We start from the raw sequence: 60,948 nt of genomic DNA on the forward strand, positions 1-60,948 counted from the left end.
AAATTTCACCATGGTTTGTAGTGGAGACTGGACGTAGGATTCATTGCACAAAGAATCCGAACCAGGATATATGCTGGTCTTCATCTTCTCTTCCCTACTCTTTACTGTTCTGCGTATGAGACTATTTCAAATAATCTCCTACAAATCGTGCTACAACAAAAACAGAGTTTGAAGCTTTAAGTTTTAAGTTAACTTGATTCAATTCCCTTCTCAAGTTCAACTAGATCCATCAGAAACGAACTTAACTATTTATATTTCAATTCTTTTTATTTTTTAATTTAATTTTTTTAATAATTTAAATATAAAATTAAATTATTTAATCTGATTTAGCACCAAGAAAACACATCACTCACAGTGATGTTGCCAGGATGGACTAAAGCCCCACGTGTGCACTTTAACTAACGAAACCACACGTTGATGGCCGGAAGGATGAATGTATTTGTCGGAGTAAATAAATAGTGTGTACGCTTGACCAATTAAATGATTCAAGTGTAATTATGTCCAGCGTGTAAACTTTAATTTTAGGTGTATTTTTGTCCCTTCTTCTTATTTTATTGAGTTAATTACCAATCCAGTATCGAAAGATTCATGTGCTAACAAATAAGACATAAAAAATATTATCGACAAAATAATTTCTAGATGATATGAAAATGCGATAAAAATAACCAATATATTATATATTTTTTATCAATGACAGACTTTTTTAGTTTGCAAATAATTTATCTATTTATTCGAATTTTTGTGATAATATTTGAATAAATATTTAGAAGATGCACACAAAAATGCAAAACAAAATTTAATTTTTAGATTTTTTATCTTTTAAAATAATATAATCATTTACAATTAAATATTTTTTTAAAAAATTTACTTTACGTCAAATTACTAAAATTTAAGAATGAATTTTTTTTACTTTTTTAATAATATCTGTACTCACTTAGCTGACGGGGGTTCCATCCTTTTCAACCAAATGCTCTCTTTGAAAAATAAATAAAAAATATAAAATTCTCAACAAAATTTCAGTTTTCTGATGGTTGGCGTCAATTGAATTTTGAGTCAGGTTGGATTAGTAAATTTTTTTTTATAGTTTTGGTAAGTAAAATTATTTTATTTTTAATTTGATTAATAAAAAAGGTTATAAAAGTTTTTATAATAAAGAGTAAAATTGAATAAAAAACTAATGTTTATAACTAAATTTAAAAAAAATTATATCTAAATAATATGTTTATTTTTAAATATTTTTTATTATAAAAGTATAATTTTTATTTTTCATTAAAAAATACTTTTCGTCATAATAATATTCTTATGTGATTATGTTTTTAGTTTTAAACAAATAAAAATACTTTTAAAACATATAAAACAATACCTTTTAAAATTAACTTGTATTTTTAAAATTAAGTTAATAAAATTTTATATATTAATAAATACTTACATTTAATTTTATTGTTTATTCTATTTATATTTATTATTTTATTAGATTTAATTAACTTATATTTTAAAAATATATTTAAAAATTATAATAATAAAATTTTTAAATATTTTTAATACATTAAAAATATAAAAAATTAATTTTTGTAAAATATTTTTTATGATATGATTAACCTATGTTTTTAGGATATAAATTAATAAAATCGTACTTTATTTGGGAGAGAGCTCAAAATTAAGATGAATTATCCCTAAACAATGGCCAATCAAAATGCAACAGCTATATTTTTCTATTTACCATGAAAAAAAATCTACTTTAAAAGATTTTTGTTATCCCTATCTACTAAGGCAGCTCCGCCATTGTTTAAAAAAGTCTTGCTTTAACAGTGAGAGGATAATTTTTCAGAAAATGACGTCCTTGAGAGCGAGTACTGAAAGAGGTGAGGAACCATCGTCAGCGGAAGAAATAGATAACCTGCGAAGAAGTAAAAGGAAACTGTGCAGTGAAGACGGACAAGAAAATGTGTTCCAAGCACAGAGAGTCATGGAAGCCCCATCCCCAAACGAGAAAAAAAAAAGATTCCAGAAGAACCCCAAGCGAAGTGGTCATATGTTAGCATGGTGAAAGGCCCAGACTTTATCTACGAATCTGATTTAGAAGATGAAGAAGAGAACATGGAGGAAGAGGAGGACTCGGAGGTAGAATCTAAGTTCGAGTATTCTGACAGAGAAGAGGAGGTCCCGGGAAGCGAAGAGTGGAAGGCGAGGCGCGAACTACCAAAGCGAAAAATTGTATGGGACGAAGAGGGGTGCCCTAACCTGATTCTCAACAGAGTAGAGCAACATAGACTGAACAAAATGTGGGAGCATACCCTTATTATAAAGCTTCTAGGAAGGAGAATAGGGTATGGTGTTTTGAAGAAAAGATTGGAGAGCATGTGGATTAAGGAGGGGATGCTGACACTCATTGATGTTGGTAATGAGTTTTTCCTGGTCCGGTTCACAGAGCTGGAAGACTACAACTGGGCACTGAAAGGAGGGCCATGGCTAATATTCGATCACTACCTAGCAGTCCAAAGATGGAGGCCGGATTTCAACCCAAGCGTGGAACAACTTACCAAAATAGCTGCATGGGTTAGGATCCCGGATCTTCCGATTGAATACTATGATAAATATGTGATGAGAACCATTGGTAATGTGATTGGTAAAACGCTAAAAATAGACTATAATACAGCTGAACAAGCGAGAGGCAAGTTTGCTCGGATATGCGTAGAGCTTGATCTTGCAAAACCGCTAAGACCAAAGTTCAAAATTAAAGGGAGACCTGTCCACGTTGAATACGAAGGGCTTCACACCATTTGTTTTCATTGTGGACGTATTGGGCACAACAAGGAGCAGTGCCAGTATGCCATTAAGAGGCAAAATGAGCTGCAGAATTCATCGGAGAAGGCTGAACAGAGCAAAGGAGAAACAATGGCGAAAGAACAAAGTTCACAGGGACCGTACGGGGAGTGGATGACGGTCCAGAAACCCAGGAGGGGCAAAAGAGTAATTCCACAAACGGAGGGGAAAAACCACGCAGCTCAACATAATGTTGGTTCTAGATTCAATGCCCTTGCCGAAGGTGAGTCTCACGCGCAAGTAGAAGAGGAGGATGCGGCGAATCGAACGGTCACAGAAGAGGGAAGTGGTATACAAGAGGAAGGGAGCAAGAGAATATTTTTGTCAGGTAGTCAAATGAGTAAAGAAAAAGGCAAGATGGTAGTGGTCTGCAGTGACACCCCAAATTCACAAGAAACGGTTAGCAGAGTGCCTGAAACACCCCCACATTTGTGCATGGGTACGAGGAGGAACGTGTCACCTGCCAGGCAGCGTAGTGCGCAACCAACCAGCCGAGAGAATCTTCCAATCATAAGCAAGGGCCCTACGGCACAAGAGGACAAAATAAATAATGAACTGTGTACTAAAGGTTGCAAAAATGACTTAATGTTGGGAGAAGGATGGGAGGAGCCCAAACCCCCGGATATCGCCATGCAACCAATGGGCCAGGAACAAGCCAGCCCAAATGATACGGGACAAGCTATGGATGAACAAAAGGGTGATACAAGGCTAGATGATGGTATGTGGGTTGACTCTCCCACAGGGGGAGATGCTATGCAAGCATAAGGCCTGATCTTTTTTTTCCTACTCTTTTGATGATTGTGTTCTCATGGAATGTGAGAGGTGCTGTTGGAAAGGCTTTCAGCAGAGCCTGTAAAGAATATATTAGGGTCCATAAACCTGACATTGTGGCTCTTCAAGAGACAAGATGTAGTGGTGATAATGCAAAAAAAGTAATAAAAAACTTGGGCTTCAATAACTTTATTTTGGTGGAGGCTAGGGGGTATAGTGGAGGGATTTGGATTCTTTGGAGAAATGATAATTTCAACATCAAACCTATTCAACTTCATAGTCAATACATTCACGCAATTGTGGAGGAGAATAACAAGGCCCACTGGCTTCTTTCTATCATCTATGGTAGCCCTAGAGAGATGGAGAGAAGGGAAGCGTGGAAAGAAATCAGAGAGTTTGCAAGAAGCAACACTAAACCTTGGTTGATGGTAGGTGACTTCAATGCCATTGCCAACATTAATGAAAAGAAAGGAGGTGCCCCTGCTGATAGAAGAAAATGCTTGGAATTTGCAAACTGGATCTCAGACTGCAATCTCATAGACATGGAAGCTAAGGGTTCAAAGTTCACGTGGAGGGGAGCTGTCAGGGACAATAGAGATCGTGTTTTTGAAAGGCTCGATAGGGGTCCATGCAATAGTGATTGGCGAATCCAATTCCCAGAAGCTTATGTGATGTGCCTAACCCGCACCCACTCAGACCATCATCCACTATTGATAAAATGCAATGGAGACATTACTGTAAATAGAAATCGGCCTTACAGATTTGAGACGTTTTGGATGCAGCATCAAGATTTCAGCAAGATGCTTCAAGATAGTTGGGAGGGGTGCAACGGAAATTATTTTCAAAAGGTGCAGGACTTGAAGGAGAAGATAGAGATATGGAAGAAACAGGTTTTTGGGAACATATTTCATAGAAAAAAGAGGTTGTTGGCCCGTATAGATGGTATCCAGTGATGCGTGTCTTATGGAAGAAATAAACGGTTGGAAGAGCTGGAGATGGAGCTGCAAAAACAGCTAAGCGATACCCTGGATCAAGAGGAAAGGTTGTGGTTACAGAAATCGAGAGCCACCTGGATTAAAGATGGAGACCGCAACACCAAATACTACCATGTGAAAACTATCATCAGAAGAAACAGAAATAAGATACTCTGCCTCAGAAATGATGAAGGGAATTGGATAGAGGATCAAGAGGAAATTGGAAAACTGGCCAGGGACTATTTCTACCGTTTGTTTCAAGAGGAAAATCATGACAGAGCAAGCACTCCTTGTACTAAAACCTTTCCTTCGATCGGCGTTGATATCGTCGAAGCTTCTCTTAAAGTCCTTGGTGAGGAAGATATTAAGAGAGTGTTTTTCAACATTGGCACCTTTAAGGCTCCAGGAGAAGATGGTCTTCCAGGAGCCTTCTATCAGAAAAATTGGAGCTGCATTCACAAAGATGTTGAGCAGGTGATTAATACCTTATGGAGGAACCCATAACTTATTAAACCTCTGAATAAGACTATGTTAGTGCTCATCCCTAAAATAGAGAAACCTGAATTTCTAGGCCAGTTCAGGCCAATTTCCTTATGCAACGTTATCTACAAAGGGATGTCCAAAATTGTGGTGGAAAAGCTGAAACCTTTCTTGAAAGATCGCATATCTCCATATCAGTCCAGCTTTGTTCCAGGGAGAAATATTCATGACAACATTGTCATTGTGCAAGAAATGGTTCATACCATGAGAAGAATGAGAGGTAAAGTTGGTTATATGTCCATCAAAATTGATCTAACTAAGGCTTATGATAGGTTGAGCTGGAAATTTATTCATGAGTCCATCAAACAGTTTGATATCCCTCCTCCCCTTTGTGATATTATCATGAGGTGTGTCACCTCTGCCACATTTTCAACTCTATGGAATGGTACTAAGTCAGAGGAATTCACTCCCACTAGAGGAATCAGACAAGGTGATCCCCTATCACCATATATATTTGTTATCTGCATGGATAAATTGTCTCACATGATAGAAGAAGCTGTAGACAAAGGAAATTGGTCCCCAATGTGAGCTGGCAGAAATGGACCGCAAGTGTCTCATTTAATGTTTGCAGATGATCTCATTTTATTCTCTGAGGCATCTCCCAATTACATGAGAAAAATGCAAAGAATTTTGAATGATTTTTGTGAAGAGTCTGGTCATCTAATAAACCAGGCAAAAACCAACATATATTTCTCAAAGAATGTGACTGAAGAGGTGAGGGATAATATCATTAACATCAGTGGATATTCTGAAACGGCAGAAATTGGAAGATATCTTGGAGCCTTTATCCATAATACAGGGAGGAGGAAGAGTCAGTTTAACTACATCATTGAGCGAGTCAAAACAAAATTGCAGGGGTGGAAAGCCAATTGCCTATCTATGGCTGGTCGTATTACTCTAGCTCACTCTGTTATTGGGTCAATGGCACTATATCCTATGCAACATACAATTATTCCAAAAAGTACTTGCCTAGTAGTGGAGAAAGCTCAACGAGCGTTTATATGGGGGCATGATTGTTCAACGCGAAAAGTGCATCTTGTTAGCTGGGAGAAAATTACTAAACCAAAAGAGAAAGGAGGTATGGGGATTAGAAGATTAGAACAAGTAAACGAAGCTTTTTTGTTGAAGAGAGGCTGGCAAATTGTGACCAAACTCGATTCTCTTTGGGTTCAAATTATAATTGGAAAATATGGGAGAGGGCACAATCCTATGCAAAATGTTGTGGCTACCAGTGGTGATTCTATATTGTGGAAAAATCTTGTAGCCAAATGGCACATCATCAAGGACAACACAGGTTACCTGCTTGGTAATGGTGAGGCAACGAAATTTTGGAGAGACGCTTGGTTGGAACCCAATAACTTACTAGCCAATTTAGCATCCCCAATCCTGTCTCTTGAAGAAGAAAACCGTTCAGTAAGCGACTATGTAGATGCAGAAGGAAATTGGAAAATTAGAGAGCTAAATATCCTCCTACCTGACAGTGTCATTAATAAAATTCGAAGTACTCCCCCTCCTTCAAAAGAAGATAGCAAGGATATTCTTTTTTGGCGACCCAATCCTGAAGGTGAGTTTACTATCAAACATACCTATCAATTTCTTTCCCATTGCGACCATGACTCAGATCGAATATGGAAATTGATTTGGAACTGGAAAGGGGTACAAAGAGCGAAGGTGTTCCTTTGGCAGTTGGCTCATAATGCTGTTCTAACAGCTTCCAGAACTGCAATATGGGGTAGAGGAAACAATCCCAATTGCATGAGTTGTGACAATGATATTGAGACTCCCTTTCATGTTATTCGAGACTGTCCCATGTCATCGCCAGTGTGGAATTGCCTGGTGAAATCGCAGAATATTGGTATGTTTTATAATCTTGATTTGAAAGAGTGGATTATTGCTAACATGACTATGGATATGGGGTTTGATGATGATATAGAATGGAAGGACGTTTTTGTCACGGCTGTTTGGCTTATTTGGAAATTTAGGAATGAATATATACATTCCAATATAAACACCCCTTTAAGAATCAAAGAGATGAAAATAAGGAGTTTAGCGAGAGAAATCAGAGATGCCAGAAGAAGAATAGAGAACAATCAGCATGAAAAACCTCTGACAGTTTCTTGGAAACCACCTCAAGAGGGTTGGATCAAGCTAAATACAGATGGGGCCTCGAGAGGTAATCCTGGGCAAGCTAGCTGTGCTGGAATTTTTAGAAATGCAGATAGTGATTGGGTTTATAGGTATGCCAGACGTCTGACCTATGCAAAGGCAATAGAAGCGAAGGTTGCAGCAATACGAGAGGGACTGGAGATAGCATAGAAGAAAGGATTTAGAAGGATTGAGCTAGAAACAGACTCCCAAGTAGCTGTGAATTTGATGGAGAACCCTCCAAATCGCCACCCAACACTAACTCGCCCGATTAGAAGAATCAAAGAGCTTCTCAACAGAGATTGGCAAGTGCGCATACGACACATATATAGAGAGGCTAATCAATTAGCTGATGGCATTGCAAATTTGCTACTAAATCAAATCAGAGAGCATGCTACTTGGGATCATCCTCCCAAAGAGACCACTCTCATTTTATTTGCTGATAGAAGTGGGGTTTCTTTTCCCCATTAATTTATTTTGTTTTTTGTTTTGTTACTGGCCTTAGGGCCTCCAATGTACAAAAAAAAAAAAAAATGCAACAGCTATATTTATTTATTTAATAATTAATATACTTGTTCAAAGGCAATAGTAGTATTCTGATTTTTGAGTCAGAATCCAAGTGTGTGATTCACTATGACAAGTTGGAGTAGAAGTGGCTAATAGCGACAAACTTCCGATCCATTCCAACAACCACCCCTAAACCCTTCTATAATAAGCTTTACTTTCTTCCAATTCAGACAACCTTACCAAATTTTTCATCCTTCTCCCCAAAAAACAAAGATCCAAAAACAACAAGAAAAAAAAAAAGAAAAAAAAGAAAAGATGGCAGCTCCAACTTCTCACAAGCTTTTTTCTGCCCTTAACTGCCGCTCCAATCCCGACTTCTCCGCACCTCCGCCTTCCTTCAACCGCCGCCTCAACTCTGCCGCATTTTACGGTCCCTCCGCCCTCATCCTCCGCTTCCCTCCAAACTTCCATCGCCAGCTCAGCACCAAGGCTCGCCGCAACTGCAGCAACATCGGCCTCGCTCAGATCGTCGCCGCATCTTGGTCAAATGCACCAGCTGCCGACTCCTCCGGCGGCAGCGTTCCAGCGGCATCCGCCGTTGACGCTGCCGCCACCTCGGCGGCGATCTCAGCTGAGATCGCCGCCGACGATAACGTTTCCGCCGGTGCTGGCGGAAACGGAGCTGTGCCTGTACAGTTCAGTGGTTCGGTTGATAGTTCTAGTTATTCTTTTTTGAAATCCGATGGAAGCATGGCGATTCATGCCGGTACGTGAACATTTTTCTCTTTCACTTTTTTGTATAATTATTCAGTTTTCATTTTGTAATATTAATCGTTTGTGATTATTATATATGATTTTCAATCAAGCTTGCTTCTATAATGATGTTTGATAATATTTTGTAACTTGTTTACATAATCTATAAGATGCTTTGATGTTGTTCTTAATGTAATTACTTGGTGATGCATTGGGCTTTATGCAGCTGAAAGATTAGGTAGGGGTATTGTAACTGATGCAATTACCACCCCTGTGGTGAACACTTCTGCTTACTTCTTTAAGAAAACCGCTGATCTCATTGATTTCAAGGTACTATACTTCCAATTGTTCAAAGCTTCATTCTACTTCATGAAGTTTTCATGTTGAAAGAATGTAATAGAAAATTTTCAATTATTAGGGTTGATAAATTTGTCATCTGTTTTTGTTGCAGGAGAAACGCCAATTTAGTTTTGAATATGGGCGATATGGAAATCCGACAACAATAGTTTTAGAGGAGAAGTTAAGGTTTGTGTGTTTGATTCGATCATGATCTTGCAGTGCTTTTACATGTTAATGTGTTATTATTGGCATTTAATGAGGTATATTATCTTTATAAATCAGTGCACTGGAGGGGGCCGAATCAACTTTGATAATGGCGTCTGGGATGTGTGCAAGCACAGTTTTGTTGATGGCACTAGTTCCAGCTGGGGGACATCTTGTGACCACCACAGATTGTTACAGGAAGACTAGAATATTCATTGAGGCTGTGCTTCCAAAGATGGGAATCAAGGTACATGATCACACTTATTTGGAGATCTGGATGTATTTTGTTTTGCTATTTTATGTCGCTGTGATTGTTAAGGTTGCTTAAGTTGTTTGCACTGGGAGTACGTGCCTTTTTTGCTTTCATAATTATTCTCAGATTTGTAAATATCTTATTTATTGTTCTAATAAATTTTCAATTTGATGAGCAGGCATCTGTTATAGATCCAGCAGATGTTACAGCCTTGGAATCTGCATTGGAGGAGAACAATGTTAGTGTTGGAGAGAATAGTTGGTCTCCTTCTGTGGATTTTCTATCTTAGATTTGGAATTATTTGATATTCTAGACTTCACATTGTATTGTGCATTTGTGCAGGTGTCTCTATTTTTTACTGAGTCTCCTACCAATCCTTTCCTCAGATGCGTTGATATTAAGCTGGTTTCTGAGATTTGTCACAGAAAAGGGGCTTTGGTCTGCATTGATGGTACATTTGCAACGCCTTTGAACCAGAAGGCCCTTGCCCTTGGTGCTGATCTTGTTTTGCACTCTGCAACAAAGTACATTGGGGGTCATAATGATGTTAGTTATTTTGCTCTTTCAAACCTAATTTGGTGGTAGACAGCGATGCAGACATTGTACATTTTATCTATTCATTATTAAGTATCAAGGAAACTTTTCCCCTTTGTTTCAGGTCCTTGGTGGTTACATTAGTGGTCCAGATAAGTTGGTTTCACAAGTTCGTACTTTGCATCATGTTTTGGGTGGTACTCTTAATCCGGTTAGTTATCTCTTCAGTGCAGAGCCCTAGTTTGTGGTGTATGCTTGCAGTGAAGAATATGTAATTGATAACTTTCCTGACATAGTGCAAATGTGTTCACAGAATGCTGCATACCTATTCATTAGAGGCTTGAAAACCCTGCATCTTCGTGTACAGCAGCAGAATTCAACAGCATTGAGGATGGCCAAAATTTTAGAGGAACATCCCAAGGTATGGTTCTGTTGATATTACAATGTTTGGCTTGATCCTAGCCGAGAAATTTTGCTTGCTGGAAACCCTTGTATTAAAGATGCATGAGTTATGCTACAACCAAATCCACCATACAATGGCATAAAAACACATTGTCATAAATATTTGGCATCCTTTCTTCTCCCAAAACCAACGAATCTGTCGTGTTCATTTAATTAATTGTTCTTTTTATAACTGTTTTCCTCATACGCTGGAAGCAAATATGTATGTGTTCTTCCACCGGCTCTTCTCTGTGTTATTTCACTTTTCATTTCTTGTAGAAAAGAAAGTTCAGATAAGTTGTTTATTGCGTGTATTGTGTGTAATTATCATCATATACAATTATACATATAATTATTTGTGACACTTTAGTGTTTCACAAATTCGGAATGATGCTACTATAATCATATATAATATAACTGATTCTAGAATGAAATGCTAAGTTCTGCATTTGATGTTAACTGGCGTTAATGAAACAATACATTGGCAGGTGAAGCACGTGTACTATCCAGGCTTGCCAAGTCATCCTGAACATCAGCTTGCCATGAGGCAGATGACTGGTTTTGGTGGTGTTGTCAGTTTTGAGGTGATGATTGCTATCAAATCTGTGGTTGAAACCAGCCATAACATTCTCTATAATTGTGTGGTGTTAATAACCTTATTGACAAACTCTGATAATTCCATCGCTAATCATGCAGATTGATGGAGATCTAATAACCACCATAAAATTTGTTGATGCACTGAAAATCCCATATATTGCACCCTCATTTGGAGGCTGTGAGAGCATTGTGGATCAACCTGCTATCATGTCTTACTGGTACTCATTTGAATTTGTTCTTTAAGTTGTCATATTAATGATCAACACTTACCCCTTGTGTATTTTGAATGGTTAATATATTATGTGTATGATGCACTGTATATCGTAGATTATACTAGCATCGTCCTTCTTTGTAATTGTTCCTTTTGCTTGAAGCTTCTTGGTGTCAAATTAATGAAATATTATTTTAAGATAAGGTTTGGTTATTGATGTATATTAAGGGTTTCATGTGTTATGGAACAGGGATCTTCCTCAGTCAGAAAGGGCCAAGTATGGTATTAATGACAACTTGGTTCGCTTCAGCTTTGGAGTTGAAGATTTTGAGGATTTGAAGGCTGATGTTCTGCAAGCTTTGGAAGCCATATAATATACTAAAAGGCAATTAGGCAGTATGCAGTATGCACTATGTGCACTTACCTTAGTGTTCGTTGTTCGTCTTCTTTGTTCTGTTTTCATTATCATGTATAAGCGAATCAATTGAATTTTGATCACCTAATGTTTTGTTGTGCTATTTTGGAAGAATGATGTCTCATTTGAATGTCTTGAACTATCAAAATTTTCAATTTATTTTTTATCCTACCTCCATCACAATATTTTTTACTAAATTTTAGCTAAAATTTTTGTAAATATTATTTACATAGTTAAACATTACTATAACAATTTTAATTGTTAGTTCATATAAACCTAATGTGTAAAACTCAACTTGGTTTTTTAAAGAATTTAATTTGATTTCTTAATAGATGGAATTTTATAAATTTAGATTTTTTTTTTCTTGCACTGGTATTTTTATTTTGACAGGTTAAGGATAAAATCTAAATTCTATTTAAAGGTATTTTTATCTTACTAGGTCAAGGGCCAATTTAAATTCTTTTTTTTTTGGTGACTCAATTTAAATTCTATTTAAAGGTTTTTTGTTACATATACAAAACAAAATTTAGATATTTAACATTTGTTTAAGTGGAAGAGTAAATGATCACATAACCTACTCAAATAGGTTATTCTATAGATTTAGATGGTTCAATTTAATTCATTAACAAGACTAAGTTAAGCTTATATCTTATTACGTCGAGTTAAATCTCAATTTGACCTCTGAAATTTGGCTCGAGACTCAAAATGACCCCTACAATTTCATTAGCCTCAATTAGAACCCCTAATTTTGTAATTGTGGCTCCGGCTTGCCCCTGCTGTCATCTCTGTCACCGGAAAGCTTATGTGGCACATTGTCATGACACAATGAACTACACGTGGCCTATTAAGTGTTGAGTGGGATTGCTAACAATTACATGACCTGGAGATAGAATTGTATGCCTCAATTTGGCCCCTACGATTGAAATAAATCCCTAAACAATGGCTCAAAACCCCTAAACTGATAATTCATCATTGTCTTCATAGGGATGATTGGGAGCAGCAGTCAAGGTTCAGGGAGCTCAAATAGGTCACGTTCACATGGAACTTGGGCGAGGACCACCAATCGCATCAGAGCAGGGAAGCTTCCTCAATGGTGTGGATGCGGGATGCGCCCTGTTCTTCGTTGGTCTAGTACAAACGCTAATCCTGAGCGACCTTTTTTTGGTTGCCCAAACTACAATGTGAGTTGCTGAATCCTGGGAGCTTATTGGAACCTCGTTATTAACTGTATTTTATGTAAAAAAAATTTCTTGGTTTCATTGCAGACCGCAGGAAAGAAATGGTGCGGGCTTTTCGTATGGGCAGATGAAGAGGATGAAACCATTGTTGGGAGAGTTGATTCTGCGAGAGATGTTGACCATTGAAAAATGAATTTAAGATGGACAATTAGGGATTTGGAAGTTGATGTTAGGGTTTTAAAAATATGGAACTGTGTTTTAAGTTTGCTTGTGTTTTTTATTGTGGTTTTGTGTATTGATTATGGCTTAGTTGTAAGAAAATAAACCATGTGAAATTGTTCCTGATTGTAGAATTGAAATTGACTTGAATGCAATAGATATGTTAAACATCAGTTTTTGCCAGTGTTATTTTCAAGTTGGCTAATATGATAATGTTGAATGTTATCAATTTTTGCAATGTAGTGATATGAAGTTGCCATAAAAAACAGCATCTAATTGAACATAAATTATTATAATAACTGATATGCAAGTTTCAATTTCAACTTGGCTAACATGGTGATATTGAATATTATCACAGTCTTCAACGTGTACATATCAAGTTGCAATTAAAACATCTAATTTAAGATAAATGGTTATAGTAACATGGTGATACTAGCACTGATAGTTATAACAATCATCAACATTGAGAAGTATGTAGTATCATCATTATACAAAATATTAAAACCATTCAAAATACAACCAACTATTGAAATCCAAACTTGAACATTCTATATCAGTTTTACTATTTTTGACTTGTACATAAACTAATCCCAAAATACAATCATCAAGATGAACCCAAGTTTAACATAGTTAAATACAACAAAACAGAAAGCTTCTCATCACTTCTTCCTTGGAGGTATGAAGCCTGGCGTAGGGACAAATCTCATGACCCCTGCCAATGTTGCTGCTGTCCCAGAACTTGCTCCCTGCATTGGATCCATATTTGCAGCAGTTGAGTGTTGAGATCTTCTCTTTGGGTGCAACTTGTTTGGCCTTGTAGGTTGAATTGGAACAAGTGGAGCAACCTGCAAGATAACGAGTCAGTTCTACTAAAGAAATGTGTAAGGAATAATTATTGTTTATTGCTTTAAAGTGAGTTGGAAAGTCATACCACTTCATTAATCAATGGTTGTGAATAATTGGGTTGTGTGATTTCAACCTCTGAAGCTGCAGTATCATTATTAGCATTGTTATCAGCATCATTTCCAATATCATTAGTAACATGTCCATCATTGCTAGCAGTATTCCCATTATGCCCATCAGCACCAACATCAACAGCATCACCAGTATTTGCAACAGCAGCAGCTTCACCAGTATTTGCAACAATAGCAGCTTCAGCAGCTGCAGTAGCTTCAGCAATGGCTTCATCGTCAGCCTTTCTATGACTGCAACTTCTTTTAGTATGGCCTTTTGTCCCACAATAGGTACAAGTGAATTGCTTGTACTTTCTATTCAACTTAGTTGCATTTTTTTGTTTTTTACTTCCTGAAGGTTCCTCATCAGCATCTTTTCTTCTTTTCTTTGTCAAAGTTCCTGGCTTTCTCTTTACTTTAGGAGCCAGAGGCTTCAGGTATACAGATTTTTCCCATAATGCTTCTCCTGGAATTGGATTCAATAAGTGCAAGTATGTAGCCTTTATAAGAATCCATAGTCAACCATTTGTAACAAAAGTCTTCAGGATCTTTGTTTACCCGTGATAGTGCAGCACATGCGTGAACACATGGCATACCTACAATTTATATGACTCCTTATTACACAATAAGCTCAAAAACATAAATAAACTCATATATTAATCAATGAAAAAAATCTCATATGAAAAAAAATGTACTCCTAATGTACTTTTTATGTATTCCTAATATAAATTATTACCAACGTAAACAAATCGATATATATTAATCACATTTATGGAAGTAACAGTCGGCTCAACAACTAAAACAAATCTATATATATTAATCAAATTTATACAATGACATAAACAAATACATATATTAGCAACAACTTGTCTAAGTAGTTAAAGTTAGTGAAAGATGCACCTGTCATTTGACAAAATCTACAGGTACATATGCTCTTTTCCAAATCAACAGCCATGTCGGCCACCCATGAATTTCAAATCTTTCATAGTGTTCATCTCCACTCTAAATAGGAAGCCACTTTTCGGATTCTTTTCTAATCTTTTGTAGTCTGCTATGCTGAACTGGGGTAATTTATCTATGTAATTGGCTAATTTCACTTTGTTTTTTGCAATTGATCTCATTGTAAATATCCTAACCTCCTCCAAAAGTGTTATAATTGGTTTTGTCCGATACTCCTTAATCCTAGAGTTAAAAACCTCACATGCATTATTTGTGATGTTATCTATTTTTGGGTCATGCCTAAAGAATGCCTTGGTCCATGATTCCTTAGGCCATTTGTCCAAGTAAGCCCAAGCTTCTTCACTTCGATTCCGAATCCTTTCCAGTTTCTGTTGAAAGCCATGCCTTGTAGTTTCTCTAGCACACTCCCATAAAAGACCCCTAAGTTCCGACTCCTTTCATTTTTTATTAAAGTTTCGCCATAAGTGCCAGACACAGAACCTGTGGTGGGCCATCGGCATAACCTCCCGTACTGCTGGTATAAGCCCCTGCAGCGCTCAATTTTTTAATATCGTGCTTCAAACAGACCCCTCAAAATATATTAATGTACTCAATAAGACCCCTCAAATATTTTAATAAACTCAATTAAACCTTTCAGCAAGTTTGGAAAATTACATAAAATGAAATTGTTTTACCTTCTGCATGTCTGACATTATGCACCATCCATGATTTGGTTCACCAACATCATCGACCAGTAGCTCTAAAAACCACCTCCAGTTCTCTTTGTTCTCTATCTCCACTATGGCCCAAGCAATGATGTAGACATGGTTGTTAGCATCCTGGCCAACTGCAGAGAGGATTTGTCCTCCAAACTGTGTCTTCAAGAATGCTCCATCTAGGCCGATTAATGGTCGACACCCAGCCTTGAATCCCATCTTGCATCCGTCAAGGCAAACATATATTTTTTCAAAAATAGGATCTGAATCCAGTTGAGGACTAACACCGATCTTAATGGTGGATCCAGGATTACTCTTAAGAAGGGTCTCCGCATAGTCCCTCAACCTTAAATACTGTGCAGCCGCATCACCATATACAACATTCCGTGCATCTGTAAGGGCTCTAGTCAAGGATGATTTGTTCAAATCCAAGTCACATCTTCTCTTGAAATATGTTGCTGCCTCTTCATGCTTTAGGTTTGGATACTTCCTAAGCTTCTTGACTGATTTTTCTGCAAGCCATTTTCTATTTGCAGCTCTGTTTTTGCTCTTTCTGGGACATATATGATCATTATAAAATGTCTTCATCTGCCAACATGTCTCCTCACGATCTTTGCTTGCATAAGCCACCCACTTACATCCTTGTTTTTTTCACTTACAGATTGCTCTTGCTCTATAGCTCTCATTCCTTCTCCATTTGATCTGCCTCCCCTCTTGTATAGTGAATTCTCTAACCGCTTCAATGAAGTCTTGTTTAGTGTTGAACTTCATTCCTACTTGAAGGTTGCACTCTCCGAATCTAGCTCCCTCATTGAATTGTGGGAACACATCATCACTATCATTTGCTGTGTCCTCATCTTCGCTGTTTGGGGGAGTTTTCATCTCTTCAGAATGCCAGGAGTCATTTTCATCCGAATCAGCAAAATATGGATCATAGGCATCATATTCTCCACCTTGGGCAGCAGCTTTATTGCCTAACACATCTACCAAGTCAACCTCCTCATTAGAGTTCACCGTTAGGATATCTTCTTCCAATAGCATTTTTCGTTTTTCCTTGCTCCAAGCAGATCCAGGTGCATGTTTCAACTTATGATTCTTCTTCGTCACTTCAAATCCTCCACTGTTAGTCTCAGTTTCAGTTGAGCTATCAATAGGCCCTGCCTTATAAAGAGAGTCTTCAGCACTCTCGTATGAATCACTGCTACTACTGCTGTCATCCTCATTACTATATTCATTTTGTTGAACTTTAGGTGTTGATCTACTAGCTGATCTGGTCACAGGGGGAGTGGATTTCACAGTGGTTGCTTTGGCAGTTTTTGGCTTGTTATTATTTGGTGTGACTTGTTTAGTTGCGGGCTTAGATGACTGAAACTTTGGTTGGGTTTGCTTAACAGTGGTGGGTTTACATAAGTTGGGCTTGGAGATAGTGGGCTTCATAGTGGTGGGCTTAGATTGGTTGGGCTTGGATGTAGAGGGAGCAGCAGTGGTGTACTTAGATGAGTTAGGCTTAGATGTAGTGGCCTTGGCAGTGGTGAGCTTGGATGAGTTGGGCTTCGATGTAGTTGGTTTAACTTCATTCGTGGTTGTTGACTTTGTTGGGACATTAGCTGATGCATTGGGTGGGGGTTTGGTAACTGAAGTAGTCTCAACATTTGATTTTGTGGCTGTATTAGAACTGGGGATTGTGGGTGTTGAATCAATAGTAGATTGTTTGGTGGTGGTATGGGGGGTGCTTGTATTTGGGTTTGGGGGTGGGAATGGACATGGGGTTGGGAGAAATCTCACAACACTCCTCTTCATCATCAAATTCTGGTTGGGATACTCCATGTTCAAAGTAAACATGTACAATTCCTTGGTTATTCTTCGCATGAAAACACATCTCCAACAACTCAGAATCATGTGAAAGAGCTCTTAACCCAGTCTTCAGAGGTCTTCCAGGAGCCAGCCACCAACATTCCACAATGTTATCATATCCTAACACTTTGTAGTAGTCCCTGATTGAAAACACATCCATTGTGTCCTTATCTAATCCAACCAACTCATCAGTGTTGTCGCTAACATATGCTACATTACCATCCTCCTTGGTAACAAACCTACCTCCATGGTGAAATACTTTGGTTATATGATCATCCATCTGCAAAGAAATCTCAAACAAATTCAAACAAATTCGGACTAATTTTTATGCATACGACATTCATAGGAAACCGTCCTAAAAGTACCACTATCAAATCTTTCCATTACAACATTAATTCTAGACTCACAAACAACCAATATGTCACTCATCAACAAAACTAACTTTGTAGCAAACTAAAAAAATAAACAGCATCAAACCCTAAGTCCTACATTGCATGTGCACATTAACCACAACAGTTTATTAACAAAATATAGAAAAAATCAGCAAACAAAGTTAAAGAAGTAGAAGATAGCGCATTGGTAGCAATGAGTTTTGTAACTAACCTCTGTATGAACTTGTACTTCTGGTTTCTTCACTCTTGCCTAAACCCCCAAGTTTGCATAAATTTTCAGAATTGCTAGAAGGAACTCCTTTGGATTTCACAGCAACGCATCGTCGTACTGAGAAGTGGGAGAATTTTAACCACCAAAACAAGTGAAACGACGTAGTTTAATAGGCTTTGGGCGCGAAGTCATACGCCGTCGTTTTGGTATAGTCCACCGTGTCATGACACTGTGCCACATCAGCTTTCCGGTGACGGAGATGACAGCAGGGGCAAGCCGGAGCCACAATTGCAAAATTGGGGGTTCTAATTGAGGCTAATGAAATTGTAGGGGTCATTTTGAGTCTCAAGCCAAATTTCAGGGGTCAAATTGAGATTTAACTCTATTACGTCATTTAATTATTAGGTTATCATAACTTATAATTTTTGCTTTAAATCAAATAAAAGTGTCAAATTTACTTATCAATTGAACAAAATTAATTTTGCATTTAGAGAAAGACAAAAGACCCTCTTCATAGTGGTGCTGTGTTGGAGCACTTGGAAAGCGAAAAAAGCCCGCAGTTTAGTGCGTGAACTCATGAGCCATACCTGATAGATGCTGCTAATTTTTTTTACTCTTACTTTACTCTTCTTTAAGCTCTTAGTCTTCGAGTCACATTTGGTGATAAATGAAAATACCCAATTCTTTTGTACTTATTTATAAAAACACCTTTATTTTATATTAATAAAATAACATTTATCTTTGAAAAAAAAATAATTTTGCATTTAGATATTATTTTTTATGAGTATAAAATTAAAGATTATGTTGTGTGTACACTAAAATACATGTTAGAATTTAAATATATATTAAAAATAAATTAAACTACACATATATTTATAAATAAATACATTAATAACTGATTTTAATGGCTGATTTTGGTATATGAATAATATTTTTGTAAAATTAATTTCGTGATCTAAATTTTCTTAAGTAAAAACATTGTACATATTTTTTTGGTGACTTAAACACATTGTACATATAATCAAATGTCAAAGCCTTCTCCGAGAAAAAAAAAAAGTAATAGTTCGGTAATAACTTTTCTTCTTGACGGTTAGCTTCAAAAAACTGGTTTCTAAAATCTTTTTCGCTTGGCTCCCGCCGTTTCGATTCCCGCCGTTCAACTCTTCATCACCACTCTCTCGAACCTCGAAAATTCGCGAGGAAGATTCAATCCATTTTTTCCCCAACAAAATGTGGAATTCTATTCATCTTCATCTTCATCATCTTCTTCTCCTTATAGTGGTTGTTGCACCTTCCTTGTTACTTTGCAGCTTGGTGGAATCGGTGCAGTTGGAGCTGAAATCGGGGCACACGAAGTGCATATCGGAGGAAATCAGCGACAATGCCATGAGTGTCGGCAATTACATCATTGTTAACCCAAACGAAGGGTATCCCATACCCAATTCTCACAAGATCACTGTCAGGGTATTGCTCTTCCTTCACTCAATTGCAAAACCCTAGCTTTTACTTTTCTTTTTTTCATGTATATCTTCAATTTCAGATTCTGTACCTGCGGTTCTTTGAACTTACGTCAAGATTTTATTTAATTTTTTTGCTGAGAAGCATTTTAATTATGATCTATGTTTTTAACATAGTTAAGATTATTTAATTACATCCTGAATAGTAGTAATCACTAATCTGGAAGGTTATAACTTATAAGAGAAAAAACAAAGTGATTATTTTGGGACATGATCTTTTTCTTTTCTTTCTTTCTTTAGATTTCTTTTCAGATTAGTAGTAGTAGATGTTTTGAATTGTTGATAAAATGAGTTGTTTATACAGCATTATTGTTATAATAATATTTTGTTTTATTTGCAATGTTGGGGCAGGTGAGTTCACCTCGAGGGATCAGTTATCACTATGCTGAAACAGTGGATTCTGGTACTTTTTGGTTTAATTCCAAAGAGGCTGGTGACTACACCGCTTGTTTTTGGGCAATTGATCACAGTCCAGCGGTAACTTTGATAATTGATTTTGACTGGAAAAGTGGGGTCGCTATCAAAGACTGGTCCAAGGTTGCTAAAAAAGGACATGTTGAAGTAAGTGTACCTAATTTGTTTTTAATTATGTTTTTAATTTTATGGAATTGATTCTAGGAAGCAGAATAGATCCCTTAGGAATTGATGTAGTTAGAGTTGATTTTAATGTATAGTGATTTCTGTTTGATAGCATGCAAACTATCTTTCCATCTCTCAGAATTGATTCTATCACAGCCTGGAATTTAAACCAGACAAGATGGAGAGAATCCAGAATCAATTCTGAGGTGATGAAATTGATTTTGGGGACTGGAGCAGGGAAATCAAACATACTTAATGTTCCTTGAGTTAGCATTTCACGTATATGTGTGATTGGTATTGTATTGGTTGGAGAGGGATCATTCGGAATTCTTTCAAGTCAGCATGATTAGTTCTCTCTTATGTTATGGCTGATTAAAATGCAGTGAAATATCTGGCATTTCTATACCAGATGCTTAATAATCAGTGTAGCCTTGTATGGTTGCATGTTTTCTAATGTGTTGTCGGTTCTCGTCTTCTTAGGCAATGGAACTTGAGTTGAAGAAGTTATTTGATACTCTCTCAAACATCCACTATGAGATGCTTTATCTTCGTAAAAGGTATTAATGTTCATGACTTCATCCTATAAGCATATTGATCTTGGCATTTTTTGGTTTTCTATAAAATGTTTCCATGTTTAATAAACTTTGTATGAAAAAGGTGTTTTGGCTTTAAATATTCCTTTATGGAAATTATATGAAATATATTGTTATGCATATTAGTCCAAACATTGTGCATACACACTCTGAAAGACCATTTTAACTGCACTGTAATGCTATCAACTATACTTACAATAGTGATCCATGTTGTTCCCTACATCTGCTATAGTATTAGTTATGTTTTTGTTCTACCAAGAAAGCACTTAGGGATGCAATCAAATAAGCAACTTGACATGAAAGTTTTAAGCAAGGCGAGGAAGGAAGTTGTTTTACATAGTCGATAATAAGGTTCTATTTTAAGCCTTTATATTTTTCTTGGGTACATAAACAGCATGAGATCTGAGCATAACATCTCGTTCACATTATCCAAACACTTCATTGTTTTACCACTTCTAGTGGCTTTTCTAATTTTATTCATCATAATGAAAGTGTTTTCCCAAAATGTCTTTTGTAGGGAAGAACAGATGCAAGAACTTAACAAAATGACGAACAAGAAGATGTTTACGTTCAGCTTACTTTCATTATTGGTTTGCTTGTCTGTGGCTGGTTTGCAACTATGGCATTTGAAGTTATATTTTGTGAGAAAGAAGGTCCTCTGAGTACAGAGTTCCTTAACACCAAAATTCTTTCATTCTTTTGCTAGCTTGGGTTGCGTTTGGCTAGTGCGCACCCTGAGATGAGGTATAGACACAAAGACATAGATGCTAGGTACATAGATACAAATACACTATTTCTACACTTGCTTGGGTAATGAAGAACAGGACACAATACACAAATTAATCTTCTACTAAAATGTCAATTTTGTCTTTACATCATAACCACTATCCTACCACCGTTGAAACTCCGTTCAGGATATTGTTGAAAAAATATTGCTGAAAGTGGTTTGTGTATGTCCCAAAATTTGTGTACCACCTCTTAAGAGGGGCACAAATTATGTGTTTGTGTACCTTTGTCATAAAAAGAAAATATTGGACACTACAATGTACAATGAAATAGAGTTTAGTTTTTTCTATTTTTATATATTTTTCTTTTTGTTGATGTTTTCAATGTGAGATGAAAATTTTGCTAAAAGGAGTAAATTTTTTGCTATGTAATATATTATATATGCACGGACAAGAATTTCTAATTAGATTTACTTACGTAACCCTATTAGCTAATAGAATTAATCTCTACATACATGTCATTTAACTTAACAATTCTAACCAAATCATTTACACTCACGCGTGCACATTCTTTTTTGCGCTCCTGTTGCACATTCTTCTTCTTCGTCACCTTTGATACCTCGTCTTCTTTTTCTTCTCCTTCTCATTTTTTTTCGTTATTTTTCTCTTTCGTTATCGTCTTACCAACACTACCTCCTCCTCCGCTTTCTCCTTCTTTTCTCATTGAAATTTCTTTTACTCATTCCTTTTCCTCCTCCTCCATCATCTTCATCATCATGAACATCATCGTTATAGTCAGCGTCGTCTTTTTCTTATACGTATCGTCATTATCATTATCGTTGTTATTGTTATCGTTATCATAGAATTTTTGCCATATTAATAACGTCTGATCCAAACTTTGATTTGAATGTATTTTTGTCGGTCATTTTTGTGTGTTGTTTTTAAATTGAGTTTGTGTGTCGCAAAATTTTAGTGCATTTTTGAGTTAATTGAGGTTTATAGCAAAATTTCGGTGTAAAAAACTAAAACATTTATGTGTTATTGTTAAGAAATTTCAGTGTATTTGTATTCTGATAAGTTTTACATAATTTGAAACTCTTTTTCTTTCTCCTCCTCCTCCTCCTCATCTTTTGCTGTTGTTTCTTCTTTTTCATCATCATCATCATCATCTTTTTTTTTTCTTATTCATCTTTTTCTTTTTGTTTTACATTTTTAAGTTTCTTCTTGTTCTATTCTCTGAACAACAATAAAAAAATCAAACAAAGAAGAAGAAGAAACACATAATGGTGCAAAATTACTTGGAAGATGATGAATCTACATTCATTCAACTAAAAGAAAAAATAAAAAAAAAGAAAGAAAAAAATATACTAAAGAAAATATTTTTGTGCATTTGTAACAAAATTTTAGTGTAAAAACTAAGAAATTTATGTGTTATTGTTAGGAATGTCAACAGGGCGGGGTGGGGGTGGGGAATGCCTCCCTGCTCTCCATCCCCATCCCCAGATTTGCTCCCTGTCCCCGTCTCCGTTCTCCGCCGTGGGGGAATATTCCTCCACATCTCCATTCCCCACAGGGCCCATTTTTCGTGGGGACCCCATTCTCCATTTATCTGATAATTCTAATTAATTATTAATTTCCATATGAATAGAGCTGCAAGTATCTATCATATACAAAAATAGCAAGATTTTATACAAAAAGTCTAAACGACAAGATGATGATTTTTTTCAAAATGCGCAGTGGGGGACCCAACGGCGAGCCAGAGGACAGAGTAGTGGACGAGGTGGAGACGCGACAACAGAGAGAAAAATGGACATGACGACATAGTTACGAAAAGGAATGCCACAAATAGAGAGCATGATACAATGAGGGTGATAGCACCGTGAGGTGTGATGATGTGGTAAGAAGGGAGAGTGGCGAGATAATGATTGTAGAGAGATTGGATGGAGTATGGACAGCGTTAGGAATATCTGAATTGAAGAAGAGTTATGTAAATGAGTATTAGGAGTTTTGAGTTTCTATATATGTGAAATGACTAAAACACATATATGAGAAATAAACTATTAAAGACAATTCAATAAATTTATGAATTTCAGGGATTAGCGGGGATGGGGCGGGGATCCCCGCTCGGATCCCCATTCGGGGCAGTCCCCGCGTCTCGGGGAGTTTTGCCATTCATAGTTATTGTTAAAAGATTTTGGTATATTTTTATTTTGATAAGTTCTGCATAATTCAAAACTCTTCCTCCTCCGCATCTTCTATTGTTTCTTCTTCTTTATCTTCTTAGTTTATTTTCTTATAATTCTTTTTGGGAGAAAAAAATTAAACAAAAAAAATACATAGGGCTTGTTTGGCTGAACTTCTAAGAAAATATCTTTTTTTTTTTAGTTATGTTTTTTTTAAAAGATCTTATGAAAAAGTAAAAGTAATTTTATGTTTGGATATCTCATGCAAAAAGATCTTTTTATCTATCAATTATATTTGGGTATAACAATATAAAAGTACTTTTTTGTTTATTTATTACATGAAAAATATTTTTTTTAAGAAAAAATATCTTTTAAAAAAATATGTAAATTACAGCTTTTCAAAAAAGATTTTTTTTATTTTTCTGGTGTAAAACTTTTACTATTAAAAATTTGTCAAACACGCTAAAAATAAAAAAAAATTTTTTTATCAAAATAATGACGCTCAAACAAGCACATAATGTTACAAAAGCAATACAAAAAGGAGGAGGAAAAAAAATTACATATAGCAATAAAAAAAATGACAAAAAAGATAAAATACAGGAAGAAAAAAGAATGAAAAAAAAAGAGGAACAACGTAAAGAAGACATTAGACGAGGAATGCAAAAAAAAAAAAGACACACGAAGAAGAACTGCCTAATTTCATGGCGCACGTTTTTTTTTTCTGCATAATTTTATAGCGCGCATTATGTAAGTGTGTTTTGTTAGATTAGGATTAATTTGTTTGGATTTGTTTATTAAAAAGACTTGTACGTGTAGATTAATAATTGTCTTAGTAATTTATATTTAAAATATGAATTACTTTTAGGATAAATCGATACAAATGCTGTTTAGTACAAAAAGTTTTGTGATAGTATCATCGAGTAGAATTTAATTGGTTAGTATTTGTTAAAAAAACACCATGAAAATCGTTTCAATTGTTCAGGTTATGAGGGAAGAAGGTAGCACTTGTTGAAGCAGTAATGCTAGGTAATGTTTTTTAATTTTTTGTTTTTAACCAACATTAGCTAACATCTTTAAAATTATTTTATTTATTTTAAATAAAAAATTTTTAACTTTAAATTTTAAATTATAAATTTAAACTCTAAAATTAACTAATAGTAACTAATTAAGAATTAGTTCCTATAGTTTCTGTGTAATTGTGAACTTGGAACTCAATCATTACCAGTTTCATGAATGCTGCAATCATATTGTTACAAAACATAACAAGAGCCAAAAACTAAAGACCTCAGTCTCTTCCCCAAACATGATTAACAATTGAGAATGTTACGGTTAATCAGTTATCCTCCATAGAGTGTACTAACCATATTACCTCAAAAACAATGCAAAATGGCATACTTGCATCAACACTTGCCCACATGGCAGAAACCTGCACTTCCATGCGGGACCTCAAGGTCCTCCATGCCCGCGCCTTCTGCGCCTCCCTCCATCACCATCCTCTCGTCCTTGCCAAGCTTTTCCGCTTCGCTGCAGTGTCGCCCTTCGGGGACTTGTCCTATGCCCACCGCATGTTTGATCATATGCCTCAACCAACCACCACCTTCTTCTACAACCTTCTCATCCGTGGCCACTCCAACACCACTTCCATCCCTTCGTATCCCACCTATTTTTTTAACCTTATGCGCCAAAAGGGTATCTTTCCAGATGGGTTTTCCTTCACCTTCTTGCTTAAATCCACCTCCAAGACCAACCTCCTTCCTAGTTCAGTTCACGGTGCCGTTTTGAAGGCCGGGTTTTGCTGCCACCTTTATGTGCAGAATGCATTGTTACATGCTTATGCAGCAAAGGGGATGAGTTTGACGACAAGGAGGGTGTTTGAGGAGGCTTTAAGAGTGGGATTAGAGGTTGATGTTGTGTCCTGGTCAGGCTTACTTGTTGCACACGCAAGAGCAGGGGAGCTAGAAATTGCGCGACGGGTGTTTGATGAAATGCCTGAGAGGGATGTAGTCTCGTGGACCACAATGTTATCCGCGTATTCCCAGGCCAAGCTTCCACAGGAAGCGTTGGAGTTGTTTTGGGAGATGAGGCATACTGAGGTGAGGCCGGATGAGATTACCATGGTGAGCGTGATCTCGGCTTGCACAAATTTGGGAGACATAGAGACAGGGAGGATGGTGCATGAGTACATAGAGCAGAATGGGTTTATGTGGATGGTTGCACTCTGCAATTCCCTGATCGATATGTATGGAAAGTGTGGATGCTTGGAGATGGCGTGGTATGTATTCAACGGCATGAGGAGGAGAAGCTTGATCACATGGAACACAATGATTTCTACGTGCGCAAACCATGGTAATGCCGATGATGCATTTGGGTTGTTTGAGTGGATGATTCGTTCTGGGGTTGTGCCCGATGGAGTGACACTTCTGGCGCTTTTAGTTGCATATACTCATAAGGGTTTGGTTGATGAAGGGATTAGGCTGTTTGAGAGCATGAAAAGAGAGTATCGAATTGAACCCAGGATTGAGCATTACGGCGCCATGGTGGATATGCTGGGACGTTCCGGGAGGCTACAGGAGGCATATGATCTCCTTACAAGCATTCCTATTCCCTGCAATGATGTGATTTGGGGAGCACTGCTTGGTGCTTGCAGGATTCATGGTGATGTAGAAATAGCAGAGAAGGTTATAAAGAAATTATTGGAGTTGAAGCCGGATGAAGGGGGATACTATATTCTTCTCCGTGACATCTATGTTGCTGCCGGCCGACCGGTTGAAGCGAACGAGATTAGGGAAGCCATGGTAGCCAGTGGAGCAAGAAAAACTCCTGGCTGTAGTTGGGTGGATGCATGAAAGCTACAGCAGTCAATATATTGTTGATGCATAGTTAATTCCTAATTATACGTAGTTAACAGCATAAGTATCACAATTAATGATATGCAAATAGTTTATTGTTCTAGTTCATTTCTGCTGCAGATTTGTCCACAGGGAATCTTCCAAATTCCTGATTTTTGACACTCTATTGTAAATACTAGCCAGCAACAAGCAATAGTTTTGTTGCAATTATTGTTGGATTGTCCTTACTATTGAAGGCTTTCAGAAATCAATGCATGTTACCGCCATAAAGTTGTTCATGCTGTTTGAAACTCATCGAAATGAGAAATGTTGATTTTATCTATTTATTTTTTTTTTAATTTTTTTTATTGCACTGATAAGTAGAAGCTAGAACCTGAAATTTATCTTTTTTTATTGCTGAATTCGATGTATTAAAATCTAGGCACATTATTAAGTGGAAAACTAGCTGGGAACTGGCAAGTGAAAACAATTTGATAATTTTGAACGTCTTTTTTGGGGGAATGATATTACAAGAGTAATACCATTTTAGAAAGATATGACACTAGTTACACAAAAAAAGAAAGCAAATTTTCATATATTACAAAACCAGCATACTCTCGTCAATAATCATGCACTTCAAAGAAGAAAACACCACCAAATTTTCTTATACCGTTGCCCAACATAGCATCTTTTCCCAAGCACTCAACGACCAGGGAAGAAAACTGGGCCTGCATTGGCTACTTAGAAAGTTTAAAGTACAGGATCGAGGCTATAACAAGAACCAGGACAATGACAATGGTGGTAATAATCCACTTGTTCCTGCTCATCCTTCTTGATATGTTGGACAAAATTTTCTTGCTCTTGCCTACATTATCATCTACTCCATGAAGCTGCATGAGATGACATAACCAACAATAGACAGAAGAGCATATACTTCAACCGCAAATAAAGTTAAGAAACTAGAAACACACTATACAAATGCCACAGGAGAGTCAAATCCCAGAGATAAAAGTCAAAATACTGCCTATGTTTTTATTTCAGGGTGTAGAGTTCTTAAAATATAATTTATTGGAAAACTTTGAAGTGTACCAGTAGTGTTTTAGTAATTTTTAACTATTGATTTTAATTATAAAAAATATATATAATATATATAATTTAGATCAATGATAAAAATTTACTGAAACACTGGTATACCGGTATACTTTGAAAGCTTTCCTAACTTATTACCAAAAGAAACGTAGACAAATCGTTAGTTATTCAAGAAATTTAAACACTACCGTGTTATTTGCATGCAGTAGAGACTGTCGCTGTGCATGCAAATCTTGAAGAATAGAAACTCCAAGATCTTCTGTCTCAAACATTGTTCTTCTACTTTCCTCAATTCTGTCACCAGACTTGTTCAACCTCTCAGTTGATGCCATTAATCTTTCTCTTTGATCAGCTGATGCCTATTATAGTCACATTAGCAGCTGGCATCAGATTTGACAGCGCCAATCCAAGAAAAGCAGTGTTCAGAAATGAAAGTTCGATATAAGCTCAGTATAAGGACATAAGATGCTATGGATAACTAACTTTGTTCCATACTGAAAGGGACACATATAAATGGCTGCAACTCCAAATTGTTGCATCATAATGGTGACTTTCACATGAAAATGAAATGTGTGTGCATGTGTAAAGCAATGTTAAAAATGAATCATACCGTCACAACATATACCATGCTTGATTCCAACAACTCATCCCTAGCAGAAGGGTTCAAGTTACCCGCTACAATTTTCTTAACTTCGCTTTTAATATTGTTCAGATCTGATTTATACTCCCGCAACTTAGCAAGAACTACGGCCTTAACGGTCGGCTGCAAACTTCTTGCCTCAAGGTCCATTTTTCGAATCTACAAGTTCATATACACCATGGAATCCGAATCTTAGAGAATATGAGAAATTAAGGCAGATTTTTACCCAAAAAGAGAGGAAAAAGAGTACCAAAGCTTCTGCCTCATCAATTCCAGTCTTTACTTCAGAAACTTTTTGCTTCTTTTGCTCTGCATATTCAACAGAAACAGAATATATTACTCTAGCATAAAAATCACAAACTTCAATTAAAAGAAGAAGAAAAAGGATGAAGAAGAACTTTAATTAACCACCTACCTCCATGAAGAGAAGCAGCTACAGTGCATTTCTTTGATAGATTAGCAGAAAGCTCGCAGTACTGTCGTTCATATCCTTCGAACACGCTACTCATCCTTTCTAATAACAACTTTACCGAATTCAGAAGACGGAATTAACTGGAACTGAAATCCTAATTGGATCAACACATTGAGAAAAAGCAGAATCGGCGGAAAGTAATTGGGGAAGAGGAACGTGAAACTGAGGACGCAGCTGAGGTGGGCGGAGAAAAGGATGCGAAGGTTCCAGAAGGAGCACAGTAAGGTATTGTTTTAGTTGACTTAATTGTTGAAAGTTGAAAGGATGGAAACGGAAGTGTGGGCGATGAAAATGATGATGATGATGATGATGGTGTGCATGGTTTCTTTCTTCTTCAGTTTCAGGTGTTAACTGAAAAGTACAGCTAGAGTATTACACCTGGAATATTCTATGCTACCTACCTTCCACGTGTGCTATTTTTCTTACATTTTTTTCTCTAATAAATGTTTTTAGTTTATCTCATTCTGGATTTCAGGCCTAGCCATTTTAATCACAGATAACAGCAAATTAATTTGATATCTAAAACAAAAAGAAAAGAAAAATTGAGTTGAGAGGAAGCCCAAAGAAATTGGATCTTTAAGAAAATCAACAATTTTTTATTTTTTTTATAGTTATGTTTTATCTGTTGAGCTATTTTTTTTTTAAATTGTGTTCAAATTTTTTTAATAGAAAAATAGTTCGCTTGTTTTAAATAAGTTTTCATCGTAACAAAATATTATTTTTTTGGTTTTGATTCAGCAAAAAAATTTAAAAGAATTTTATTTTAATTTCATTATTAAGTCGACAGATTAAATATAGTTAATTAACAGTAAAATTAAATAATGAGCTATAACTCAAATGACATAGTTTTTTAATAATTACCTAAAAATTTTGGGTTTAAGTCTCTTTATTTTTTGTTAAAAAAAAGTTAACAGTAGAATTAAATAGATATTTTTCAAATTTTACTGGACTAAAAACTTATGGAAAAGTATAAATAAATAATAAAAATATTAAACAATAATGTGAACGGTGAATATATTGGATGTTTATTTCACTGGTGTGTGGATGATTATTCTAATATTAAAATTTAGATGAGTAATTTAGAGATGTAGTATATTTTTATTTTATTGGTGGTTCTTCATGTTGTTCAAAAAAATCATTTTACCTAACATAATCCAAAACTTATTTAAATATTTTGAAATTTCAGTAGTATATTATTTGTGTTGAATTTGAATGACATGTTATGTAAGCTGAGCGATGAAGGAGTAGCCTTAGCTTGTGTGTAAGGTGAAAAGAATTGAATCCATGCATCAACACGTGGACGTGCATTTCATGTCCTCTACCAAAAAATGCGCCCCGGGAACTCCTTGTGTTTTTCATTTCAATCTACCTTCATATTCTTATTCCTTAACTGTATATGCAACAAACTCTACCCCATGCATCATCGTCATGCTTCTCTATTTTCCTTCGTAACCAGGTTTGGAAATCTTCCATTTCTATATGATTACTATTGATCTTGTATAATCTTTTTCTTTTTTACCTTATGAATCTACCAAATTCTGTAATCTGTATAATAATCTTATATCATATTCCAGAATCGTGATGTAAACGTGTATCTTTGGATGTTAAAATGCATGATTTAGTTTTCAGGTAGAAAAAGTTGCAAAGTTAATGTGTGCCAGTTTCTAATTGCACTGATTGGATGTGGATCTGTTAATTTTCTGCCAATTTAATCTGAGCAAACCCGTAATCTTTGGATGTGAATAAATTGGTGTAGCTCATGGGAATTTGTGGTTTGATCTGCCTCCATATGCGTATCCAAGCAATTAGATTTGGATAACTAGCACTGATAATGTTGTGAGTGATGCGTGGATACTTTATGAGTGAAAGGATTTCAATACCTTAATTAGAGGTAAACATGATTGAAACAATCATACACCGAACCCTAATTAATTACTTTATATGAATGGTGTCCTATAATAGGTATTAATGGTATATTCAATTATTCATATTAATTCCTTATAAATTCAAATCAACTATTGAGAGTTGCATTTTATTTGATTTCAGGACTATACTTGAGATATTGGGAGCAAAAAATTAATGATCTGCTGGTTCTGAACCAGATTTCAACAATGATTCTCTCAGCTCTTCTAACTTCAGTTGGAATTAACTTTAGCTTGTGTTTTATATTTTTCACCTTATACTCTATACTGAGGGAGCAACCTGGCAATATTCCTGTCTATGCATCGCGCTTAGTTTCCGAAGATAAACTTCCAGAGGCTCAATTCAATTTGGGACGGCGGCCTACGGCTGGTTGGATGCGAAGAGCATGGGAGCCCTCTGAAGATGAACTTATTTCAAATGCAGGCCTAGATGCGTTTGTCTTCATGCGCATATTTGTCTTTAGGTGATTTAAATTAATCAATTTTCTTAATTACCAAACTCAATGCTATTATTCTTCAAGCATAGCTGCAGTGTAAGGTTGTTTTTGCTTTTATGGTGTTCTGATCTGCAGTGTAAAAGTATTTACATTTGGAGGAATTGTTGGGATACTCATTCTTCTTCCAATTAATTTTATGGGGACTCAGATTCGTGATGATTCTGATTTTCCAAACAAGTCATTGGATTCCTTCAGTATTTCTAATGTTAACAATGGTTCAAAGAGGTAAGTAAATATGGTTGATCATGATACATAGTCTTGTCTCTTAGGCACATCAAATCTTAGGAAATCTCATTGGGTGTATATGAAAATTTTGATTCCTTTTACTGAATTTTCACCTAAGCCATAACATGGGATCTCTGATCGCTAGATTTGGCCTTTCTCAAGGTTATGGATCCATTTTTGCGCTGCATATGTTTTCACCGCAGTTGTCTGCATTCTTCTTTATCATGTAAGTTTTTATTGTTTGAGTCTTCTTTACTTTGTGCATGCTGTTTGATTTTACCTCTGGGGTTTGACTTTCATGGTTGGTGTTAAAACCATATGCAGGAATATGCATATATTTCATCAAAGAGAATTGCATGCTTCTTTTCAGCCAAGCCTGAGCCTCATCAGTTTACCATATTAGTCCGAGGTATTCCAGTTCCACCAGAAAGCAACTGCCAAGAGACGGTTGAGCGCTTCTTCATGGAGTATCATCCTTCTACTTATCTTACAAACTCGGTTGTCCGTCGCAGCAGCAAACTTCAAGTTCTAATTGTAAGCGTTTTCTTGGAGTTCTAAGATGTTTCTTTAATGATTTACTTAATTTTTGTTACCTAATCTCAATTCTTTCTTTCAATGTTACTTGTAATTTTTTAACTACTAACAGTTTATTATTTCCATGAAGACTGATGCAGAGAGACTGTATAAAAGGCTTACCCAACTGAAACATAAAGATAATTCTCCAAATAGGTATCGGCGCGACGGATGTTTTGGAATATTCGGACAAAAAGTTGATATGGTAGATCAGTATGAAAAAACATTGGGAGACATAGAAGATAATGTGAGAATAGAGCAGTCTTCAATTGAAGGAAAGGTGATTATCATGTCTGCTCTGGTTTATACCTTACATATCAACAAAGCAACCAATTTCATTGAATCATTTACTTAAACGGTTAAACCAAATCATCATTAGATGTGTAATTAGCCTTGACTTGTGTCTACTAGATTTGGCTCTAGATATTATTTTTCATGCTTATTAATTGAAATATCTAATACATAAACTTGTTTCATAACTATATTAAAAGGAAGTTCCAGCTGCCTTTGTCTCATTTAAGTCGCGATTTGGTGCGGCGACAGCTTTGAAGATTCAAGGAGGCATCAATCCAACTAACTGGATAACCGAGAAAGCTCCCGAGCCTCACGATGTTTATTGGCCTTTCTTTTCTGTCACGTTTATTAGAAGATGGATCAGCAAGCTGGTGGCTTTTATAGCCTTCATTGTTCTTACCATTCTGTTTTTGATCCCAGTTGCACTAGTACAAGGTCTTACACATCTTGATCAGTTGGAAACCATGTTCCCTGCTCTGAAAGATATACTTAGAACGTAAGTTACAAATTATTGCATCTTGAATTCAATATCTATCTGCTAAAATGTGCCAAAATGGATTCAATTAAATGATCGTCCTTTGATCTCTGTAGCTGACTCCACTTGGTAGGACAAGACTTAGCTGTTGTTTACATAAGCATGCAAAAGAAACACATCAATAATTAATAGCAGTACTTGTAATATTCTGATGATTGGATTTCTTTGGTTGTTTTATCAGTAACATTTGGCAACACCAATATTTGTTTGCAGAGCACTTGTGACCCAAGTTATAACAGGATACCTTCCCATTCAGATTCTTCATTTGTTCTTGTCCTTGGTTCCGCAAATTATGATTATTCTTTCATCCTTGCAAGGACACATCTCATGGAGTCAAATACAAAAAAGTGCATGTACTAAAGTGTTATGGTTTACCATATGGAACTTGTTCTTTGCAAATGTTCTATCAGGGTCGGCGCTCTATCGCTTGAACATCTTTCTCGAGCCTAAAGAGTTTCCAAGAGTATTGGCCGAAGCTGTACCGACACAGGTGAGAAGAATGACATGTTTTATCTCACAACATTCTGAACTCTCTGTATTACTTGCACTACAAGGCATCTTTATGTCTTATGTCTTATCCATTGCAGGCATCATTCTTCATAGCATATGTTGTAACATCTGGATGGACCAATATAGCATTGGAACTCTTTCAATCGGATCGACTTTTCTACAACTATATAGATAGAATTTTCGGAGGAGAAAGCGACGAGGACTTTGAGGCGCCATCGATCCCTTACCACAGAGAAGTTCCCAGGATTCTGTTCTTTGGACTTCTTGGTGTGACTTACTTCATCCTTGCTCCACTGATACTGCCATTTCTCGTAGTATACTTCTGTGTTGGATACATCATTTATCGCAACCAGGTTCGCCGATTGTTCTTGTTTTCCTTTACAAAATGCAATCAAATAACATTCTAATGCTTTATTAATCAACTTTCTGCAACAGCTTCTAAATGTGTATATCCCAAAGTATCAAACTGGAGGAGAATTTTGGCCTACAGTGCACAACTACACAATCTTTTCATTGTTGCTGATGCATATCATAGTGATAGGGATATTTGGGCTGAAAAAGCTTCCTTTAGCATCTGGCTTGACTCTTCCTCTTCCAATTCTCACATTTCTGTTCAATGAGTACTGCCGGAAAAGATTCCTTCCTATATTCGAGGCCTATCCGGCCGAAGTAAGTTGGCTGATGATTCATTCTAAGTTACCTCATTCTCTCTTTTTTAATTTTCTTTTAATGCATTGTTATGGAACTTATGTGTACTGCTGCAGTGTTTGATCAAGAAGGACAGACAGGATCAAGAAGATCAAAACATGTCTGAATTTTATGAAAAGTTGGCCAATGCATATAAGGATCCAGCTCTGATGCCAATCAAATATTCTGGAATGTTTCTTGGTCACAAACACAGGTCTCCACTACTTCAAAGTTCATCAGAAGCTTAAAAGTTTATCACATAGTAGGTTCACTATGACGATGCCATCAATTTGGAACTGAATGGCTGCAACCAACCAGAACTAACAATGTAGAGAGAGAGAGTTTAGCAGATAGATTTGTGGAGCTTGTAGAACTAGCAATAATGTGCCTTAAATTTTGTAGCTTCCTTTCATAGATTCAGAATTTATTCTTACTTGTAAAGAATATGAGGTGTTTTGAACTTCTCATAGAATCTTGTTGCTAAAAATTATGACTGGTTTAAAAATTTAAAGTGTTTTGATCATAGTTCATTAAATAATTCTAGTAAATATTTTATATGATTAATATTTTGGCAGATAAGTATTTTTTTCCAAATGAAATCGTTTAAACAAGAATATATTTAATAGAAGAGAACTCTATATATATATAAAAAAAAGATCATTTGTAGGAACTTCATTGTAAAAGCCATTTGGCTACTCAAAATGCTGCCTCGAATGTAAAACTATATGATAATATAAAACTCAATTTGTTCAAATTTTAATAACATCCACTTGCAATGCAAACAGCTGTTTCAGTTTTGATTCTGTCATTCTGCATGCATATAATTTCTCAATGATAACTGCATATAAAGAGTTTCTACAAATAGAGTAATACTTTTAATTTGAAAATGTAATATGATTTATGTGCAACAGTATAGGTGTAAATAGTTAAAAATTTGGTGCTCTTTCACAAAATAGTTCACTCTTATATTATTATCAAATTGAGCATACATGTTATTAATTATTAAACAAAAAAATTTACAGAACTAGTCTTGTGAGAATTTTCAATGAGTTTTTCATATAATTTGGCCACGGTTTATTCTAGCCAACGGCCATCGGCAATACTATACAAGAAGAAAAGTATTTCCTAAGTTGGTCCAGAAATGTCACAATCCATAACGAATGATATATTTTTCCATAGAGAAGTTAGCATATAATTATTGATCAATGTAGTGGATGACACGAAATTGCAAAATAAAATAAAATATATTTATATTCTGGAATTATTAGGTAACGTTTGGTTAGAAAAACTGAGATTGAGACTAGGAGACTAAAATTCAGTATTATGTTTGGTAGTTAGAGACTAGAATTAAAATTTCAGTCTCCGTCTCTAAAATTTCAGTTCCTTCACATAGATATTAAAATTTTGAGAATAGAGACTGAAATTTTAATAATATTTTTTATCAAAAAAATATTTTTATTTAACTTTTTAAATTTTAAATTTATCCATCAATCTCCATATTTATTTTAAATTAAACATAGTAATGAGACATAACTTAGCTCAACACATTTTATCTCAAATACAATGCAAAAATTTAATTTAATTTCTCTCAATTTCAGTCTCTCTTTCAAACGCAGTCTTAATGTTGTGGCTGGATATGGACATTATGTCTCTCGAGCATTGTTGAAATCGTCTCTCTGAAATTTAATCATTGAAGACAACAACAAAAACATTTTTCTTTCTGGGTATTTAAGATTAACTTAAAATGATTAGGACCTAGCTTCGGTTTGAAAGAGACTTGCTCCATCTCCAACTAGAAAATTCTTAGATGAATTTTAATTATTTACACTTATTATTATTTCAGTTATTATTATTATTATTATTATCATCGTTTTGTATAATTTCTTTTCTTTTCCCCTTTAACTTGCATAATTAAACATTTCAAAGAAAAATGATACATAAGCAACAAGAATTAGGTGTAGTATTTTTTTTTAATTTGTTTACATGCATTGACGACTTACATAAAATGTACCAAGTCAAAAGAAGATAACTAATGATAGAAATATATAATAACCAGTGTACTTTAAGGTTGAATCCAAATGCCAACTTCCAGCTAGATGCAGCTAGCTTGCTATGCTTTCTAGTTCCTTCTATTGGCGTTAGGATTTTGCTACTCTGGATGTTTTTATTGCTGTCTTTTCTAACAAATTGTATTAAGAAATTTTATTTTCTTAATCTATTTTATTTTATATATAATATTTTATATTTTAATTAATTAATAGCATGTAGAATAAATTAGGGAAATAAAATTTCATAACAAAATCTTCTCTCTCACAGTTGAAAATTATTTTACTAATAAATAAATTATTTTTTAAAAATATTATATACAAAAAAATCAGTCAACATCTAATTACATATATTTATTATATATATTGTTTTATATATTTTTCATATGTATTTTATACAAATAATTAATTTGATAACTAATTTAATGTGGACGCATAGTTAAATTATTTGTCATGCATGTTTAGTTTTTATCAGAGAGATTGAAAGCAATGGGCATTGACCAATTCAAGCGTGCCCATTAGTCTGTGGTAAGAAGAAATGGTTAAATTCTCAAATGGGATTATAAAAAGAGATTAAAAATAATATTTGCCATGGTCCAACAAATTTCACCAATTACAAAGTTTAAGCGAATAAATTAAGAGAATCAGAATGTGTCTACAGACAGATAATTTTAAAAATTAAGTAACTTTAACATTAGTTAAGGTGATAGATATCTTAATCTCTTAACTAAAGATTTTAAATTCAAGTCCTAAAAAAAATCACTGAACTATTGCTTACTCTCTAGTCACTACCCCTTTCTATATATAAGAGGCTAAAACCATCACAAACTAAACCATAGCAACCAAGCTTCAACACTTTAAAAAATCACCTTCATATACATCTAATAAAACCAAGAATATCCAAGAGTTCCAAGTAGGAAAAATAGTGTAATTGATCAAGAAAAATGGCAAGGAAGAGAAAGGTTGCTGAAGCAATTGAAGAAGAAAACATGGAATCATGGCATGAAATGATCAAAGAAGGTGCAGCATTAGGAGAATCTACAAGAAGATCAAGAAAGAGGTTTGTTGGTGTGAGACAAAGGCCATCAGGAAGATGGGTGGCTGAGATCAAAGATACCATTCAGAAGATCAGAGTTTGGTTAGGAACTTTTGATACTGCTGAAGAAGCTGCAAGGGCCTATGATGAAGCAGCTTGGATCCTCCGCGGATCCAATACTCGAACCAACTTCAATCCTTGCTATCCTCGTTCCTCTTCAAATCCTGCTCTTTCCTCAAAGATTGCAAATCTCCTCCTTCAAAGGCTTAAAGCAAAGAATAATATCATCTCTTGTTCTAATCTTAGTACTACTCACCAACAAGATCATCAAGCTGATGTGTATGGAGCAGAGTCGAAAGCTTTCTCGATTGATCAATTCGCAGATTTCCTTTATGATCCTGAAGCTTGTAGCGCAAGCAACAACAAATTTAGTGATAATATTGAACAAATTGCTTGCATCACTAGTAGTTTCGAATCGTGTTTAACAGAGAAAGATGCAAAAAGGGATAAAGAAATGGATGCAACACAAACATCAAGCATTGACTCGAATTCAAGAGTGAAAAATGAGGAAGAAATCGAAGAAGAAGAAGAAGGTTTGATTGTTGAGGATTTCAGGTTCTTGGATGAGAATTCTATTGTTTCATCAAGTTACTGTTATTCTCCTTTTGAGATTGTTGAAGAGATGGAGGAGCCTGTGGAGGCAGAGAACTATGATGGTGATGATGAGCCTTCAATGATGAAAGCTATAATGAACAGAATGAAGTATGAGAGAAAGTTCTCAGCTTCTCTCTATGCCTTCAATGGGATACATGATTATGAGTGCTTGAAGTTGAAGCTTCAGTCAGGGAACATAAAGAGTAGATCAGGAATTTCAGATCAAATTAGCAAACTTAACAAGGCTTGCAGCAAGAACAAAAATGAGGTTAATAAGGAAGAAGATGAAAAGGAAAAGGAGAAGGAATCCATTGATGGAGATTTGTTGTTTTGGAACTCCCTTGATCTCCCTAATATTTTCTAACTTACAATTAGTTTTATTAATTTCAGTAACTTTGGTGCATGCTGATATGTACTAATCAAAATCAAAATGAGCAAATATTTTCTAATGTATTATTATATAGTGATAAATGAATTGACTAAATAAATCTACAAACCAAAGACAAGAACTAGATATGTTTTTAGTCTTGGATACTGAATAAAGTTATTGATCTTTCTATGTTGAAGATAGAAGTTCATATTCTATCGTTGATTCATAAATTCTTCAAATAATTTCCACTTATTATTAAGGTTAAACCAAAGTGAACTGCGAACACAAGCTTATCATTTTAGACAATTTATCTTTTAGAACACCAATACATAATCTTACAGATAATAATCTAAATAGAAACTCCCAATTCATCTCTGATGCTACTTCGTCGCTGCTGCTTTTTTTTTCTTTTTTCTTTTTCTCTTCTACTTCTAGTTTTTTTCTTCTTCACTTTTTTTGTACTTGCTTCTTCTTCCTTTTCTTTCCCTTTTCAAGAAAGAAAACGAAGAGAAAAATAGAAAGAGTAAGACAAGGAAGTAGTTAAAAAGGATGGAGGAAAAAGAAATGCAATTTTCCTTTTTTTTTATCTAAATACTTCTAACTCTTTTCAAAAATTTGTACTTTTGGTCGAAAAAAATTCGTATTTATTATAATTTTTTTGTTTAGTTTAATTAAGCTTCCATGTTTCTATCATTTGGAAAAAAAAAAAAAACCCAGTAGTTTCAAAAAATAAAAAAGTAACTTTTAGAAATTTAATTAGAATTTAATTACAAAAGTACTTGATTCATCCAACATTTTTCTATATTTAAATATAACAAATATTTGGCTAGTGTTTTGACACAAATATAGGCAAATGCTAAAGTGCTACAGCAGCATGTATCTAGAACATATAGACTTTGGTTAATGCCTGATAAACAAGACTGTTGCAGCCAATGTAGACAGATTAATCTGAAATTACATGCAAAGTAAAAACAAGAGGCTAGATAGGCAAGTTTCATTTAGACCCACCCTAGAGACTAAAGGGGCACACCCTTCTGCTTCCACGTCCAAATAGCAATCTACAACACTAGGCTGAACAGCATACAGATAGTTAAAGATTTCACTACATTGATTAAATTAGATTCACCATCAGAAAGGGAAACCTAGTCAAACACCACTATTAACCAAGTCAATCCCATATTTTGGATTGGCTCGAAATAATGATTTCCCACAGAAAAACAGGGGTATGAACAGAAGATAGAGTAAAAGACTGAAAATGTCACTTTTTTATGTACAACGTTGCAGGCTTTATTCATATGCAACATGCGACATGAGACATGCGACGCATCTCAAGTTTACAAGCTCTGTGTTCTAGAGAACACGAAGCTGTGCAAGGAAAGCAGCACAAAGATCCAAGAAGAGAAACTGTGGACCTTGGAGCCTTTGAAGATCAAGCAGATACTTTTCTTCCCGAGTTTTGTAAAGCTGTTACAAAAGATGAGATCATCAAGAATTAGAGAATTTCCTGGAGAAAACACTAGATTTACCCGATATGATGACAAATAAAGTAGAGATTATGGTTCTCGAGTAGATTACCTGCACTTCAAACTTGACCACATTGGTATTAGAAACAGCATCATTCTCAATAATGCTGGAATCATCTCCAAAGTAGTGATTGTTAGCCATCCCTTCATGATTACCAGGAATGCCAGCAACCCACCTGCACTTCATGTTGTAGTGCCCAATCTTCTTCCAATAAACATGTAATTCTTGAAGGGCTTTGAGAACCTCGGTCATTATTTCACGAGGGTGGGCACGAGACTGTCACAATTTACACAAGAAGAGTTATTAACAACCAAAACAATCAATATCTCTGGCAACAACTGTTGACAAGAAGTTAGACAACAATGTCTTAAATGAGCATATCCAGAGCCCAAAGGACAATAGTTTTCCACTCGAATGGCTATAGATAGAACATCACTGGTGATCATAGCATTTCATTGATTGAATCTACTTCCAGTACGAAAACAATATATATGTGTAAACAGTGTACCTGAAGCCCAAGTGCCCATTTTCTCTCAACTGGCAACTGTGGTCTCAATCCTACACCTGGGTTATCCATATAGCTGGAAATGCGGTGCCCAAGAACTGGAGAAACAACTTCACTGGGATGCATTTGGTTAAAACCAGAATCCTAAGCAGTCACATTGTAAAACCAAAACTTCTGAGTTTAGTATAGGATGCATTTTTGAAAAGGAAAAACCAGCAAAAGAAATATATTATGAATTATGAAATTGTTCAGGCAAGAAAGATAAAATAAATCACATGGTTTGCTGATAGGAACCTCATTAAAATTACGGAAAATACTGAGAAGGACTCAAATTACATAAACAAGGTCCAGAGGCAACTCCCTTTCTCTCACAATCACTTTTGTTGACCTTCTCCCTCCCCTTAACCTTAATGGATCCTTTATCTTCCTTGCAACACCTCTCATTTTCCTAGCAAGCAAGTCAAGATGCCTAAAATTTACTAAGCTCAAATACTCCTATGGTATATATCATGCACCCAGATCAAATGGGAATACATGCACAAACATTAGATTAGAGGTATGTCTAGGATACTAATTAGACAAGTTATGCATCATTAATTCTCTACAGAAAGACCACTACTGAAATGTTAGGAAATCATAAGCAAAACACTAACCATTGACTCTTGAAACTCAGCTCCAAGATAGCCACTGGAAACACGGAATCTGTTGTCCAATAACAAATAGTATGCTACAGTACCCTGAAATAAATAAATGGTATTAAGAGATAAATTCCTAAATAAGGATTATATATGCAAGGAGTAACGGAAAGGTACAAACCTCATTTTGCATCCTGTTGCGAAGTGATTCAACCAACTGATTCCTGTCAAATCCCATATTCACTACTTCCTGAAGGATCTCCTCATCAATCTACAAAAAACATATTGGCAAGTTTTACTTTTTGGACTGATTATATCACCTAACTTGAATTATAATATCCACAATTATTGTTGCATAAATTACAACATTTTTGGAAACAAAGTGACAAAGCAATTGGAACTCATTATGTCGAGAAACTCAAAAAAGCCAGAACACTAAAGACGTGGTTCGTGTAGTAACAAAAGGCTTGAAACCACACCATTTTGCATAAATTATGTTTAAATACAGGGAATAAGAAATAGAGCTAGGTTTGCTTTGACCCAAGGTAGAAATATCACAGGAGAGTGAAATTGAAAAAGTATTCTGAGAGTGCATAACGAAGATGTACAAACCAACCTTTTTTGCTTGTTGCATTGTATCTGGTGGTGGCACAGCTAAATAACGAGGAAGACGAGCCTGGAACCATGGGTGTTGACGGATCTCAGGTATGGTCATCCTCTTCATAGGATCAACCACAAGCATCCTTGGTATCAAATCTCTAGCACCAGGTGAGAGATGACTAGGAAGAGTGTATATCCCGCCCTATAAAAGGTATGTTGTAATTAAATGTCTTCAAGGATTACATCTTGAAGGAATAAATCTGATTCCAATATGTAGTTCTCATTTCTCAGAGAAATTTTTTAAGTATATTAATATAGAACAAAATACAAAATTTTATTTCAAAGGTTACAAGAGTGTGCCTTAAGTAACTAGTAACTATAACTAGTAAGATATAGCTATGGATCAGAAGAGCAAGTAGATCAAATGATTGTGGATCAGAAGCAAGATCGCAAATCATAAGAAACATGCCAAGCACAAACCAGTGATTAAAAAATGCACCCAAATTATTATGTTGCTGACAAAAATGTCCCAAATTTTGTTATCAACAAAAATATCCTCAAATTATTTAAAAACGTGACAAAAGTGCACATTCGTGAATTGAGACGTTCTACGTTAACGAAAAAGAGTGATGTGACAAATGGAATTTCCTGTGTGACAAGTGAGACTCTGACATTGGTAAGTGAACCACGTCACGCTTTTTCGTTAACAAAGCAAGTTTTTTTTATCATGACTGAGCATTTTTGGCACATTTTTAAATTAGATAAGGACATTTTTGTCAATAATAAAAATCGGGGGCATTTTTGTCAGCGCCAAGATAATTCGGGTGCATTTTTTGTGGTTTATCCTAAAATAAATTTAGAACAAGCAGCAGTATACTATCATCCCTTTCACACTCATCAAAAAGAAAATGAAGAAAGTATAATACAAATTAATCATAAATGAATTTAATATCAACAATACCTTTATTTTCTTGAAGAGATTAGGAATGTTTTCATCATCAAAAGGAAGGGTGCCACAAAGAAGGGCATAGAGAATTACACCACAGCTCCAAACATCTACTTCAGGTCCAGCATACAATTTCCCAGAGATAACCTGTTATTAACAGTGTAAACCAAGAAATGAGAATCACAAGCAAAGGAAAATAAATTTTAGAAAGCAAACAATTATGATTAATTGATATCATCTATGCCATTGAAATCAAAAGAATTCCAAACCTCCGGAGCTGCATAGTTAGGGCTTCCACAGCTTGTCTTAAGAAAGTGACCATCCCTCATGATGTTGCTCAAGCCAAAATCTGCTATCTTGACATTGCGCCTGGAGTCCAAAAGTAAATTCTCTGGCTTCAAGTCTCTATGAACCACCATATTTCTGTGACAGTACTCCACACCAGAGATTATCTGATTCCAATAAAAGAAATAAACTCACATAATCTGCGACAAAACAAGGCTCTCCAAGTTCACTTAATACACAATCTTGTCATTGGAATTTGAGTATTCAACAAAGTTTTACATTGGTTGTCAACAGCCTAACACAACCCTTTTCTTTTATCTTTGCAACAAGCTCAACAAGTCAACATAAGCAAAGTTAGTAGTAGACAATCATACCTGCTGAAAAAAATTGCGGGCTTCATCCTCTGGCAACCTGCCCTTTTCTACTATGTAGTCAAAGAGCTCTCCAGATTTCACATATTCCATCACAACGTAGATGTCAGTTGGAGTTTCTACAACCTCATAAAGCCGAATAATGTGAGGATGCATGAACAGTCTTAAAATTTTGATTTCTCTTCTCACTGCAACAAATTTGGAGAAAGAAAAGGGAATTAATGATTCAAGATAAGCATATTTTAATTAACAAGACTCACCAAGCATGCAAATTTTTAATTAAAGCTTGAGAAAATCAGTTAAGTTCCTCTTCAAACTGAAAGTTGTTAGAAAGTATACCAATGCCACTTATTATCGGAATACCAGATGTTCTTCAAGCCATAAATCCATATGCATCCAACAAAAGATGATAATGGAAAATTGAAAATAATATGAAGCAACGAAATTAGAAGAATACTAGAGATTATTGTTGAAAAAACAACACAAACCTTTTTCTTCCATTTCCATGTTCTTTATCTTCCTACGGTTAAGAATCTTAATGGCAACTTTATGACCGGTCAATACATGTTCTGCAATTTTCACCTTGCCAAAGGATCCAATGCCAAGTGTTTTTCCAAGTTTATAATTTGGAAGAAACATATCCACACCGGTAGCACCGCGGCCTCCATCCATTTTTTAATCTACATTAAAAATAAAGGTAAAGAAAGTACCAAAAGAAATATGCTAGCATATAATGAGGATCATGGGCAAAACTGTACAGAACTTTACTAAATTGTCTCAATGATTAATTAACAAAATCTGAAGCTAATCAAGCGGTCAACAACGCAGAAGTTCAACAACTAATTATGTTTCCCAGTATTCGGAGCATGTTACCCCATCAAACATCACACTTAGCAAGCTACCCAGCTGGACTTTTAGGGTGCTTCAACAACAAGTTACTGATGTACGGCACACCTAAAGCCGGTAAAAGGGGGCAGGCCCCTTTCCCGTGACTTAATTCAGAACCACTATCCTTTGAGTACTCTGTTTCAACAGTGTAGTGAAGACACAACAATTTCATAATCAGCAGATTTCATATGCTGCCATCTACTTCCACTACCAACCAGCTAAAAAAAAAAAAAAACAACACACACACACACACACGAATGAACATCTTGTACACCTGAGGTCAGTAATGTCTCATCAATCATCAATTCATGACAAAAATTGATAACTTTAGCTAAAAAACGGAAATAATTCAAAATCATTCCCAAAATTAAATAACATAAAACAAAAAAAAAAAAAGAATCTTCATAAGCATGGAAGCCAATCAATTCAATTGAAATCTGAAAACGTAGCCAATCCTGCTCGATCGAAAACACTTAAACGGTGAGAAATTAAAACGAAGATAAGAAAAGAAAAGGAATAAAGGGGGAATGAGTGTAAAAGAAAAGTAGGAGGAGAATGAGATTTGAATTCGAATTGTAGAGGAAAGAAGGGGAATTAGAGAAGAGCGAAGGCTCACCGGAGAGAGTGTGATTGCCGCAGACACAGAGAGAGAGAGAGAGAAATGGGAACCCTAGAGAGAGAAAGAGAGAGTATTTGGGAATCGTATTTATATTTTAGAGAGAGAAGAGAGAATTGGGAAAGAGAAGAATTGCGGAAGAAGGAGGGAAGGAATTGGCGTTGATGACAGATGATGACGTCAGCATCCCGGCAATCTGCTAATACGCCAAAAACATGTTTGCGTTTCCTTCAAACAGTCCCAATAATGCCTCACTTTAATCATACCATGCTACTTCAATCAACTAACAAATCACAAATCCCTACTTGGCTCCTTTTATTTTTTTTTTCAACTTTTTTTTTTTCACTAACAATGTTATTAGCTTCTAGCTAGCATATTTCTTTTCTAATAGCATATTATATATGTTTCAAAGGTGAAATTAGGATTGGTCACCAAAAAAAAAAAGGTGAAATTAGGATTACCTTAATACCTTTAGCTGTCGTGAAACAGATTTTTAAGATTGGAACATAAGAAAGGAGATGTACTCACCAAAAACTTAAAACACTCAAATTAGCAATTAGCAATAATCTAAAAAATATAAAGATAAAAAACATGTATTAACGATAGATAAATCAATATAAAATATACGTTAGATTTTATGTAAATATAATACAAATTAGAATAATACCTAATAGGGGTGTTCATGGATCGGATTCGATTTGCATATCCGCAGTGTTTATCCGAATTCGATCCAAAAATTACGGATATGGATCCAATCTGCAAGGTTATCGGATCAGATCGGATTGCGAATTTGGTGTAGGTATCTATATATATCCGCAAAAATAAAGAAATAAATAAGTAAATATTCTTTTTATGTTTTATTTCAACTAATAATTATCATATATGTTGTATTATTTTAATTTATTATTTAAAAAAGTATGTTTAATATTATTTTAAGAGTAAACATATTTTAAAAAATAGAAAAAACAAATTTTATTAATATTTTTTAATAAAAATAAGTTTTAAAAAATATTTTTATGTTTTGCGGATATATCCGATATCCGATTCGATCCAAACTTAAAAACTGCGGATATTAGATCTGATCCGCATTCACCCATAATACCTAAAAAGAATACTCTTGAACCAACTACAATTTTATATCTAATATGAAAGTTAGATCATATCTCTTAGAATATAATTAGGATCAATTAGATCAATTAGTATTATTTAGCATATCTGAATATTTATTATAGAATATTACGTTTTTATTATTTCAATTTTCTTTACACCTATAAATACTCTTTTATATTATATCACTACATATAACTTGAATACACACAAACAATTCTTCTATTGCTTTTTCTTATTTTTTTTAACAATATTATAGCGATATACTTATATAAAAATAAAATGGTACCAAATCTATACCTTAAAAAATAATATTATAATAAAAATAATTTTTAAAAACGATAACTACACTCTGAAAATTATTGATAAAAGGAAAAAAAAAGAAATGATTATCAAATGACTCAATTTTAGTTTTCTCTTAAAACTAAACCTAACAGAAATATTTAAGCGACAATTTTATATGATGTCATGTAGTTATATAAGAAACAAATTAAATTAAAGTACTAAACAATTAATTATTTTGTCATCCTTTTGTTAGATTTTTTAAAATTGCTTTTATCAACACTTGAATTGGAGGTAGTAGTTATGTTCAACTTAGATATATAACAATATTATGGCGATCAAATTTAAACTATAAGGTAAATGTGTGTGTCAGTGTATTATATGTTACAAAACGAATGTGTAAGAAATTAAGAATAGTGTAAACGATGAGTAGAGGGTTAAATTGTAAAGTTGAAAAGAAAAACAGCTAAACGTATAATAAAACTTGAAACCAATATAATTTTATCTAATCAAACCCTTATTTCTTGAAAGAGATTTTCGGAGGCAAGAAGCATATGCCATTTTATTGAAACAAGTATTTAGAATGAATTAATATTAGGAAGGTGGAAGATATATATGCTAAAGTAAGATGTAAAGCGACATGAATGGTTGTGTATTAGGATCCACCCGTAAAGTGATTCTAAGGATCTTGCTATGTCAATTATTTCATGGTAGTAGCAAGCATCAACAACTTGCTATCTGTTTCCACTATCATAATTCTATCAAACTTAAATAAATAAAAGACGATGCTATTCCTCATTAGCCCATGGTTTTCTTCGGAAGCTTTATTAACTTATTCTTTAATTTTTAGGTGACTAACAACAAATAGATTAAGCGGTCAAATCTGTCTATAAAAGATTATTTATTTTTTAAATTAATCTTAGAAAAAAGTTTTAACTAACTTCATTTTTTTTAAATTTTAAATTGGTCATATTAGTTATTTTGTTATTTTTATTGTTTATTGTTTTAAAATCTTCTTTAATTTAGAATTAATTTGATTTAATTATATAAATTTATTATGTTGCCAGTTAATTAAAACTGTCAGGTGTACAAAAGTCTGAAAGTGTTAGATCAATAAATTTTGATGTCATCAATAATGAAAACGACAAAAAAACTAATGTGACAAACTTAAAATATTGGGTAATTTACATAAATAAACCAACATTTACTTAATATTAGGCATATCATCCAAAATAAAAAATGTAACGTGAATCACCCAATCATATTTTATACAAATCGAAACAGATAGACTAGATTTATTTCTTTATATAAATCAAAACAGTCTGGTTCGATTTATACATATTTGCATGTTGTGATAGTAAATCTAATCAGGTTATTTTGATTTATACATGCATCCATGTTGTCCTAATAAATCTACTCAGTCTATTTAGATTTACTAGGATAGTATGCATGCATGCATAAATCAAAACAGTTTGATTAGATTTACGTTTCGATTTTTAATTTGTAATTTGAGAAAAATAATTAACATATTATATCAATAAAATTATCATCATTTATGAAATTAAGTATAAAAATTATTTTCTTAAAATATTGATACAGTCTATCTCTACTGTTATTTGAAACCATCTATTTTAAATAGTTCAGTACAAATAAATATGAAAAAGTCATTAATTTAAAATTTAAAATATAAATGAGATATAAAATCGTATCTTATCTCGTTTACAGTATAAACGAGATATAATCAATCTTAATTTGCTTACACGGTAAATGAAATATGTAAAAAAATAAAAATAGATAAATATACTATAAATTACCTATATTCATAAATAAAATATTTATTTAAAAAATCCTAATGTATGTGTATATATAGTGTATCAATATTTTAAAGAAATAATTTTAAATTTTTTTCAAATTACAAATTGAAAACCAAAACGTAAATCTAGTCAGACTGTTTCGATTTATGCATGCATGCATACTATCCTAATAAATCTAAACAGACTGATTAGATTTACTAGAGCAGTATGCATGTATGTATAAATTGAAATAACCTGATTAGATTTACTATGACAACATGCAAATATGTATAAATCGAACTAGACTGTTTCGATTTATATAGAAAGCTAAATCTAGTATATCTGTTTTGATTTGCATAGAAATGTGACTGAAATAATTCATGTTATATTTTTCATTTTGGGTTATATACGTAATATTAAATGAATGTTAGTTTATTTATGTGAATTACTCTAAAATATTTAAATAATAAATTTAATTAAAGAAATTTTTTGATAACTAATTTAAAAAATAAATAATCTTTTAAGAACGAATTTGACTATTTAGTCAATACAAATACCTTTTGTTTTATCGCCATAAAACCCATAACTTGATATAGCTACCTTTGATTAAGTGATGAAAAGATGTTATAGTTGATTTTATCGGGTAAAAAATTAAATTTAGGAAATATATCGTCATGATTAATGGTATAAAATATAATAATAAAGTTTTAAGTTGTAGGAACTAATTAAAAACTTAGCCTCGTACAAACTTATATATGTTCTGAAATTATTGACTTTACCATCTGTTCCTAATCATACCTCCATGCAATTTTACTCCTCTCTTTAATGATGTGCACAAAGTTTAGATTTAAATTTATATTTACAAAATATTTAGAAGGTCAATATTTTTTTTTAAATAATTGATTAATTTTTGGACAATCCATTATAATAAACACATGTTTACACACATCCACGAGTATAATTTACATTCACATTATTGTACTGAACAAATATTCCACACAATTTCTTTTATTAATGTTGGTTATATATTGGTCAAAAAATTATTGACCATTATCATAGATTATACTATTTTATCGAAAATATTAAGTATAAACTAAATTCAGTTATTATATATTTACGTATAGATATATAAAAAATTTTATTTATTTTTAATATATATTTTATACTAATAACTGATTTTAGTATATACCTAATACAATTGCTATTTTATTTATATAATACTCATAGTCTCATACCGAAACACTTGTCTCGAATTTTATGATTTATATTTCAATCTATCATCCTATGATTTATATTCATGAATGAAGGCAAATAAGTAAGTTAAATTATTAGTTTAGACTTTAGAGGACACGAAGCTTGAAAAGGAAGGCAACACAAAGATCCAAGAAAAGAAGCTGTGGACCTTGAACCCTTTGAAGATCAAGCAGATATTTTCCTTCTGCAGTTTTGTAAAGCTGTTTGATAAATAATGATGTCAACATAAGCATTTGATGAGAATATATAATAATGTCATGGAAGTTAAAATAATTTGATTAGAAGGGCAAATTATTATTAATTACCTGCACTTCAAATTTGATCACATTTGAAGCAGAGGAAGTAGCAATATCATTGTCAACATTGTTGGAACCATAATCTCCAAGGTCATGATTATTAACCCACAAACATTTGATGTTGTAATGCCCAATTTTCTTCCAACAAACTTGTAATTCTCGTAGAGCTTTAAGGACCTCAGTTATTATCTCGCGAGGATGGGCACCAGACTGTCAATTTATTAAACATAATGTTAATTTCTGAAACATAAGTACATGAATCTTGTCCCACTAGGTTACAAACAACAACAACAACAACAAATTTCTGTCCTATTAAGTGGAGCCGACTATATAAATCAAATGACGTTATTGAGCTCTATCATATATCATGTCTATAGAGAGACCGTTTACATATAGATCTCGTTTTACCATTTCGTGGATAATCTTTCTAGATCTTCCTCTACCTTTTGTCCGTTGTCCATCTTTCATCTCATCCACCCTTCTGACTCGGTGCTCTATCGGTCTTCTTCTCACATGTCTAAACCTCTTGAGACGCGATTCTACAATTTTTTCCAGAATAGATGCTACTCCAACTTTTTCTCTTATATATTCGTTTCTTATTCTATTCATCTTTTCTACAATAAATTTTCTTGTATCTTTTAGGTTACAAGATAGTAAAATCAAAATTATTTTTTGCAAATATCGTTCTTTATATAATTTGTTTGCTACACAAATTGATGAGTTTTCCTATTTCATTAAAGTCAGAATAACAAAAAATACACGTAACAAGTCTGAAATTTTTTGTTTTTAGTTTTTCACTGTATTTTCTAATCTAACAAGTTAATGACTAATTCATCGTGGATCAGAATTCTATTTAAAAATTTGTCGCTAGTCAACGAATTACTACATACACAAGTCGATATTCAACTCCCAATATTTACTTAAGTGAAACTAATGAACTCACCACTAAACTAATTTAAATTAGTTAACAAGTATGATATTTACTAACTAAGACGGCCATCTTTTGATATGAAAAACAATATTATAACTGACCAGTTTAATATAATTGTTGTTTGTAAAGCCCATACCTGAAGCCCAAGGGCCCATTTTCTCTCAACAGAGAACTGTGGTCTCAATGATACTCTTGGATTGTTCATAGATCTTGAAAAGCAGGGACCAACAACGGAAGAAACAACTTCCCTTGAAAGGATGCGGTTAAAATCCAAATCCTAAGAAGTCACATTACAAAACTGCAATTGATTATTACAAGTTTTACATCTAAAATATAGTCTCTATATAATTTAGAAAACCCTCACTCTTTGAACTAGCTTTTAGAATTAAATCAAGCTCATTCAATCTCAATTGTTCTAATACTCATTAATAAACTATAAACATATCATAATTGATATGTTAAAGAATTATTATTCGGAAAGCAATTAAGCTCACCATTGATTCTTGAAACTTTGGTCCAAGGTAGCCATTGGAATCACATAGCTTGTTGTCCAATAACAAAGAGTATGCTACAGTACCCTCATTTTGTATATTGTTTTGAAGTGATTCAACCAATTGATTCTTGTTGAATCCTTTATTCACCACTTCTTGAAGGACTTCCTCATCAATAATCTACAAAATCATGATATCATAAATTGGTTGATTTTATCAAGAATATCTTCAATTGGCTGATAACAAAAATGTGTAAAGAGATTATTAAACCTTGTTTTGTTGTTGGTTGGTATGAGGTGGTGGTGGAAAAGCTAAATATGGAGGTAGATGAAGTCTAAACCATGGGTGTTGACGGATGGCAGGTATAGTCAACCTTTTCATTGGATCAACCACCAGCATCCCTTTTATCAAATCTCTAGCACCATCTGATACATGACGAGGAACACTGTATATCCCACCCTATATATCAAAATTATAATTACGTGGTTCAAATAACAGCGAAAAAATGACAAATAGATTCTTGATTTTTTGTTTCGTAGAATTTAAGTTTTTGATAATTTAAAAATATATTTAAGTTTTTTATCTTTTTAAAATCTGGACATATTGATCTCTCATGTTCACTTAAGTCTGTCAGATCTACGAAAAAATCAAACGTAACTCTTGTTGTACTGACCTAGTTAATACGGATACACATGTAAAAAATTTTTTAAAATGGGACAAATTAAACCTAAAAATCAATGTATTCGGATTTTAAATATTCACATACAAAAAAATTAGGGATCGGTTTTTTTTTCTCAATAACTACATTATACAATATTTTAAAAATCAAATCGGTAGAATTAGAATTTCAATGATTTAAATATTTAACTCGAATTAAATTAAATATAATAAAATAATATATTTATATATAAAATATTTAAATTTTAAAATTTAATTTTTTGTCATTTATTATTTTAAATTGATTAACCGCTAAGAAATTGCATCAATTCGATTGACTAAACTATTTTTTAACTAATTTTTTCAATTTTTGATCGATTCTTAAATAATCTTTTACCTTAAACTCAACCGATATAATAACCGATTCTTAATTAACCGAATCAAACAAGATGATTTTTTGGGTTCGATTCTCAATACTATGACTACTGTATAATAAGAAAATAACTTAGATACAACATTATTATTATTATTGCACTTAATTAATTAGTTACTATGATCATAAAGAAAGTAGATATAGTACCTTAATTTTCTTAAAGAGATTTGGAACATTGTCATCTTCAAATGGAAGGTGAGCACAAAGAAGAGCGTATAGAATTACTCCACAGCTCCAAACATCTACTTCTGGTCCTGCATACGGTTTCCCCGACACAACCTGCATGTTCATAAAAGTGTAACCAACAAAATATGAGCTGAAAAATAAAAATAATAATAATTAATAATCACTCAAAATTTAATAACAATCAAATGTATATTTAATATTAATTTTATTATTTGTTAAAATATTTCTATAATATCAACCTAATCTATCTCTAATGAGAAACACACGGGTTATACTGGCTTAGCTAAAAATTTTTGTAGTGATGTTAAGTTCACATTAAATTAAAAATTAATTACTAAATTAATTATTTGTATAAAATATATAAAACAACACATGTATTAATAAAAAATACTATGATTTATCACACAAAAAATAAATTATGGAATCATCCACTATATGTATTTACATTATTTAATTTATTTTAATATATAGTTAATAATTAATTTATAATATACACATAATATAATTATATATTTATATAAAAATGTACAATAACTATTTTTTATTTACACATAACATATATAATAATATTTTAGTCTTTAATACATTCATGTACCACTAAATAAATTGAGATCGCATACATTTCAAAGAATTAAAGTTGTGTCAAATATATTTTTCAAAAAGTAATGAGACAATATCATTTACTAACTAAGAAATTAAATTGCTAAGAAGTTTAATTTTGAAAGTAAAGCAAACCTCTTACTTTTAGCGAAAGAAGTTAGCAATTTAGTGTGTGAACTCGTGAGCCATATCTGATAGATGCTGTTAATTTTCTTTATTCTTATTTTACTCTTCTTTAAATTTTTAGTCTTTCAGTGACAGTTGATGATAAATAAAAATACCCAATTCTTTTGTATTTCCTTATGAAAACACTTTTATTTTATATTAATAAAATAACATTTATCTCTGAAAAAAAAAAAAAGTAAAGCAAACCTCTGGAGCTGCATAGAGGGGGCTTCCACAACTTGTAGTAAGAGGGTGACCATCTCTCATGATGTTGCAAAACCCAAAATCTGCAATTTTGATATTACCTTTAGAGTTTAAAAGTAAATTATCTGGCTTCAGGTCTCTATGTACCACCATATTCCTGTGACAGTACTCCACTCCACAGATTATCTACTTCCATAACCACAAACAAAAATGTTATTCATATATAATAATTAAGTTTTGAAATCTAACCAATCATGAGATTGATAGAAATAGAGACTCAAAGATCCACTAAGATTCAAATGAAATGGAACTAGATATAATAAATAGTGTTTAATTAATATTGATTCGTTGATAATGTAAAGCATTTTACACAATTATTATACAATCATATTTATTCTTTTTGGATGACCATTCATGTGGTCAATGTAAAAGGTAGTAGTTAATTGAATATACGTGTAAAACCACTTTACATTGGAAGTATATCAAAATTAATTAAATTCTAATAAATAATATATTTATGTATAAAATATATAATTTTTTAAAAAAATATTGATTTTTTGTGATTTAATATTATTAGAAATATAATCTTTATGTTAACTTTTCCTACCAGTTCAAATTTTTGATATGAGTAGTTTCATGACATGGTATAGTTTTATGTCCAAAAAATCTAGAATTTAATTATTAGTGAATTCCAAAAATTTAAAGATATAACTATTTATGTTACCTTCTCTTATTAACTTCAACTTTTGATATAAGTGGTTTCATGACAATTATTTTAGCATCGATTTCACTGGTTAACTAAGTTTTTTATTTCTTTTTAACTGATTAACTGCGAAACGATTTTTTTTTTTAACCGAATTGATCTAATACCAATTACTCGAATCCATCTGACAAGTTCGATTCTCTAAATTGAAGTCTATTAATAATTTAATATACAATCCTATATATATAGTTACCTGCTGAAAAAATTTGCGAGCTTGATCCTCTGGCAACCTATCCTTTTGTATGATTATGTAATCATTGAGGTCTCCAGATTCGGCATATTCCATAACAACATAAATGTCAGTTAAAGTTTCTACAACCTCATAAAGCCGCACGATATGAGGATGCATGAACACTCTTAGAACTTTTATTTCTCTTCTCACTGCACCAAAAATCAGTTACTATCATTACAAGTTTCATATCTATAGACTATATAAGGAAGAAGAGAATAAAGTGTGACTAGCTATTACCTTTGTCTTCCATTTTGATTTGGTTGATCTTGTGAAGGTTAAGGATCTTGATAGCAACTTTATGATCGGTTGGTAAATGTTGAGCAATTCTAACCTTACCAAAACATCCATGTCCAATCACTTTTCCTAACTTATAATTCCCAACAAACATTTCTCCACCTCCATCCATTCCTTAATCTCCACTACTATCAAAAATAATCACAGAACCCTCAATCACCAGAGAGAGACAGACAGAGAGCAATGATGAATTGGAAAAGGGAAGAATGGACGGCGATGTGGACTAATAAAAAGTTTTGGCTTTATTTCTTCTTATTCTTCCACCATCAATGCTTGTATCGATCAGCATAGAATAAAAGACAAAATTTTTATCATTTTCTATTTGTTATTAATTATTTTTATGTCAAATATAAAAAGAAATATACAAAAAAAACAGTACTTATAAATGGTACGTATAACATTGTTCATTTTCCTATATGCATGTATGAGTTGTGCAATTTGAGACCATTCAAATTAAATAACACAAATTACTTTTAATTTTATATATATATATATATATATATATATATATATATATATATATATAGGGGTGTTCATGGTTTGGTTAATCCAAAAACCAAACCAGTTTTTTGGTTAACCAAAAATATAGTATTGGTTAATTAACCAAATTGGTTTTACATGATGAAATCGGTTATTAACCGGTTAGTGAAATTTAAAACCGGTTTTTAACCGATTATTAAAACAAAAACCGATTTTTAAAAAATAACCGGTTTTTATATAAAAAAACCAGTTTTTATATAAAAAAAACCAGTTTTTATATAAAAAAACCGGTTTTTATATTAAAAAATCGGTTTTTATACCAAAAACCGGTTTTTATATTAAAAAATTGGATTTTATACCATAAAATTGGTTTTTACATGTAAAAATAAATTTTTACACAAAAATTAATATTTTTACATAAAAAAACCCAAACTTTTCGAACCTTTTTTTAATTGAATTTTTTTAATCTAAATTTTTTTCTTTCTAAATGATACGAGTAACATTTGTAAATAATGAAATCCCTTCCATTGCTTTTGTTCCTTTTTCTTTCTTATCTCTTTTCAGCATTTTTTATAAATAATTTTTTCTAATATAAATAATTTTCTTTCTAAATGATACGAGTAACTTTTTCTTATCTCCTTTTCTCTCCCCCTCCTCTTCTCTCTTCCTTCTCTCTTTCTCTTTCTCCCCTTCCATTCTTTCTCCCCCTCCCCTCTCTTTCTCTTCCTCTCTCTATCTCTCCCCTCTCTTTTATTTCTCTCTATCCCCTCCTTTCTCTCTCCACTTCTCTTCCTTCTCTCTCTCTCTCTCTCTCCCATTTTTCTCTCTCATCTTCTTTTTCTTTTCTCTCTCTCCCCTTTCTCTTTATCTATCTCTCTCTCCCTTTCCCATCTTTCTCCTCCTCCCCTTTCTTTCTCTCTATCCTTCTCTCCCTCTCTCTCCCCATGCTCTCTCTCTCTCCTCCTCTCCCTCTCTCATTCTCTCTCTCCTCCTCTCTTTTCTTTTTCTCCTTCTCTTTTTCTATCTCTCTCTCTCTCCTTCTCTCTCCCCATCCTCTCTCTCCCCTCCCTCTTTTTCTCTCTTTGTCCTCTTTCTCTCTCTTCATCTCTTTCTCCTATCCTTCTTCTCTCTTCTTATCTCTCTCTTTTTTTTCTTTCTCCTCCTTTATCTTCTCCTCCTCTCTCTCTTCTCTCTCGCTTTAGAGAGAAGAGGAGAAAAGAGATAGAAGAGGGATAGAGATTGAGAGAAGGTTGAGAGAGAAAGAGAAAAGAGAGAGTAAGAAAAAAAAGAGGAGAAGAGAAAAGTAAGAGAGGAAGAGGAGGAGAGAGAGAAAATGGGATAGAGATAAAGAAGAAAAAGAAAGAGAGAGGAGTGAGAGAGAGAAAGAGAGAAAAGAAAAGAAAAGAGGGAGAGAAAGAGAGGGGAGGGAAATGAGAGAGAGAGAGAGATGAAGGAGCGGAGAGAGAGAGAGAAGGGAAAAAAATAGGAGAAAGGAGAGATAGATAGGAGGGAAGAGAGAGAGAGAGAGAGAGAGAAGGAAAGGAGAGGAGAGAGATAGGAGGGGAGAGAGAGAGGATGAGAGATAGAAAAAGAGGAGAGATGATTAAAGAGAGGAAAGAGAGGAGAGAGAGGAAGAGAGAGAAGGGATGGGGAGAAAGAGGGCAAGGAGAAAGAGAGAGGCAGTGAAAGAGCGGAGAGAAGGAGAGAGAGACAGAGAGAGAGGTAGAGAGAGGGAGAGGAGAGAGAGAAAGAGGAAAGGGGAGAAAGAGAGAGGGAGAGAAAGATAGAGAGACAAGGGAGAGAGAAAGAAAGCTGAGGTGGAGAGAGATAGAGAGAGAGAGAGAGAAAGAGAAAGAGGGGAGAGAGAGAAAGAGAGGAAGAAAGGGAAGTAGAGAGATAAGGGAGAGAGGGGAAGAGAGAAAGAGGGAAAAAAGAAGAGAGAGAGAGAGAGAGAGAGAGAGAGAGAGAGAGGAAGAGGAGATAAAAAGAAAAATGAGTGACAGAGAGAGAGAAGGGAGGGAGAGAGAGAGAGAGAGGGGGGGAAGGAAGGGGGAGAGAAAGGGAGAGGGGAGAGAAATAGGGAAAAAAGAAGAGAGATAAGGAAAGAGAGAATAGAGAGAGAGAGAGAGGAGGGGGAGAGAGAAAAGGAGAGGACAAAGAGGAGGAGGAGAAAGAGGAAAATGAGAGAGAGATGAAGGTGAGAAGGAAAAAAGAGAGATAGGAGAGAGAGAGAGAGAAAGAATATGTAATTTGGTTTTGAAATTAGATTTTGATTTTAATTTGGTTTTGGTTTTGGTTAACCTGTTAAAAACCGGTTTTTTTTAATTTGGTTTTGGTTAACCAATTTTAAAAAATATGGATATAGTTTTTAAAATGGTTTTATTAAACTGGTTAACCAAAATGTGGTTATGATTTTTTAACCGGTTAACCACATTTTGGTTTTTTTATGCACACCCCTATATATATAGTCAAAATATATAATTACACGCTCTGAAATAAAATAAAGTATATTTACTCTGTATAATAATTTATATGATGTCAATTACTCTACTTTCGTTCCTATTTTTTATTATTTTTTATTTTTGATTAACTTTAACCCTTTTATTGTTATACCTTACTTAGCTTTAATTTTAAAATATTTAAACTTAAATTTGAGATTTATTTTAAGTACTAGCTAGGACAGATGACTTAGATTTTGTCAAGAAAATTTAAAACTCCCATTCATAAGTTTAATAATTAATGATTTGTGCCTTATATATTCATCATACACCTAGATTGTGTTCTTCTCAATTCTATACATTAGAATTTGAAAAAAAAAAATACAGCTATTTAAATTTGTTTGTATACAAAAGAACAGATTTAAAGTGTGCCAAAGAGATCTGACAAATGGGTTTGGGCATCGTTATATCTAATAAATTATAAACAAAAATAATGTATGGAGTCAATTTTTTTCAGTTAATATTAATTAATTTTTTAAGATTATTTTTTACTTTAAATTATAAATTCTAAATCTTAAAAGTTGATTCTATATTCTTTTCTTGTAAATAATTAAGAAGGAAGCTAGCTAAGAAAATTAGGATAAAAAAAAACAGGATGATGATTGGTGAAAGTGAAATGATGAAGACGACGTTTGAGATTTAAAATCGGCCAGGACGTTGAAAGAGAGATGGAAAAGATATGTTATTAATTAGAAACCAAATTAATAAGTAGCCTAATTAACGGAGCCATATGTTGTAAGGTAATAGAAAAAAAAAGTTTTTTTTTTTTTTTTTCTTTGGCACCAACTCAGAAAATTGGTCCGAACTTTGATCACTTTTCTATAATAAAGGTGAGAATCGAACCATCCATATTTGGTATGCATCTTGATTATTGGGATAAATATTTTGGGCATAATAATTTAATGACTAGAAAACAAATTTTTATATGTCAGATTAAAAAGAATTTAATTTTAATATATTGTCAATATAAAATAATTTTACGCATGTATTTAATTATATAATATTATATTAATAAAAATAACTATTTTTTATTTTTTTATATTAACCACATAAATAATTATTCAAAAAATAAATATATATAATTATACGACTATATAAAATGTTTTATTTTATCAGCATCAAAACTAATCTCGAATAAAAAATCCTAGCTCTTTGTTAGTTATTTTAGTGTGGCAAATGGCAATTGTACGCAGTGATAGATGTGACTGGCATGAAGGGAGTGATGAGAGCAATGAGTTAGTGCTCATCAATTCACTCTTTTAAGTGATAAAGTGAAGTGGGTAAATATCGTGTGTATTTTTCATAAAGAATATATGCCATTTCAAAGATATATATAATTCACGGTTTATAGATTAACACCTTGTCATATAGTTAATCTTGGGAAAATGGTCATCCATATTCCATAAAGTATATGCAAATTAATTCAAGTTGCATTGTAGAGTGACATGATATGATGATAATGCAAATTAAGGATCTTGCACGATATCTAGTTATTATGTGATTTATTATTTTAAGGTAGCAAGCATATTGCATCAAGATAGAACTTGCACCGGAAGAAATTATAGAAATAGCAATCGATTTAGGAATCCATTCGTTAGTTGTTAAAATTTTAGTTGTTAAATTACAATTATCTACCGACTAATTTTTAAGTAAGGATTACTAAAGCAATGACAAACTAATTCTGTCATTAAATTGGTTGTAAAAATTGGCTGTTAAATAAATTACGATTGTTTAAAATTGTCGCCAAATATCAACTAACTATATTTTCAGTCTTTGGTAGCAACTACTTAACGTGTTATTAGTTGCTAATTTGATTACTAATTTTTTGATTGCTAAGTTGATTATTGTTCCGAAAATTTCTTGTACTGTTGTGAAAGATATTAGAGACTATGAAGGTAAGTGAGAATAAGATCAGATGCAGAGCAAGATGAGAGAGAGTTCAGAGAAAATGTGAGCAGAAATGGAAGTATTATTCATAATAATGATTGGGCTTAATTCTTATAGTGAAGTAATACTTTTTATATATCATCATAGAGCTTAACTCTCTAAATAACCTGTAATTGAATGTCAGCTCAGCTTATCAATACTAATAAACTAATTGTAACAAACTTATCCCTCCTTTAACTAACTAACCATATCAGATTTAGTTTCTCTCCTATCTTCTTCTACTACACCCAACATCCCCCCTCAAACTGAGGGTAGTTAAGTAACCAGCTTTAGTTTGGATCGAAACCAAATGAAGGTATCATGAGAAACTGGCTTAGTGAGTAGATCTGCTATCTGATCTTGGGCAGAGATGTGCACAACATAGGCAAGTTGCTGAGTGACCCTGTGACGTAACAAAGTGAAGATCAATTTTAAAGTGCTTCGACCTACTATGAAGAGTTAGATTCTTGGCCATGAGAACAGTACTTTGATTGTCGCAGTATAAGACTGGAACTGGACTGGGAGGTAGGCGCATCTCATATAGCAACTTCTGCACCCAAATGATGTCAATCAGTGCACCTGATAGTGCTCTGAACTTAGTTTTAGTACTTGATCTTGACACTGAGCCATGCTTCCGACTAGACTAATAGATGAGGTTCGCACCCAGATAGACACAATACCCTGTTGTTGACCTCCTATCAATGGGGTCAGCAACCCAGTTAGAATCACAGAATGCCAGCAACCGAAAATCCTTGTTCTTGTGTACTTGAAGCCCCAACTCTACAGTGCCAGTCAAGTAGCGCAAAATATGTTTCACCGCTTTCCACTGCTATTCGGTAGGTGCTTGCATAAACTGTGACATTTTGTTCATAGCAAATGTAATGTTTGGTCGAGTGATTGTGGCATATTGGAGTCCAGTAACAACCGACCGATACACTGAGGGCTTATCAAATGGAGGACTAGACAAATCAAGTCGAAGATTGCTCACTATCGATGTAGGCATGGTCTAGAATTTGACATTGCAACTCTCTTTGAGAAGATTCCGAATGTACTTGGACTGTTTAAGCACCAGTGACCCTGTATCAATTTTAGTTACCTCAACTCCTAAGAAGAAATTAACCTCGCTAAGATCCTTTAGTGTGAAAACACTATTGAATCGCGAAATAATAAAGTTCACCTCCCTTGGATCACTCCCGGTCATGAGAATGTCATTGACGTAAGTAAGAAGATAGACAGTGGACGAGGATGAGTGCTTGACAAAGAGACAAGAATCTGAAGTTGTGCTATTAAACCCAAAAGAATTCAACGTGCTGCTCAGCTTCAAATACTAAGTGCGAGGCGCTTGCTTCAGCTCGTACAATGCTCGCTCCAACTTGCACACCATAGCAGCACTCGTTGTATATCCCTTGGGTTGGGTCATAGAGACCCTTTCCAATAAATTACCATTGAGGAAGGCATTATTGAAATCGAACTGCCACACCGTCCAACCATGAGACACAGCCACAGTTAAAACAATCCGGACGGTCGCAGGCTTAGCCACAGGATTAAATACCTTATCATAATCAAAGCTTTCTCGCTGAAGAAAGACCTTTCTCAACGAGACGTGCCTTATATTTTTGAACACTGCCATCCGGATGCCGCTTAACTTGAAACACCCATCTGCACCCAATGGGCTCCATTTCCAGCACAATCGCAACGAGCTTCCATGTCTGGAAAAGAGAGGGCTTGGGCCACAGACTCAGGCTCCACTTGAGACAGATCGACCACCAAAGGTTGAACACTAGCTGCATAGGTATTGAGTTTAAAGATCCCCAACTTGTTGCGAGTTATCATGGGATGCACATTGTAAGTGTTACTGCTTGGGACATTTCCAGCTCTAATTCCTAATTCATTAGCTGAACCTACATTACTAGAGGGAAACATAATAGTAGAAGTATAGAAACCAGTATCTATAGATAATGGACAAATATCAACACAAATAAAATTAGCATTAGGTTCCTGACTTTGAGGAAAAGAGATCGGCAGAAAGGAGGATTGAGACAA

General features: G+C 34.0%; 9 protein-coding genes across 9 annotated transcripts; 6 read left to right on the top strand and 3 right to left on the bottom strand.

Moving 5' to 3' along the window:
* Positions 1-3,617: 3,617 nt before the first annotated feature.
* On the top strand, positions 3,618-4,547 carry LOC130975831 (uncharacterized). The gene has a single exon (XM_057900561.1). The coding sequence runs from the start codon at positions 3,618-3,620 to the stop codon at positions 4,545-4,547; it is 930 nt and encodes a 309-aa protein (XP_057756544.1).
* Positions 4,548-8,039: 3,492 nt separating this feature from the next.
* On the top strand, positions 8,040-11,678 carry LOC130974340 (cystathionine gamma-synthase 1, chloroplastic-like). Its single transcript, XM_057899183.1, has 11 exons — positions 8,040-8,526; positions 8,740-8,843; positions 8,965-9,038; positions 9,135-9,303; positions 9,488-9,547; positions 9,652-9,855; positions 9,968-10,054; positions 10,157-10,264; positions 10,773-10,868; positions 10,981-11,099; positions 11,343-11,678. The coding sequence occupies exons 1-11, from the start codon at positions 8,076-8,078 to the stop codon at positions 11,464-11,466; spliced, it is 1,596 nt and encodes a 531-aa protein (XP_057755166.1). The 5' UTR covers positions 8,040-8,075; the 3' UTR covers positions 11,467-11,678.
* Positions 11,679-19,044: 7,366 nt separating this feature from the next.
* Positions 19,045-21,768, top strand: LOC130976955 (transmembrane emp24 domain-containing protein p24delta7-like). The gene is made up of 4 exons (XM_057901922.1): positions 19,045-19,433; positions 19,838-20,047; positions 20,546-20,622; positions 21,176-21,768. Exons 1-4 carry the CDS (start codon positions 19,200-19,202, stop codon positions 21,318-21,320), a joined length of 666 nt encoding a protein of 221 aa, XP_057757905.1. The 5' UTR covers positions 19,045-19,199; the 3' UTR covers positions 21,321-21,768.
* A 3,067-nt stretch (positions 21,769-24,835) lies between these two features.
* LOC130973665 (pentatricopeptide repeat-containing protein At1g74630-like) lies at positions 24,836-26,592 on the top strand. The gene has a single exon (XM_057898285.1). It carries the CDS (start codon positions 24,946-24,948, stop codon positions 26,410-26,412), a length of 1,467 nt encoding a protein of 488 aa, XP_057754268.1. The 5' UTR covers positions 24,836-24,945; the 3' UTR covers positions 26,413-26,592.
* Positions 26,593-26,862: 270 nt separating this feature from the next.
* On the bottom strand, positions 26,863-28,934 carry LOC130973666 (vesicle transport v-SNARE 13-like). The gene is made up of 5 exons (XM_057898286.1): positions 28,539-28,934; positions 28,374-28,432; positions 28,094-28,282; positions 27,672-27,842; positions 26,863-27,284 (listed from the first exon to the last, which is right to left on the bottom strand). Exons 1-5 carry the CDS (start codon positions 28,630-28,632, stop codon positions 27,132-27,134), a joined length of 666 nt encoding a protein of 221 aa, XP_057754269.1. The 5' UTR covers positions 28,633-28,934; the 3' UTR covers positions 26,863-27,131.
* A 1,772-nt stretch (positions 28,935-30,706) lies between these two features.
* Positions 30,707-34,250, top strand: LOC130972924 (CSC1-like protein HYP1). The gene is made up of 10 exons (XM_057897264.1): positions 30,707-30,981; positions 31,090-31,239; positions 31,402-31,465; positions 31,564-31,773; positions 31,904-32,092; positions 32,304-32,602; positions 32,855-33,131; positions 33,229-33,504; positions 33,587-33,820; positions 33,916-34,250. The coding sequence occupies exons 1-10, from the start codon at positions 30,707-30,709 to the stop codon at positions 34,084-34,086; spliced, it is 2,145 nt and encodes a 714-aa protein (XP_057753247.1). The 3' UTR covers positions 34,087-34,250.
* Positions 34,251-36,703: 2,453 nt separating this feature from the next.
* On the top strand, positions 36,704-38,064 carry LOC130976641 (ethylene-responsive transcription factor ERN1-like). Its single transcript, XM_057901556.1, has one exon. It carries the CDS (start codon positions 36,828-36,830, stop codon positions 37,935-37,937), a length of 1,110 nt encoding a protein of 369 aa, XP_057757539.1. The 5' UTR covers positions 36,704-36,827; the 3' UTR covers positions 37,938-38,064.
* A 658-nt stretch (positions 38,065-38,722) lies between these two features.
* LOC130974249 (SNF1-related protein kinase catalytic subunit alpha KIN10-like) lies at positions 38,723-44,546 on the bottom strand. Its single transcript, XM_057899048.1, has 11 exons — positions 44,314-44,546; positions 43,298-43,489; positions 42,813-42,997; positions 42,423-42,605; positions 42,169-42,300; positions 41,224-41,409; positions 40,789-40,878; positions 40,626-40,709; positions 39,976-40,116; positions 39,519-39,743; positions 38,723-39,407 (listed from the first exon to the last, which is right to left on the bottom strand). Exons 2-11 carry the CDS (start codon positions 43,479-43,481, stop codon positions 39,294-39,296), a joined length of 1,524 nt encoding a protein of 507 aa, XP_057755031.1. The 5' UTR covers positions 43,482-43,489; positions 44,314-44,546; the 3' UTR covers positions 38,723-39,293.
* A 4,158-nt stretch (positions 44,547-48,704) lies between these two features.
* On the bottom strand, positions 48,705-54,207 carry LOC130976418 (SNF1-related protein kinase catalytic subunit alpha KIN10-like). Its single transcript, XM_057901282.1, has 9 exons — positions 53,945-54,207; positions 53,669-53,856; positions 52,716-52,898; positions 51,705-51,836; positions 50,738-50,926; positions 50,471-50,647; positions 50,113-50,253; positions 49,055-49,255; positions 48,705-48,949 (listed from the first exon to the last, which is right to left on the bottom strand). The coding sequence occupies exons 1-9, from the start codon at positions 54,111-54,113 to the stop codon at positions 48,836-48,838; spliced, it is 1,494 nt and encodes a 497-aa protein (XP_057757265.1). The 5' UTR covers positions 54,114-54,207; the 3' UTR covers positions 48,705-48,835.
* Between the last annotated feature and the right edge of the window lie 6,741 nt (positions 54,208-60,948).

Source organism: Arachis stenosperma, chromosome 4 (genome assembly GCF_014773155.1).
Source record: "Arachis stenosperma cultivar V10309 chromosome 4, arast.V10309.gnm1.PFL2, whole genome shotgun sequence".
In the NCBI taxonomy this organism is placed as follows: Eukaryota; Viridiplantae; Streptophyta; class Magnoliopsida; order Fabales; family Fabaceae; genus Arachis; species Arachis stenosperma.

Coding starts and splice junctions, on each gene's coding strand:
- LOC130973665 (XM_057898285.1), top strand. CDS start 24,946: ATGCAAAATGGCATACTTGCATCAACACTTGCCCACATGGCAGAAACC.
- LOC130975831 (XM_057900561.1), top strand. CDS start 3,618: ATGATTGTGTTCTCATGGAATGTGAGAGGTGCTGTTGGAAAGGCTTTC.
- LOC130974249 (XM_057899048.1), bottom strand. CDS start 43,481: ATGGATGGAGGCCGCGGTGCTACCGGTGTGGATATGTTTCTTCCAAAT. Junction 42,998..43,297: donor CATGGAAATGGAAGAAAAAG/GTTTGTGTTGTT, acceptor AATTTGTTGCAG/TGAGAAGAGAAATCAAAATT. Junction 39,408..39,518: donor TGGTCAAGTTTGAAGTGCAG/GTAATCTACTCG, acceptor CTTTTGTAACAG/CTTTACAAAACTCGGGAAGA.
- LOC130972924 (XM_057897264.1), top strand. CDS start 30,707: ATGATTCTCTCAGCTCTTCTAACTTCAGTTGGAATTAACTTTAGCTTG. Junction 31,240..31,401: donor GTTAACAATGGTTCAAAGAG/GTAAGTAAATAT, acceptor GCCTTTCTCAAG/GTTATGGATCCATTTTTGCG. Junction 33,821..33,915: donor TCGAGGCCTATCCGGCCGAA/GTAAGTTGGCTG, acceptor GTACTGCTGCAG/TGTTTGATCAAGAAGGACAG.
- LOC130976955 (XM_057901922.1), top strand. CDS start 19,200: ATGTGGAATTCTATTCATCTTCATCTTCATCATCTTCTTCTCCTTATA. Junction 19,434..19,837: donor CTCACAAGATCACTGTCAGG/GTATTGCTCTTC, acceptor ATGTTGGGGCAG/GTGAGTTCACCTCGAGGGAT. Junction 20,048..20,545: donor CTAAAAAAGGACATGTTGAA/GTAAGTGTACCT, acceptor TCGTCTTCTTAG/GCAATGGAACTTGAGTTGAA.
- LOC130976418 (XM_057901282.1), bottom strand. CDS start 54,113: ATGGATGGAGGTGGAGAAATGTTTGTTGGGAATTATAAGTTAGGAAAA. Junction 51,837..52,715: donor CCCTCTATGCAGCTCCAGAG/GTTTGCTTTACT, acceptor ATGAACATGCAG/GTTGTGTCGGGGAAACCGTA. Junction 48,950..49,054: donor TGATCAAATTTGAAGTGCAG/GTAATTAATAAT, acceptor TTTATCAAACAG/CTTTACAAAACTGCAGAAGG.
- LOC130973666 (XM_057898286.1), bottom strand. CDS start 28,632: ATGAGTAGCGTGTTCGAAGGATATGAACGACAGTACTGCGAGCTTTCT. Junction 27,843..28,093: donor GCATGGTATATGTTGTGACG/GTATGATTCATT, acceptor TGACTATAATAG/GCATCAGCTGATCAAAGAGA. Junction 27,285..27,671: donor TACTGCATGCAAATAACACG/GTAGTGTTTAAA, acceptor CATCTCATGCAG/CTTCATGGAGTAGATGATAA.
- LOC130974340 (XM_057899183.1), top strand. CDS start 8,076: ATGGCAGCTCCAACTTCTCACAAGCTTTTTTCTGCCCTTAACTGCCGC. Junction 9,548..9,651: donor CTGCATTGGAGGAGAACAAT/GTTAGTGTTGGA, acceptor GCATTTGTGCAG/GTGTCTCTATTTTTTACTGA. Junction 11,100..11,342: donor CCTGCTATCATGTCTTACTG/GTACTCATTTGA, acceptor GTTATGGAACAG/GGATCTTCCTCAGTCAGAAA.
- LOC130976641 (XM_057901556.1), top strand. CDS start 36,828: ATGGCAAGGAAGAGAAAGGTTGCTGAAGCAATTGAAGAAGAAAACATG.